The sequence below is a fragment of the Triticum urartu genome, chromosome 1A (assembly GCF_056163025.1).
Source record: "Triticum urartu cultivar PI428250 chromosome 1A, HENAU_Tu73, whole genome shotgun sequence".
In the NCBI taxonomy this organism is placed as follows: Eukaryota; Viridiplantae; Streptophyta; class Magnoliopsida; order Poales; family Poaceae; genus Triticum; species Triticum urartu.
The window spans coordinates 270989868-271061956 of NC_141873.1; positions in this window are offsets into that span (position 1 = coordinate 270989868).

Consider the following 72089-nt stretch of genomic DNA (forward strand, 5'->3'; position numbering starts at 1 on the left):
TCCCAAATTTCCTTTGCATTCTCAAGACGGCTGATTTTGTTGAATTCTTCGGGGCACAATCCGTTGAAGAGAATATCACGAGCTTGAGCATTGTATTGCAACATCTTCAACTCATCCGCGGTAGCTTCACGGTTAGGTTCTTTCCCATCAAAGAAGTCACCTTGCAAACCAACACACACAATAGCCCAAACGGCGGGGTTATGTCCAAGAATATGCATTTTCATTTTATGCTTCCAACTAGCAAAATTAGTACCATCAAAGTAAGGACCTCTACGGTGATAATTTCCCTCGCTAGACGCCATACTCTCCTAGGTTGTGAAACCAAGGCTATGACCACCAAAAGCTATGGAGATCAAAGCAAATGGAGACCAAAGCTCTGATACCACTTGTAGGATCGAAAGTATGTATAGAGGTGGGGTGATTAGACTACTTGACCAAATAAAAACTTAACCTTTTCCCAATTTTAGTTCTTAGCAGATTTTAGCTATTGTAGGACAAGTCAAGCAATCATCACACAATTCAAGCAAGCATGCAAAGAGTATATTGGCAGCGGAAAGTAAAGCATGCAACTTGCAAGAATGTAAAGGGAAGGGTTTGGAGAATTCAAACGAAATTGGAGACACGGATGTTTTTCCCGTGGTTCGGATAGGTGGTGCTATCCTACATCCATGTTGATGGAGACTTCAACCCACGAAGGGTAATGGTCGCGCGAGTCCACGGAGGGCTCCACCCACGAAGGGTCCATGAAGTAGCAACCTTGTCTATCCCACCATGGCCATCGCCCATGAAGGACTTGCGTCACTAGCGGTAGATCTTCACGAAGTAGGCGATCTCCTTGCCCTTACAAACTCCTTGGTTCAACTCCACAATCTTGTCGGAGGCTCCCAAATGACACCTAGCCAATCTAGGAGACACCACTCTCCAAGAAGTAACAAATGGTGTGTTGATGATGAACTCCTTGCTCCTGTGCTTCAAATGATAGTCTCCCCAACACTCAACTCTCTCTCATAGGATTTGGATTTTGTGGAAAGAAGATTTGAGTGGAAAGCAACTTGGGGAAGGCTAGAGATCAAGATTCATATGGTAGGAATGGAATATGTTGGTCTCAACACATGAGTAGGTGGTTCTCTCTCAGAACATATGAGTTGGAATTGTGTATGTGTTCTGATGGCTCTCTCCATGAATGAAGAGGAGGTGGAGGGGTATATATAGCCTCCACACAAAATCGAACCGTTACACACAGTTTTCCAATCTCGGTGGGACCGAATCAACAAACTCGGTCGGACCGAAAAGGTAAACCTAGTGACCGTTAGAGATTTTCGGTGGGACTGACACGCAACTCGGTAGGACCGATATGGTTAGGGTTTGGGCATAACGTAATCTCTGTGAGACTGATTACACAAACTCGGTGAGACCGAGTTTGGTAATAAGCTAACCAGAGAGTTGGTCAGGCAAACTCGGTGGGACCGATTTGCTCTTTCGGTGAGACCGAAAAGTTACAAAAGGGAAACAAAGAGTTTACATTGCAATCTCGGTGGGACCGATTCGCTCTTTCGGTGAGGCCGAAAAGTTACGAAAGGGAAACAGAGAGTTTGCAATCCCATCTCGGTGAGACCGAGATCCATATCGGTAGAACCGAATTGCTAGGGTTTGGCAGTGGCTTATGACAAGTGAAACTCGGTGGCGCCAGATAGAAAGAATCGGTATGACCGAGTTTGACTTAGGGTTTAGGTCATATGTGGATATGGGAAAGTAGTTGAGGGTTTTGGAGCATATCACTAAGAACATGAAGCAAAAGGCTCATTAAGCAACACCTCATCCGTCCTTGATAGTATTGGCTTTTCCTAAAGACTCAATGTGTTCTTGGATCACTAAAATATAAAATGAAGAGTCTTGAGCTTTTGAGCTTGAGCCAATCCTTTGTCCTTAGCATTTTGAGGGTTCCACTTTCACATCCATGCCATGCCAATCATTGAGCTTTCCTGAAATAGTCATCTTGGAATAGCATTAGCTCAATGAGCTATATGTTGTTATGAATTACCAAAACCACCTAGGGATAGTTGTACTTTCAGGTGTTAGTCGCCGCTAAGCACTATCAACCCTAACCAAGGATGAGACTCGACCTAGCATGCATGCTATAACTTAGGGCGCCAGCGCTTCATTTATTTGTGCTCAGGGTCTGCGCCTGGCTTTGTACAAAGGGTTACATGCATCATCGGCAATGCTTGTACAAAAGGTGGCTTGCCGGGGGGGGCGGCAAGCCGCGCCTCACGGGTAAAACTTGCGAAGATGCTCAATGTTCCAGGAGTTACTCACCGAAACGGCATCTTCGGTCTCCAGGCGGACTGCACCGGGCCTGCTGACTCGTATTACCCGATAAGGGCCTTCCCACTTTGGCATCAACTTGTTGGAATTCTTGGCCGATTGAACACGCCGAAGAACAAGGTTGCCTTCCTCAAGGCTTCAGGCATGAACCTTGCGGCTATGGTAGCGGCGCAAGGCTTGCTGGTAGCGTGCTGCTCTCACAGCCGCCCGAAGACGATCTTCCTCAAGGAGCATTGCGTTATCTTGCCGTAGTTGCTCTTGCTCAAGCTCATCATAAGAGAGCACTCGAGGTGACCCGTATATGAGTTCAGTGGGGAGAACTGCTTCTGCCCTGTATACCAGGGCAAAGGGTGTCTGGCTGGTGGCTCGATTTGGCGTTGTCCTGGTCGACCAAAGAACCATCGGCAATTCATCAATCCAGCGCCTTCCACTCTTGTGCAGCCTGTCAAAGGTGTTGGTCCTTAATCCTCGCAGTAATTCAGCGTTTGCCCTCTCAGCTTGACCATTGCTCCGTGGGTGAGCAACGGAAGCGAAATAGACTTTGCTGCTGAGGTCTTGGATATATTGCATGAAGGTGCGACTTGTGAACTGTGTACCGTTGTTGGTGATGACCCTGTTGGGTACACCAAAACGGCACACTAGTCCCTTCAAGAACTTGACGGCTGACTGAGCTGTGACCTTCCTCACTGCCTCCACCTCCGGCCACTTTGTAAACTTGTCCATCGCAATGTACAAGTACTCAAAGCCCCCGACAGCGCGGGGGAAAGGGCCCAGTATGTCGAGCCCCCAGACCGAGAAGGGCCAGGAGAGAGGAATGGTTTGAAGGGCTTGAGCTGGCTGATGAAGCTTCTTTGAATGGAACTGACACGCTTCACACCTGGTGACTAGTGTCGTCGCATCCTGGAGGGCGGTGGGCCAGAAGAAGCCTTGCCAGAATGCCTTGCCGGCAAGGGCCCTTGACCCGATGTGGGATCCACATATGCCTCTGTGTATCTCCGCCAACAGCTCCAGTCCTTCCTCCCGAGGGATACACTTCAATTTCACACCATTCGGCCTCTTTCTGTATAGGACGTCATCAACGAACTGGTACATGGTAGAGCGACGGGCTACTTTTTCCGCTTCTTCCTGCTCTTCAGGAAGTTCCCCTGTTTGGAGGAATCGGACGGTATGCTGTGCCCACGCTGGAGCCTGGGGCTCAATGGCGAGCACTAAAGGCATTTCCTCCGCTATAGGAACGGCTGTCTCGACGGCAAGAGCTTGACGCTCCGCCAGAGCTAGCCGTCCCGTGGCGAGCTCAGTGTCCCTGGCAACATCCTTGTCGGCGGCTCTGGGGAGCTCGGCGGGAAAGTACTTGCCGGGTCCTGATTTCCTCCTCTTGTTCTGCTCTGTTGATGGATCAACGGATGGCTAAGTTAGCTGGAGCACAAAGGTACCTGGTTCCACAGGTAGCTTGAGGGCAGCGTGTTTTGACAGGTAATCGGCGATATCGTTCTCCGCTCGAGGAACATATTCAGCCTGTATACCGTCGAAACGCTCTTCCAGCTTTCTCACTTCATCGACGTAGGCCTTCATCAACGGGCTCTGGTAGTCCTTGTTGACTTGCTTGACGACGAGCTGCGAGTCGCCCCTGACGATGAGCTTCTTGATTCCGAGGTCCGCCGCGATCCTAAGACCGGCAAGCAGCCCTTTGTACTCTGCCGTATTGTTTGTTGACACCTCCCTGGGGAAGTGCATCTGGATCACGTACTTGAGGTGCTCTCCGATGGGCGCGACAAACAGTACGCCAGCCCCGGCGCAGTGTAAGGAGAAAGCTCCATCAAAATACATGATCCAACTACAACTTGCCTCCTTGCCGGGGAGAGCAGTCTCTTGGGCTTCTTCGTCAGGTGTTTCAGTCCATTCTGCAATGAACTCCGCCAGGACTCGGCTCTGAATCGTCGAAGTACTTTCAAACTTGAGGCCAAAGTTGGACAGCTCCAGTGCCCATTCCACAACTCTTCCCGTTGCATCTGGATTGTGCAATATCCGTTGCAGAGGGAGGCGAGTGATGACAGTGATCTCGTGTGCCTGGAAGTAGTGACGCAACTTCCTCGAGGCCATAAGAAGGCCGAAGAGCAGTTTTTGCACGCCGAAGTACCTTGATCTAGCTCCCTGCAGGAGGGAACTGACAAAGTAGACCGGGTGCTGCATCATTTTCTTCTTCGGCAGCACTTCAATTGGCCGTGTCGTCTCTGCATTGGTGGTGTTGGGCTCTGTCGCTGCCATTACCTCGTCGCCAACCTCTCTCTGCGCCACTAGTGCGGCGCTAACCACCTGGCTCGTTGCCACCAGGTATAGCAGCAACGGCTCCTATGGCCTAGGCGCAACCAGTATCGGCGCGGAGGAGAGGTACTTCTTCAAATCTTGCAATGCTGCTTTGGCTTCTGGCATCCACTCCATCGGGCCTGCCTTTTTCAGGATCTTGAAAAAGGGAAGGGCGCACTTGGCAGACTTGGAAATGAATCTGCCCATGGCGGTGACACAACCAGCAAGCCGACGCACATCCTTGATTCGCTTGGGTGCTTCAATCTGCTCTATAGCCTTGATCTTGTCCGGATTGGCCTCTATCCACGCTGTGACACAAAGAACCCGAGAAGCTTGCCGGACGGGACGCCAAAGACGCACTTCTCAGGGTTCAGCTTGAAATTGATCTTGCGCAGGTTTGCAAATGTTTCTTGCAAGTCCGGTATGAGGGTTGCCCTGTCCTTGGTTTTGACCACTATGTCATCCATATAAGCTTCCATATTTCTATGGAGCTGGGGTTCAAAACCAATCTGGACCGCCCTCGCAAACGTCGACCCAGCACTCTTCAGCCCGAAAGGCATCCGTATGAAACAATACGTACCACATGGGGTGATGAATGCTGTCTTCTCTTCGTCTTCTCTTGTCATGAAGATCTAGTGGTAGCCAGAGTAGGCATCGAGGAATGACAACAGATCACACCCAGCTGTGGAGTCAACAATTTGGTCGATGCACGGTAACGGGAAGGGGTCCTTAGGACAAGCCTTATTGATATCTGTGTAATCAATACACAGCCTCCACTTCCCATTAGCCTTGCGCACTACGACCGGATTGGCCAACCACGTTGGATGGAGCACTCCTCTTACCAAACCCGCTGCTTCCAGTTTCCGGATCTCCTCTGTGATGAACTCTTGTCGTTCCAAAGCTTGCTTTCTGACCTTCTGCTTGACGGGCCGCACATGAGGACAGACAGCAAGGTGGTGCTCAATCACCTCCCTGGGAACGCCGAGGATGTCGGAAGCTTGCCATGCAAACACATCGACATTCGCCCGCAGGAAGGTGATGAGCGCGTCTTCCTATTTTTCGTCAAGGGTGGAGCTTATGGTGAAAGCTCCTCCCGTGCCGTCCCTATTGACAAAAACCTTCTTGGTTCCCGGCGGTATGGCCCTGGGCTTCTTGTTTCCGCCGGTGGAGCTCTCTGGCATGTCCTCGACGGGAGCGCTACACTCCGAAGAGGTGCGCTTGCTGGAGTGGGTGTCCGAGGTCTCACCGGTCTTCTTCTTCTTCCCTCCCGGGGTCCCAGCGGCAGGAGCAAGTGCCCTAGTGGCGGCAGCTGCGGCAACTGCTTGCTGGTATAGTTGGTCAGCGTAAATCAGTGCATCTTTCTTATCGGAGGGGATGGTGATGATCATCACAGGTCCTGGCATCTTCAGGATGTTGTAGGCGTAGTGTGACACCCCCATGAACTTGGCCAGCACTGGGCGGCCAAGGATCCCGTTGTAGGGCAAGGGGATCTTGGCGACATCAAACACGATCCTCTCTGTCCTGTAGTTCAGATCGCTTCCAAAAGTCATGGGCAGCGTGACCTTTCCCTTAGGTTGGCTTCTTCCCGGGTTGACCCCCTGAAACATGCCCGTCTCCTCGAGGTCTCCATCAGGAATCTGCAGTTTCTCGATCACGGCAGGCGAGATCAAGTTCAGACCGGCCCCGCCATCGACTAGCATCTTTGTCACCTTGAGGTTGCGTATTGTTGGTGAAACCAACAATGGCAAGCACCCGACCGCAGTAGTGCGATCAGGGTGATCATCAGTGTCAAAAATGATAGGTGTGCTGGACCACTTCAGCAGCCTTTGGGCATCAAACGATGGCTCTGCCGCTGTAATCTCTCACGCCCACTGTTTAAGCTGGCAGTGAGAAGTATGCAGCGAGGCGCCGCCGTCGATGCACATGGCCTCTCTAGCTTTCTGAAACTCTTGGTCGCCGGATTCGTCGTTCTCTTCGTGACCGTCGTCTTTTGGCTTTTTGTCACGGCCCCGGGCGGGCCTCTCCTGTTGTTTATCCTTACCGCGACGGCCTGACTGGCCGTCACGCTTCTTGCCAGACCCCTCAGGACCATCTTGGCCCTTCTCCTTGTCCCGCCTCTCATATTCAGCCCTCTGCTTCTCAGCGAGGAGCTCAACCTGTCGGCAGTCTTGGAGAGCATGGCCTTTGGTGCGATGGATCTTGCAGTATTGCTTGTCGGAGTTCCCTGGCTTCTCGGCAACCGCCAAGGCCCGGCACGCGACACATCCGGCAATTTCCTTGCCGGGGTCATCTGCCTTGGTTTTCTTGGTGGAGCCGGTGTCACCAGATCCCTCGACGGCAAGCACGGCTTTACCTTTGCGCTTCCTGTTGCGGCGCCGGCCCTTCTTCGCTGGGGCGGCACTATCTTCATCTGAGGAGTCGGTTTCCATGCCTGCGTCTTCGCCGGGGTACTTCCTTCCATCTTTAGCCTGGGCACATCTGTCAGCAAGAACATAGAGTTCTGCTACATCTTTCACCTTGTTCATTGCCAGCTCTTCGCGCATCTTGCGGTTACGCACGTTCTGATGGAACGCGCTGATGATGGCGGCAGGGTGAACATCAGGGATATTGTATTGTATCCGGCTGAACCTCTGTATATACTTATGGAGACTCTCGCCTGCCTTTTGGGGAATGACGTGCAGGTCGCTCGCTTGGCCATGGGCTTTGTGGCCTTCGGTAAAGGCGCCCACAAACTCATGGCACAAATCCGACCAGGAGGAAATAGAGTCTACCGGCAAGTGCATCAACCATGACATGGCGTTGGGTTTAAGAGCCAACGGAAAGTAATTCGCAAGCACCTTATCGTCGCGGGCCCCGACAGCTTGCATCGCAATGGTGTAGATGCTGAGGAACTCGGACGGGTGGGTCTTGCTGCTGTACTTTTCACCCACGTCAGGTTTGAAGGTGCGCTGAGTGGGCCACTGGAACTGCCGCAGCTCACGGGTAAAAGCCGGACAGCCTACCTAGTAAGGTGGGCCTCCAGGGCTCTCCGGTGACGGGTGGTTCACAGCAGGCCCTGCTCGCCTGTCTGATTGGTGGCGTGCTCCGCGCCGGCGCTCGATAGTGGTTCGAGCATCTTCATGTTCTCGTTCCCCAAGGACTTGGCCCTGGTCACAGTGGGTCCGCGGGTCGGACGATGCTATGGAGATTTTGTCGCCCGCAACATCGCGACGGGATGGCGTCCGCGGTACCGGGCGAGGAGGAGGCGAGTGCACCGTGGTCGCGGCGCCGCCGGCTTTCCTGCCACTGGTGCGTGGGACTCTGTCGGAGCATCGACCCGGGGGCTCCACTGGACTTGGTTCGTCTTTGTTGGCCACCGCAACAAGGCTTCGGATAGTGGCTCTCCATTCGTCGAGTTTCCCCGTAGTGGGAGGAAAATCGAGGAGCAACTGCGCACGCGCCAGGGCTTCTGCTGGCGTTGGTGGCAGCGAAACCTGCACGGATCGCGACGCGCTTCGACTTCTGACCATGTCAGACGAAGCTCTATCACGACCCCGCGGTCGCATGCCATCTTCACTAGTGCCTCGGCGAGCGCGCAGGTCTTCTACCTCCCGGGAGTGGCGCTTGGGGCTCTTCCCGCGGTGACGCCCGGGGTCTTCGGCGTGATTGCGCCGTTCATCGCGCGTCGCTTGAGAGGAGCGCATCATCGGCGCCGGCGTGGGAGTCTTGGAGGCCCTCGCATCGCCTTCGGGCGGGGCGGTAGCGATCTTGGAAGGCCCCGTGCCACCCGCGGAGGGCCTGGCTCCGTCTTTGGATTTGGCGGCGTGCGGCCCGTTACCAGGCGCACGAACATCGCCGCCTCCCAAATTCCGGCTGCTAGGACGGTGTTGGTGTTCGCGAACGGCGCCCCGGGTCCTTTTGCAATCGGACCGCTGCTCGCCCGCGTCGGGACGGGATGTCCGGCTTCCGACGGGCCAACCGCCACCGTCGTCTTCTTCTTGGGCGCCATGACGATGAAGAAGCGTCGAACTAACTGCTAAAGCCGATTCTCACAACTGCGCCCCCTACCTGGTGCGCCAAAGATGTCGGTGGGAACGACACCTATGGGATCACAAGAATCCCTACTACGGTTGAGGGGCGCAGGGTCATGAGAAGAGCGGATCAAACAGATAGCACACAGTTCGTTTATCTAGGTTCGGACCGCGGGGATGCGTAAAACCCTACTCCTGCTTTGGTGGATTGTATATCTATGTTCTGGAGCTAGCTATGGGGCGTGAGGAGCTCCAAAAAGCCGAATCCCCCTCCTGGTCGCCTCGGGCCTCCTTTTATAGGGAAAGGGGTTGCCACAGTGGCACCAGGAGGTGGAAAGGGAGCAGTGATGTGAGGTTATCCCTCGCATTACATGACAAGGCGCATTTAATGCGTCTTGCCCAGGTGTCCTTGCTTTATCGGGGACAGGGGGAGAGCCCTGTCTCGTCCGTCGCCGCTCCCTCTCGTGTCGACACGCGCCCTGGCCAGCGGCGCCCGCGGTGCCATGTAGGCAGGCTGGCAGCTGAGGTGGCGCAGTGGTGGGTCTCCATGAAGATCTGCATGCCGCCACGCAGGTGCCTGCCAAGCTGGTTGGGTCGGCAGCTGCATGCAAACGGTGGTGGAGGTTTGACTGGCGTGGGCCTGATGGTGGCCCTACGGGTGTTCTCGGCAAGGGCCTTGCCGGGGGCCCGGCAAGGGTCTTGCCGTGGTGCCTGCTGTCATCCTTGGCAAGGCTCTTGCCGGGGGCCTTGTGGTCCTCCTTGGCTGGGATCCCGCCAAGGATCATCGTCTTCTAAAGGGTGTGTCTGATCTTGAATACCTTCACAAAGATCTGCATGCCACCACGGGGATGTCTCCCGAATCCTTGCCCCATGGGGGCAGTGGACTCAAGGGTGACTCACTCCGTAGGTGTGGGGCGAGCTGCCACGGCAAGGGTCTTGCCGGGCTTGCTAGAACCGCCTCCCGGCAAGGATCTTGCCGGGGGGGGATCCGCTTCGTCCCCTTTGCTCTTTGTGGTCTTGGTCTTGGCGTCGTTCTGCTTCTCCTGAGCTTTGGCCTTACCTTGGCTCACCTCCATTGCCTTGCTCAGTGTGGTGGTTCCCGTGGCTCAGACTGCCCGTGCACAGTTATAGGGGTACAAAAAGTGTACCCCTCTTTTTGTACACCGACACACACCTGCTATTATTCTCCGGCGACGGTAGACGAACCAGTAAACCCTCGTACAGTCGTACTCCCCTCCGCGTGGGAAACAACTGCCGAGTCTTCCCTGCCTCCGTGCCGTTCCCTTCCTAGGCCTCACTGTCGTCCACCACCCTGGTGCTCTCGGTGTGGGCTGGTCAACATGGTCAACAACCGACATGCATCTGAAGTGGTCTTTACGTGGAGAGGCCAACAGCTGGGTCCACGGCCGCACGCAAGGAAATGCCTCCTTATTGCACGCAAAATAATGATTCCTCCACCTGACATCAGGGACCCACCGAAAGGGCCTCTGTATTTCGCGAAAAAACGTTACCATCGCTGACAGCTCGGACCCACCAGCTATATCTTCGCACGCAAGGAAGTGCCTCCTTATTACGTACAAAAAAATGAATACTCCCCCTATTAGCTGGGACCCAGTATAGTGGCAGGCTGACTTGTGGGCCTAGTAAGTTGACAGGGATGGAGGGCTTTGTCAACTTAGTCAATATGCACGATTCTAGCTCCGGTGACCGTACGATGTCCATCCAACGGCCGTAGTGCTTCTTCAACCTCTGGTCTTCTTGCTCCACCCGCCCAAACCAGCGCCAGTCGTGCCACGTGCTACTGCCTCCCGTGGCCGGCTGTGATGCAGCAGAGGCCTCACCGCCCCCTACTACTCCCACCGATGGCCAGGCCATCCCTCTACTCACCCACACCCCCTGTTATTCTGCGGCGACGGCAGCCTCACACCGCAGCGAACCAGTGAACCCTCGTACTCCTCTACGCATGGGCATCCACTGCCGCATCTTTCCCGGCTCCGCGTCATCCCCTTCCTAGGCCTCGCCGTCGTCCACCGCCCTGGTGCTCTCAGTGCGGCGTTGTCAATGTGGTCAAGGAACGGCTTCCATCGGACGTGGACTGTACGTGGAGAGGCTGACTGTTGGGTCCACGGCCGCAGCAAGAAGTGCCTCCTTATTACGTGAAAAATAATTATTCCTCCACCTGACAGCGGACCCACCGGACGGGCCACCGTATTTCGTGAAAAAAATGTTTCCCCTGACTGCTGGGACCCACCAGCTACATCTTCGCACGCAAGGAAGTGTGTTCGGAAAAAAAACGATTCGCCCCCAGACTGCTGGGACCAACCAGCTACATCTTCGCAGGCAAGGAAGTGCCTGACAGTCGGGACCCACCTGGTCGAAGCGTACGTAGCGTTGTCACTCTGGTCACGAACATGTACGTACATACTGGCCGATGTAGAGGCGCGCACGTGTCGTAGTAGAGGCGCGCACATAGCATGTACACGTACGTACATCGGCCAGGGTGCAAGAAAGAAAATACAACCACGTATGTGTACATACGGGCGGGGTCTCAAATGCCTACTCGCGCATACGTACGGCCAGGGCTCGTGTACATGGCTGGGTCGGAACGGAGAAACAGCGTCGTCCTCGTGTTCATGGGGAGGCAACGGAATGCGTCATGTTCATGGGGAGGCAACAGAATGCTTCGTGTTCATGGGGAGGCAACAGAACGTGTGGGAGCCAACCGGCTGGGTCGGAACAAAATGCGTGGTCGTGTTCATCTGGAGGGCTTGGACGGAACAGGCGATGGAAACGAGGCCTAGCATACCGCACAACGGAGGAAACGGACCTCCTACATTCGGAACGGGGTCCTGTTAATCGGGAGGGGTCTGGCGTACCGCAAAACGGAGGAAACAGACCTCCTACGGTCGAAATGGTGGTCCTGTTGATCGGGAGGGGTGTGGCATACCGCAAAACGGACGAAACAGATTTGTGTTGGAGCGCTACTGTCGAAACGGGGGTCCTGTTTATCGGGAGGGGTGTGGCGTACCGCAAAATGGGACTCCATGGGATACTGTTCATCTCCACCGTCGACCCCCTCCAGCCTCCACAAGCTATTGTTCATCCACCGTCGACCTCCTCCAGCCTCCACCTGCGACTGTTCATCCACGGACTCCTGTTCATCCAGCCTCCACCGCGCGCTACTCCACCGGCTACTGTTCAACCAGCCATCTCCACGGGCTCCTGTTCAACCACCCCTCCACGGGCTACTGTTCATCCTGCCCTCCACCATCTACTGTTCATCCTGCCCTCCACGGGGTGGTCCTGTTCATCCAGCCCCAACCGGCTCGATCGATCGGGGTCCTGTTCATCCAGAGGCAACACCACGGGGTCCTGTTCATCCACCCCCACCGGGAACTGTTCATCCAACCCCCCCCCCCAACGCTCACTGTTCATCCAGAGGCAGCATCGATCGGCTTCAGTTAGCAGCAGTAGCGAAGGAATCGCTCAATCGGGTTCAGTTAATAGCCATCGATCGATCGCTCGGGTTCAGTAACGTGTAGCCTGCAGTGCAATCGCTCGGGTTCAGTTAGAGCCCAACGCCTTGCTCGGGTTTAGTTAGAGCCAACGCCTTGCACACACGCGCGTACGTGTACGAGAGAAACGCGCATCGCTCGGCCCCCGACCTCCCACCGTAACCGGGACTCCCCGAAATTTCCCTCGCCCTTGCTTCTACCACAGTTTTTTCCATCATGGACGGCCCAAAGAATGTCATGCAGCTGCGTCTCCGGCCCGCCCAGGACGAAAAGCCCATTTTCTGTCATGATTTTTTGTCCTAGAAGTAGGAGCCCACCACATCTATGATGATACCGGGTTTTTTCACAATTATCGTCATAGAAGTGTCATATGTATGACAGAAAAAAAATTTGTTCGGCCCAAAATATCATGGATATGTCTTTTTTTGTAGTGCTAGCCCCCTCCGGTGTCTATATAAACCGGAGGGTTTAATCCGTAGGACAACAACAATCATAATCATAGGCTAGCTTCTAGGGTTTAGCCTCTACGATCTCGTGGTAGATCTACTCTTGTAATACTCATATCATCAAGATCAATCAAGCAGGAAGTAGGGTATTACCTCCATCGAGAGGGCCTGAACCTGGGTAAACATTGTGTCCCCCGCCTCATGTTACCATCCACCTTGGATGCACAGTTCGGGACCCCCTACACAAGATCCGCCGATTTTGACACCGACACCTACCTCCTCAGAAGCAGACTCCTCCTCTGAATCCATTTCCTTGCCAATGAACGCACGTGCCTTGCCAGATGAGCTCTTCTTGTAAGATGAATACTTTGAAGAAGACTTTGAGGATTTCTTCTTCTTGTCGCTGGAGTCATATTCCTTGCTCTTCTTCTTTTTCTTTGCTTCGCTCTTCCATTGAGAACATTCAGATATATAGTGGCCTAGCTTCTTGCATTTGTGGCATGTTCTCTTCTTGTAGTCACGAGTGGAAGCCTCATCGTTCTTGGAACTTGCTCTTGAAGACTTACCGAAGAGATTCTTCTTGGAGAACTTTTGGAACTTTCTCATAAGCATTGCTAGCTCACTACCTATGTCTTCAGGATCATCAGAACTGCAGTCAGATTCTTCAGATGAGGATACAACCTTTGCCTTCAAAGCACGGGATCGACCATAGTTGGGACCGTAGATATATCTCTTCTTAGATATATGGAATTCATGTGTGTTGAGCCTCTCAAGTATGTCAGACGGATCAATATCTTTGAATTCAGGGCGTTCTTGGATCATCAAGGCCAGAGTGTCAAATGAGCTGTCAAGTGATCTGAGTAGCTTCTTCACGATTTTCATGCTTGGTGATTTCAGTGGTGCCAAGAGCACGAAGCTCATTTGTGATATCAATGAGGCGGTCGAAGTGAGCTAGACATTCTCATTGTCATTCCTCTTGAATTGGTTGAAGAGATTGGGAAGCACATCTATTCTTGAGTCTCTTTGAGTTGAGACGCCTTCGTTGACCTTGGACATTCAGTCCTAGACTAGCTTCGCATATTCCAGAGCACTCGCACGACCGTATTATCCTTTGGTCAGATGACCACAAATGATGTTCTTAGCGGCTGAGTCTAGTTGTGCAAACCTCTTGACATCAGAAGTGGTGATGCCTTCACCGACTTTGGGAATGTCGATCCTGACAACATACCAAAGGTCGTTGTCAATGGCTTCAAGATGCATGCGCATCTTATTCTTCCAGTATGGGCAATCAATACCATCGAAGACGAGGAACGCAGCGGAGACTTTGATTATCCCTGCGGTTGACCTAGCTAAAACTGTAGGTGGGTAAACCAAATCACACAGAACAAGGGAGCACCTTGCTCTGATACCAATTGAAAGTGGTAGTTATTGACTAGGGGGTGAATAGGTGATTTTTATGGAAGTCTTCAAGAGATGAAATGTCTTCAAAGAAAAGCAAGCAAACAACACCTACACAGTGTGCAGCGGAAGTTAAACTATACTAGACAGACTATAATCAAAGGAACATTGCAAGGTAAGAACGAGGACAAATAGCTGCTAGGTGGAAAATATCAGAATATGAAGACAGTGTGAAACCAAATATGCAATCAGAGAGAATGTCTTCACAAAGTGAAGTCAAACAGGGCAAGTGAGTAATGACTTCACAAAGCTAAACAAAAAGTAAGGGGTGAACTGATAGAAGAAGTAGCTTGATGAAGACAAGGATTTGGTAGACCAGTTCCGGTTGTTGTGACAACTGTACGTCTAGTTAGGGGGGCTGAGATTGAACTCAGAAGACCGCATCTTCACCTTATTCCCCTTGAGCTAAGGACACTTAGTCCTCGCCCAATCACTCTGGTAAGTCTTCAAGGTGGACTTCCAAACCTTCACAGACTTCATTCACCAGCAATGCACAATGACTCTTGGATCCTCAAAACACGACGCCTAACCGACTAGAAGATACACAGTCTTCAAGTGTAATAAGTCTTCAGATCACGTAGACAGAAAGACTTCAGTGATGCCTAACACTCTTTGTGCTCTGGGTGTTTTGGGATTTGTCCTCGCAAGGTTTCTCTCTCAAAGGCTTTGGAGGTGGGTTGCTCTCAAACGACAAAAGTCGTGCACTGACTCTAAGCAGCCACCAATTTATGGTGTACGGGTGGGCTATTTAAATCTAGGAGGCAACCCAACATGATATGTTCAAAATGACCCTGGGTCACTAAGGAACTGACACGTGTCCAACGGTCGGATTTCGAACACATGTGGCAGCTTGACTTGGGCTACAAGAAAAGCTGACTCATCCAACTCTGGATAAGATTTACTCTCTTTGTCTTCACTCGAAGACATAGGATTTGGGTTGAGCATCACATCAGTTTTCTAAATTTGTTCACTTGGACCCCCACTTAATAGTTTGGTGGTTCCTATGACTCAAGAAAGAAGAAAATGAAACTACGAAGGAAACTATGTCTTTACACTCCATTATCTTCAAGTGAATGTCTTCACACGGCATTATCTTCGATGTGAATGTCCTCACTAACCACCAATGTCTTCATGCATTTTAAGGGGTCATCTCTAGTGGGTAAACCGAATCAATGAGGGACTTCTACCTGTTATATCCTGTGAATATCACAAACACATTAGTCCCTCAACCATGTTTGTCGTCAATACTCCAAAACCAACTAAGGGTGGCACTATATGCACTTACAACTTGTCTCGGACGTGATGCCTATATAGATGATCATTGCCTTGGATGTCGTCATGATTATTCGCTGTTCTATCAATTGCCCAATAGTAATTTGTTTACCAAGTGTATGCTATTTTCAAGAGAAGAAGCCTCTAGTGAAAACTATGGCCCCGGGTCTTATTTCTATCATATATTAAAGTCCCAAAAATACTTTGCTGCAATTTTCTTTACCTTCCTTTATTAAAATGTCGTAGTGATAGATAGATATCTATCACTACGACATTTGAGCCTTGCAATTAACCGTTGAGGGATTGACAACCCCTTGTTCGCGTTGGGTGCAAGTATTTGTTATTTTGTGTGTAGGTAGTGCTAACAAGGTGTCCCTTGGTTATCCTACTAGATTGATAACCTTGGTTCTTAACTAAGGAAAATACTTATCTCTACTACACTACATCATCATCTCCTCTTCGGGGAAATCCCAATGTAGCTCACAAGTAGCACGTGGGCTTCGACGATTAGCTTGGGAATCCTAGATAGAGGTCTAGTTCCTATGGAGGGTCTTTTAGATATGTAGGCTTTCTAGCCTTCTTTCCTTTCAGATGTCTGTACTTAGATAGCTTTATGCTTCCGTTGCTTCTATGACTTTGTATGATTCACTACTGGAATCAGGTACTTTGCCATCTGCCAGCACTTTGCCGTCAGCTAGCGGACGACAAAGAAGCTCTTTGCCACCAGCTACCAAAAAGCAGACGGCAAAGAACTGGCTGATGGCAAAGACCTAATTTGCCATCAGCCAGTTCTTTGCCATCGGCTAGCGGACGGCAAAGAGGGAGGGGGCCCCACTGACGAGCTGCTTAAAAAAACCTAACGGCCCCCCTCTTTGCCGTCCGCTAGCAGACGGCAAAGAGAAAATAAGCGGACGGCAAAGGGGGGTGGACGACAAAGAGGGAGGGGCCCCACTAACGTTAACGGCCGCGCCCAACCCCGCCCCCTCTCTCTCTCTTTCTCTTCTTCACACACGTGCCGCCGCCCCCAGCACTCGCCGCCGCCCCGTGGCCCCACCACCCCACGCGCCGCCCCACCGGCCACCGCCCCCCGCCCCGTTGCCACTACCGCCCGGCGCCCCACCGGCCCCCCGCCCAGTTGCCCCCGTCGCCGCCGCGCCCCGGCGCCTCGGCCCCCACACGCCCCACCGCCCCGGCCGGGCCCAGCCCCGTCGCCACTGCCGCCCGGCGCCGCCGCCCCAGGCCGCCCCGCGCCCTCCTCCGTCGCCCCAGGCCGCCCCGCGCCCTCCTCCGTCGCCCCAGGCCGCCCCGCCCCCCTCCTCCACCCCAGGTGAGCTCTGCCACCTTTTTTTTTCTTTTTCTGTTTTTTTAGTTTTAGGTTTATGTTTAATTTAGATTTAGTTTTAGTTTTAGTTTTAATTTTAGGTTTAGTTTTAGGTTTATAGGTTTAGTTTTAGTTTAGTTTTAGGTTTAGATTTAGTTTTTTCCTTTTTTCTATTTTTTTAGTTTTAGGTTTAGGTTTAGTTTAGTTTTAGGACAGAAGAAGAAGAGAAAAAGAGGAGAGGAGGAGAAGAAGAAGAGGAAAAAGGAAAGGAAGAAGAAGAAGAGGAGGAGGAGAAGAAAAAAGAAGAAGAAGAAGAAGAAAAAAGAGGAGAGGAGGAGAAGAAGAAGAGGAAAAAGGAAAGGAGGAAGAAGAAGAAGAAGAAGAAGAAGAAGGAAAAAAAAGGAAGAAAAGTAAGAAGAGGAATAAGAAGAAAAGGAAAAAAGAGGAAAAAATCCGACCCGACACGGTACCCCGACCCCGACCCGGCACCCCGACACAACACCCCGACCCCGAGACCCCGACCCCGACACCCCGACCCCGAGCCTGACCCGACACCCCGACCCCGACACCGACACGGCACCCCGACCCCGACCCGGCACCCCGAGACCCGACACCCCGACCCCGAGAACCCGACCCCGACCCCGACCCCGACACCCCGACCCCGAGCCTGACCCGACACCCCGACCCCGACACCGACACGGCACCCCGACCCCGACCCGGCACCCCGACCCGACACCCCGACCCCGACACCCCGACCCCGACCCTGACACCCCGATCGACCCCGAGCCTGACCCGACACCCTGACCCCGACCCCGAAACAGCACCCCGACCCCGACACGGCACTACCCCGACACCGGCACGACACCCCGACCCCCCGACCCCGAAACAGCACCCCGACCCCGACACGACACCCCGACACCGACACAACACCCCGACCCCCGACACCTCCCAAAAAGGTGTTCTTTGGCCTTGCAGAGGGCGACGGGGTCATATATTTGTGAATTATTAGTTAGGTCATATATTTTTCGATTTTGTTATGAAAAACATCATATCTAATTGTGTTGATCGGGTAGTTTTAAATGTGCAGTTGTTTCATCGCTGCGAGGTTTGGTGTTCGACGACCTCGCCATGCGTTTGACGAGCTCTGCCCCTTCGTTCGTGGGTGAGCACAAATGACATGTCCTCCTCCCCCATTAATTATTTGATCTATTCCGATGAAACTTGATAGCTAGCTATATATGTGTCTTGAATCATCAGTATGCGTAACCAATATGTGTCTCCCGTTCGAAAGCGTCATAGTTATAAATATGCATGCATTTGCATATTTATAACCTTGATTCTTTCGAATTGTCCAAAGCTATCCATGGACATCCCGAGTATGTGTAGATTGGGTTCGTTTTCCCATATGCTTTGCTCCGGATCCGACGCATAAATTTTGTCAATGCCTTCCCTGTTGTTCTCCGGGTACACATCCTCTCTGTTTATTGCAGAGACGTGTATCAGGAGAACATCGGGGAGGTGCTGCCGAAATTTTGCGTCGGATCCGGAGCATAGCATGGGAAATGAACCCAATCTACACATACACGGGTGGGATTAGGACCTATCATTACCTATTAGAGTGTAGGTTGCATGGACATAATAAAATTGACAAAGTAGATCAACTGATGAATATATATATGGTGAATTACATATATAATTGTTGTGTGTCCAGTAGCTCTAAAAGATAAGATGAGTGACTGTGCGTGGATGTATACCGGTCACACTAGTTAGAACAAATGGAGCGTTGAATGGTTCACAAAAACCAAGGGGTTTGTGCAAGCCGCATTTGCAAATGGCCAGAAGAAAACCTGGTGCCCCTGTTTCCGGTGCGGCAATTGGGAAAAGAAGACAGAGGCTGAAATGGGAAAACACCTGCAGAAGAGTGGTATGCCCGATTATACGGTGTGGACATTTCATGGTGAGTCTGCCCAACGTGACCGAGCTGAGGTGGATCATCATCGCACCGACGAGCATGGTACCGGGATGGAAAACATGGTGCAAGACTATGATGATGCTTGGGATCCGGACGAGGAGATGGAGGAATCTGCAAAGGCCTTCAATGAAATGTTGGAGTCTTCAAAACGTCCGCTCCACGAGCACACTGAGCTTTGTCAGTTGGATGCCATCTCACAAGTAATGGCTCTGAAGGCTCAGTTCAACTTGGGCAGAGAATGCTATGACGCAATTATGACAGTATTTTGGACGCTTTCTACCCAAAGGCCATGTAATGCCTGCAAACCTGTACCAGTCGGACAAAATCCTCCGTGCACTGAAGATGCCCTATGAGAAGATACATGCCTGTGAGAAAGGATGTGCCTTATTTAGGCTTGACTATGCGGACTTGAACTATTGTCCCATTTGCAAGTCTTCCAGGTATATTGTGGTAGACAACGGTATGAGTGAGAAGACACAGACCAAAATCTCCGTTAGTGTTCTTCGGTATATGCCAATTGTACCAAGACTTCAACGTCTTTTCATGGTCGAAGAGACGGCCAGACAGATGACATGGCACAAAACAGGCAAAAGAACCGAACTAGATGCAGATGGGAATCTGATGATGGTACACACATCGGATGGTGTTGCGTGGAAAAAGTTTGATGAATTACATGCTGACAAAGCGGCAGATCCGAGGCATCCTCGAGTCGGCATCAGCACGGATGGGTTCAGTGTGTTTGGTATGATGGCAGCCCAATACAGTTGTTGGCCCGTATTTGTCTTTCCACTCAATCTCCCCCCCGGACAGATTATGCAAAGAAAGAACATTTTCCTGACATTGATAATTCCAGGGGCCAACTATCTGGGGAAAAATATGAATGTGTACATGCAGCCGCTTAAGGACGAATTGCAAGAAGCCTGGGATAATGAGTTCAAGACATACGGCGCCTTTAGCAAATGGAACTTCATAATGCGTGTCTGGTACATGTACTCTACGCATGACTTGCCGGCGTATGCGCTATTCGTTGGCTGGTGTGTGCATGGAAGGTTCCCGTGCCCCACATGCAAGGGAGCTCTTGAGTTTCGTTGGCTTCAGGCCGGTTGCAAGTTTTCTTGCTTCGACATGCATAGACAGTTCCTGGATCCTCGCCATAAGTTCAGGAAAGACAAGAAGAACTTCATCAGGGGTGGAGTTGTCAAAAACTCTGCACCACCTGCATTGACAGGCCAACAGACCCTGGATCAGTTAAATGCTCTCGAGCCAGATCCACAACGTCCAGGGTACTTCAAGTGGGATAATTTACTTTGTTTCTCTCTTTCAGGCACGCTACAATAAGGCAGATAAGGTGCCAGAGGTGTACGACCTGTATGCCATGGCCCACGCTGGCCCTTACAAGAAAGTCAAGGCATTCTGTGCGTCTAACCTCGATGATCCAAAGAACTTCACCAACATCTCCGCCCGTGACAAGCTCGTGCAATATAGAGATCAGGGGAAGGCATGGAAAGGGGAGGACTTTAACCCAAGCCAGGGTCCCATTGATACAGAGCTGCTGATGATATCTGGTGGCGGGAGGTCCCATGGCTCCATAGCCATGGGAGATGGACTTATCTGTTGTCCTAGCACTCTCCCGGAGATCAAGGAGCGCCAGTCGAGCTCCGCTCCTGAGATAAGGCCTCGTGAACGGCCAGTCCAACTCGCCTTCAAGGTTAGTTATACGTACTCAGCTATCTTTATCCATTACATTGTATGCGCTTCCATCAGTGATTACAAATGGTCATGTGAGTGGTGTTGCAGGCTACTATACAGAGTGAGAGAGATAGAACGGAGAAACTTCTGGCGGAGGCGGCGGAGAGGTAGCGGGTGTTGGAGGAGAGGACGACAAATATGTTGGAGGAGGAGAGGGCACGGAATGACATGCAGGCAAGGGCCATGTACGAGCTCCTTGTGGTAAGTTTCTTCTGCAGATTACTTGCTAGTCTTAACATTTGAGTCTCATTACTAACTAGTATGACTCTATTGTGAAAACCAAATGTGCAGTCTGTGTGCGAGAAGTCCAGTCAGACCGCTCCGCCGATGCCAGTGATTGCTCCTGGGAGCACGATGAGTTTAATTTGAATGCACATTACTTGCTAGTCTTAACATTTGAGTGTCATAATGCTAACGAGACATTGGAAATGATCTTTGGTGCAGCTTAACTCTAGAAACGCATCGCACGATCCTTCTCCAGCTACCGGCGCGAGCCAGCCCGCTCCTACACCTCCGTGATCACGGTAAGTTTCTCTAGTGTTTTTCTTAACAAATGCATAAAGACCTAGACTTAGCTTTATTTCCTCCAATATGCTTACCATAATGACCTAGAGTTAGCTTCTTTTCCTCCAAAATAACTTAATAAGCTTACTAACCTCATAAACCATCCATTTTACCTAAGTTAGCTCTAAAACGATATGTACTTAGCTTACTTATTTCAAAAATTGCATAATTAACTTAGTTAGCTCATAAACGATCCATTTTACCTAAGTTAGCTCTAAAATGACTCATTTTACCTTAGTTAGCTTATAAGTGATCCAATTTATCCAAGTTAGCTCTAAAATGACCCATTTTACGTAGATTACCTACTAAATGATCCATTTTACCTACGTTAGCTCTAAAATGACCCATTTCACCTAGGTTAGCTCCAAAATGACCCATTTCACCTAGGTTAGCTCCAAAATGACCCATCTTACCTAGGTTAGCTTATAAATGATCTAGTTTATCCAAGTTAGCTCTAAAATGACCCAATGTACCTAGAGTAGCTCCTAAACGATCCATTTCACCTAAGTTAGCTAAAAACGATCCATTTCACCTAAGTTAGCTCTTAAATGATCCATTTCACCTAAGTTAGCTCAAAAACGATCCATTTCACCTTAGTTAGCTCAAAAACATGGCATTTCACCTTAGTTAGCTCATAAACGACCCATTTCAACTAAGTTAGCTCATAAATGATCCATTTCACCTAAGTTAGCTAAAAAACGATCCATTTCACCTTAGTTAGCTCAAAAATGATCCATTTCACCTTAGTTAGCTCATAAACGACCCATTTCAACTAAGTTAGCTCATAAATGATCCATTTCACCTAAGTTAGCTCAAAACGATCCATTTCACCTTAGTTAGCTCAAAAACGATCCATTTCACCTTAGTTAGCTCAAAAACGATCCATTTCACCTTAGTTAGCTCAAAAACGATCCATTTCACCTTAGTTAGCTCAAAAATGATGCCATTCACCTTAGTTAGCTCATAAACGACCCATTTCAACTAAGTTAGCTCATAAATGATCCATTTCAACTAAGTTAGCTCATAAACAACCCATTTCAACTTAGTTAGCTCATATATGATCCATTTCACCTAAGTTAGCTCATAAATGACATATACTTCTTGTTCTAGTATTCTTCTTGTTCTATTCACCTATTTCTAACTTTCTTATTTACCATTTTGCATATTTCACTCACTTCATGGAAGCTAGCTTGCTATGATGGAGTGCTTGCTTTTTGTTTGCTAAAACTTTGCATTGTATCTAGCTTGCTATGATAGAACTTGCTATGTTGATGAAACTTTGCTATGTAATATGTATATGGAACAATGTGTATGGATGGAACTTGATGGAACTTGCTATGTTGATGAAACTTTGCTATGTAATATGTATATGGAATTATGTGCTGGATATGTGATATATTTGTTGTTAAATATATCTATATATGTCATATATATTTGCTGTGAAAATTGTTGGATTAAAAAAACAGAAAAAAGAGACAATATGCAGGCTCTTTGCCGTCTGCCACCAACGGCAAAGGGCTCTTTGCCATCAGTAGCCGACGGCAAAGAGGCCACGTGGCAGGCAACTATGCTTCCTGGGAGGCTGACCAATTTGGTCAGTTTGCCTACAGTGGCTGACGACAAAGGCTTTGCTGTCGGCGGCGGACGGCAAAGAGTAAAAACTTTGCCTACAGTGGCGGACGGCAAAGGCCTGCCATGTAGTGATGTCGGCTGACATCATTCGGCGGATGGCAAAGGCCTTCCGAAGTTTGCCGTCAGCGGCGGACGGCAAAGGCCTGCCGTTAACCACCTAATGGAGTAACAGCGCATTTATTGCCGTCTGCACTCTTTGCCATCCACTGCCGATGGCAAAGGCCCCTTTTCCGTCAGCCTCCCGAAGCAGATGACAAAGTAGCTCTTTACCGAACCTTACTTTGACGTCCCCTTTTGCCGTCCGCGGCAGATGGCAAAGACCTTTGCCGTCAGCCATCCGTGCCTTTGCCGTCTGCCGTGGCAGATGGCAAAGTAGCTGATTCCTGTAGTGATTGGGTCACGAGACCCATGATTGTAATATCATGTTATGTATGGCTCCTCGGAGCCTCTTAAATAAATACCTTGAGTCATAGACTTATGTTGTGATGCCATGTTGTATCTACACATATCGTGCATATCGTGTGTATGTTTTGAAATGCATTGGTGTGTGGGATGCAACACCTAGTTATCTGCTTTGGTAGCCTTCCATATAGGGAAATGTCTCCTATTGCTTCCATTGAGCCATGGTAGTTTGTTACTACTCCGGAAGACATGGATTGACCGGCATGTATCCTTCTTTGCTTCTGTGTCTGTCCCTACGGGGAAATGGCATGTGGTGTTTACTATAATCCTTTGTGGCTCTGCTATGACTTGGTTACACTTGCTGCTGACCGAAACGTGCATTACTGGGTTATGTATGCCTATCCCTATAGGTTTGTACCACCTTAGTTTATGACTAGTCATGTCCACCCGGGTTCTCTGGCATCCATGATGCTAGCATCACAATCATATACGTGAGCCAAAAGATGCAAATAGTCCCTGCCAAGGTAAAGGTGGCAGTTGTGGGTTACCGTGCGTGAGGCCACAAAGTGATATGATGTGTCTTATGCTAGATCGGTGTGACATAGAATCAAGGTCCCGACATCATGGGCTACCCGAAGTGGCCCAATAGCGAACCACCATGTGGGTCCTAGGCCCAATCCACCTGGTTGGGAGACAATGTGGTGAGTACCCCCTAGTCCAAAACACCGTCAATCGGGTAGGCTAGCACCGATGGGGCAACCTGCCCGACGCCTAAGGAAACTGAAAGAGAGATCCCACGCGCGAGCCCAAAAGGTTCATAGATTGCTCTGACTAAGCGCTCTCACTTCTGGGGTCCAAGCCTAAAGTAGAGAGCCTATAGAAACACGAATGCCTCTCATCGACATTGTCCATTACACTTTGAATAGGCTAAAGCATAGGCAAGCGCCACATGAAAGCACTAACCTTCGTGTCCCATGGATTCTGAGAACCCTTACACTACTAATAGACCACGACAGCAAATAGAAGTGCATGGGATATCATCGGAAGTCAGCTAGCAAAAACCCTCCTTGGCCTCTTGTATAGCCCATCTAGCCACAACTCTCCCCACCAGATCTTCCATCGCAATGTCAAAGTCTTCCGCGGTCATGTCTCGTAGCTGGGTCTACCAACGCTGCCAATAATTGCCCGCGTGACCTCAAAGAACTAGAGCCCCAGGTGACGCACACACCTAAGCGTGGTACCATCGCTTCATTGCCAGACACAATGTGGTGACCTGCTATTGAGAGAATGCTCCAATATGACCGCTAACATGGAGGAACAAAACGGAAAGCAAGAGTGGACGTGATAATAAAAGCCTGTCGGGCAGGGTCCTTACAGCGAATCCACGGGAGATGGCTTCACCCAGGACAAAAAAATGCAGGGTCACAGTTGTTCTGATCCGTCTGCTCCTTGCACTTGCCAATAAGTTTCTTCGGCATTGCTTCATGGCAGGTCATCGTGCAACCCCTCATGAGGCGAGATGTTGCCATAGTTCACTTAGCTTACCCAATTTCCCTCATGGGGCCGGAGTAAGTCACCTCCAATGCAGCATGCTATCAAAGGAAAGAAACTCACAAATACTTGCAATTAGAACTTGGTTGATCAACTGGTGCGATGTAGTAGTGTGGAGGACCCCAAGCGGTGACTAACGCGGGGTTGCATCCAGATCGATCAATCTTCCTTGGAGGCCCTTTCTATGCGTCGAACTATAAGGAGTCTGGCTGGTCGGTGCCTGGTAGAACCGCATTCCGCTGGCCTTGCCCCAATGAGTCTATCACACGAGAAAACACATGCAAAATGCAACCAAATGAACCGACCAGAATATCCCTAGGCATTACCGCATACCAACCAAGACCGACACAGGCAAAATAAAGGGACGGGCTTCACCACCGGAAGTATAATTGTTGAAGCTTTTCTCAAATTGTATAGGACCAGTGAGAAAACATCTCTTGTCCTGCCTTGCTATGTGCAACTTGTTTTGCCAATGATTACATACTTCGAATGTTGTCAGTCAAAACCCACACCACGCGCCGTAAAATACACCATCGATATCTTGTCCTGTCCCATCTTGCTTTAATCATGTGCAGACAGCATGTGTTGTTAATTGAGTACTGAAGCACCACCATCACGCATCGATCTTCATGCAAAGAGCATGGACGGTTACCCACTTCTACCTCCATACGGTTTATTGGGCCCCAAGACAAAAACACAAATACCAAGGTAGTCTTGAAGCATGGAGATACAACTTTGATTAGAGCCATTAGCGAATCACATATTTAAAGCCAATAAGCCAGACCACCGGGGTCGCAGTAACTACTTTTGCGCTTTTCTCCACATGCATGTGGTAATCATGGCTAGATGGCCAATCAGAGCGGCCAAAGATGCATGTGTTGGTTGTTGCAGTGTCCCGTGCTTTGAATCTGCATGCGAGACTAATTTAGGGAAAAAATCAAGCGGCTTTCCTTTCATGGGCCTTGTAAAACCATACGTGTGTGTTGCTGACAAGACTAATAATCCTGGACAGAGATAGTACGATTTTAATTAGTTTGGATGGAATTAATGTCCGTCAGACACCGATGCTCTAAGCACGTGTTTTAAGGTCCAAGCTAGTTGAATCACAATATCGTACTTCATGGGTCTAAAATGTGCGATGATTTTGATTGGTATTTTGTGCCAACACCAAAGGCTTTGTGGAATTTTCCCACGTTCGCGCACTACTTTTTGTTGGTTTTCCCCAGAAATGTCTTTTGCAGCAAATAAAATACTCTGGAAGAAATCCCAGGAAATTATGGCTGAATCGTGCCATTTAATGTGATTATCATCTACCATAAGAGAAGTAAAGAAAAGGGATAAATTTTGGGCCGCACGACTACTTCTACCCTCTGCATTCAGATCGGCAAACAAACGCACACAACCACTAGAAACTCATCCAAAAGGAGAACCCTAGCCTCCGGAATCCATTCGGAGGGGGAATTGGCAAGGAAGAGATCGCCATCTTCACCACCACGTGCAAGGGGACGTAGGCACCATTACCACTGTTATAATCATCATCATCCACATACATCTTTAGCTCATTGTTACATCATGACCCTAGTGGATCATCTTGTGTGTTACCCATTTGATTCATCCATGTTTATCATCACCACCTTCATGATTTTTTCTGCCCCTATGTATGAGTAAAACCCCTAGTTCCTGGGGATATGGATGAACCTTGGTATGTATAGGAGCTGAAACATTAATAAGGATATGAGATTCTCTGTTGAATGATTAAGTTTGATAGACTCAGTGAATGTTGTGAAGGGCCCCACTCAGCATTATCGCTGGAAGGCCAAGAACTTTATTACTATTGTGGTAAGAATTGGGGATTGAAGGTAAATTAAGGTGACAGTAAAGGCCTTCACCGCTAGGTTTTACAATTGATAAGGGAATTACGATGAACCCTTAGTGAGGCCGCGTCCACGAGGAGACCCTTAATTACCGTAGTTGTAACCTGCAGGGGGAGACCAGGTAGTGGTGTGTAACATCCCAAAATCCTAAATTTTGGAATGTTATAATAAATAGATAGATTTGATTGATTGTTTGATTGATTGACTGAAAGTGAGTGAATTCGAAACTTTTTGAAAGTTAAATGAGAGGGAATAAAAGGACTTTCCCAAACTTTCATATTTTGCTTTCTGCTCTCCGTGAATTCAAATACTTTTCATCACGAAACCCTGGAGAGAAGATGACATGACTTCTTCCATTTATTAAATGACAAGGGGTGTTGAAAATATTTGAATTTCATTTGAAAATATTTCCCATTTCTGAAACTTTATGCAACTCAATGATTTTCATGAGAGAAGATAAAATGACTTCTTCAAATTATACGAAATATGAGTTGGGAGTTTCAAAGAATCAAATTCAAAGTCTTTTTGAATTTATTTTCAATTTGGAATTATTTGAGTTTTATTCAAATTATTTTTCTCCAAAAATAAAATATATGGAAAATAGGGTAACATGATTCCCTACAACAGAAAATTGGAGAAAAATTAATTTGGAATCATTTTGGTATTTTTAAAATGATTTTTGTTGGATATTAATAAACCAGTAGCACTGTTTGAATTATTAGAATTTGTGTGTATTTTATTAAATGCAAGAAAAATGTTCATGTCATAGAGGATCTTTTTCTGCAAATTTTGATATATTATATGCCTATATAATATTTTTTTTGTTATTTTGTTTTTACTTTTTTTGTTGTTCTCTGAAAAAAAAGGTTTCCCCTCGCCGACTGGGCCGGCCCAGTATCTCGCCAGGCCGCGACCCCGCTCCCCGCCGCCGTCCCTGCCGTCTCTGACGGGGACTCCTTCCCCGGAGTCCGCCGCGCCGCCGCCTTCGTGCCCCCTTCCCCACGCCACCGCCCTCCCTTGCCCCTTTAAAAGGAGCCGGACCCCCTCTCTCCTCTCCTCCTCGCCGCATCACCGCTGCCGCCGCCTGCTCCAACCACCGCCGCCGCAAGCAAGCCGCCGCCGCCCGCGCCGCTCGCCGCCCTCACCTGCCGCCCACGGCCCCGCCCCGCGCCTCCGACGCCGCCCGCCGCTGCTGTCGCTGCCGCGCCGAGCTCGCCGGAGTCCACCACCTCGCCGGACTTCGCCCGCCACTTAACTGCCGAAAACCGAGGAAAAAAAACCGCCGCCCGACCGGTCGATTTCTTTTGGTCCGGTATAAAACCATCCCCGGTTTGCCGGTTTTCCTTTAGGTTTAGGTTTACTTCGGTTTTCGTTTTAAAAAAACCGGTTTAGTTTTTTTAGTTCGATCTATTTAGAGAACGTTCTCTGTTTAGAACTAGTTAGTGAACGTTCATTATTTACATTTTTCCTTTTTCTTTTTATTTTTGGCCAGGTACCTATCTGTGATGATTTTTTTTGCAGAATAGCCCCTGATCTTCAAAACACCGTAACTTTTTACTAGTTAGTCCAAATCCAACGAAACCAACCAGCCATATTTCCATATATGCATGTAGTGAATAATCCAACGGAAGTTTCTAGCATGAATAATCTTATGATCCCTTTGAGCTTTTCCACCAGCCATATATGCATGTAGTGATAGCCATATTTCAGCATTCTCTATGGTGTGAATTTGCCAGTACATTCAATGTACTGACCCTTTGTGGCTGCAACGTCTCATGTTGCAGGAATCTTACGATGAGTAAGTGATACGTTAGGGTTACGATTTCTACACTCAACTTTGCCGTTGGTGTTGATGGGAATCCACAACCTTGTTACTTCCGCTATTTTGGATTGAGGTAATAGTATTTACGTTACTTTATACATGTGATTTACCTCTGTTATAAATCCTCGAGTACTGTGTGTGTCAGCATACCGATCCAGGGATGACACTTGAGCACAGAGACTTGATCCATTCGGGTCAGATCGCTACAAGATGGTATCAGAGCACATGTTGACTGTAGGACGTGACCCTAGAAACCGGCAAGCCCATAGAAAAGATTTTTCTCTGCAATTTTCCCTTTCAAAAAGATCTTTTACCTCTCTTCTCTTCCGAGCTTATTCAAAAATTTCCTTTTAGTGAGACTATACGCCTTTCCCCTTTTGACCACACGAAGATTCGACTGATGAGACCACTCCAAGAAGTACAAGATATTGGACAACTAAGACCGCTTCGGAATGAAGAGGATTTTACTGTGCATCTGAATAATGGAAACTACAACAATTGAAGACCGAAGACTAGGAGAATTTGAAGGCTCTGAAGAATCCCCAGATTTGTATGACCTAGGAAGGCTACCCTTATGGAACTTGGCAGACTATGGAAGTTGTCAATACTCGAGATCAAGGTGTATCGGTGAAAGACTGGAACATGGAGCATAGGACTCAAAGTTTTCTCAAGAAACCCTAAGGCAGGAGATATCAACTATGGAATGATAGCTCATGGGAAAGACAAGAGCAGAAACACGGTTATCCGTGATGTCATCGCCCGCTAATGCTATTGTCACCGTGCTGAGTTAAGGATGCTTTCTTCAGAATGGATTTGATGGAAGAAGGCTGATGGAGCACCTATTAGTAAGATGAAGTTTTAACCTTAGCCGGTGTATCACTAGGATCTGGAGTAGTACATCAAGAAGTAAGATGGAGCTCCATGAAGCCGTATTAGACAAGGAAGCATTTCGTGAAGAATTCAGGAATCAAAAGCTGAAAGTAGCCAAGTTGGAGGAGCAAAACCTCGAGATACCGGAGATTCGTCAGGAACTGAAGGACAGTAGGACCATGGTTCATGCCAAGGATATTGAAACCCAGAAGTTTGGAATGCAACTCCAAAAATAATTAAAGGAGGTCACGAGAGATTTCACGTCAACAGAGATGATATGCCAAAAGAACTTGAGAAGACAAGCATGATCGGAAGAAGCCATTGGAGGCATGAACATGGCTTGAAGAGTTTGGAGACATTGAAGATTTATTGACCTTTCGAAGACCAAACCCCTATTATATACCTACGTTAGATGCGACGTTTGTGAGCTGTCATTTGATTGATTTTTTTCTCGACAGCCACAAATAAAATCTGCCTTTTCAAAACTTTTGTTTGTATTGTGTGCATCCCTCTCTATTTCTCTTATCTCACCCCAAACCCATGGACCCAATAGAGGATGAATGAAGATGAACTTGTATTTTCTGGACCGATGAGTCAGTTGGAGACGGACCGACGGATTCAGAACATGGAGGATCATATGAAGAATGACCCTATAGTTGGAAAGGATATGACCCAACATGCTCTTCAGTGCTTTGAAAGAGGTGCTGCTACTTGGTGGAGGATGTACCAAACCATCAATGGATGACAAGGAGTAACCACTTGGAAAGAATTTAAGTTGACTTTGCCAAAGTCTCGGTTTGTGTCCCAGAAGTTGAAGCCTTATGGAAAGGATATGAGGAAACCAGGTGCATGCAAGATTTGTGGAGAAATAGGACACACCCATAAAGAACACAAGGATGAATGCCCTAATTGTGAAGGAAGTCACCCAGTTGAAGAATGCCCAACTAGGCAGATTACTTGTTTCTTGTGTGAAGGGACTACCCACTATCCTACTCAGTGTCACATTTACCCCATGGTACAACGAACCGTACAACAGAAGAAAGTAGTAAATAAAGGAGCCCGTATGGAAATTTTAGAAGAACCCGTGATGAAGGAAGATGTGGAGGACACACCTAAAGAGGACCTGAGTAAACCCTGCACTAAGTCTTGCTATTCATGTGGAGAAGAAGGACACATCTCCCAGAATTGTATGAATGGGGATCTAGTAGAATTCCCGACGGAGGAAGTAGAGTATGACCCACGAGAAATAGAATCCATGATTGGAACGGAAAAGTCCAAGAAGAGAAACTGATTGGATTCCAGGAAGGACCTAAGTCATATCACCTATTACAGGTGCAAGGAGTTAGGGCACTACCTCCACAGTTGCCCAAAGAGGAAACCTCGATACTTGTCAGAAGTAATATGTTTTAGTTGCAATGGAGCAGGGCACTTTGCCAGAGAATGCCCCAAGGAGAAGGAAACTTGTGCTAGATAGTTGAGTTTGCAACAAAAGAAATGGAGCAGTAGAAGTGAGAACATTTTCTTTTATATTGAGGTGTTTAGTTGAGACATGTAATGGAAAAGCAAGAGATTGTAATCATTGGAGAATCAATAAAGTTAGCATCATTGGTAAAGATTTGGGTTTTATGAGTTGTTACTCTATGAAGAAGAATTTTTGGCCATTTTAAGGATATGAGAAATATGATCTATGGAAGATTTGTGCATTTTAAGGGTGGTAGTACCCTGTAAGAACCGTTGACCCCTGGAAAAGATAAGGATACTCCACTGAGTGGATTTCGGACAAAATGCATATGAGTTTTGTCTCGATATGTGTGATACCCCAAGAGTATGTGGGATGAAGTTGGAGACCGTCATTTGTTTGGACCAAATGTAATCAAAGGAGTTAGAAGAGAATGTTATGTTGATTCGAGATAGACTGAAGGTAGCTCAGTCCAGGCAGAAGAGTTATAAAGACAAAAAACGCAAGGAGGTAGTCTATGAAATTGGAGACAGAGCATGTCTTCGTGTGCCCCCTCTGCGAGGAGTTAAACTATTTGGAGTTAAGGGATAGTTGGCCCCGAGATTTGTAGGACCATATCGAGTTTTGGAGTGTATGGGAGAAGTGGCCAACAAGTTAGAGTCACTCGAAGGACTGTCAGGAGTTCAAGATGTGTTTCACGTTTCCCAGTTGAAGAAGTGCCATGCAGAGATGGCCAATATTCCCCTGTAAGGACGCTTGACCCTGGAAAGGATAATGATGCTCCATGAAGTAGAGTATGGACTTCATAAGTATAAGTTTTTACCTCGGTATGTGGGATATCCCACGAGGATGAAGAGATGAAGTACTATTGGATATAAAGGAGGTATGATGTTGGTAATATGGAGCAATGGCAACCCCATGACAAGTTTGAGTACTCACGTCTTGGTTTGGTGCCAATAGAAGGAAGAAGACAATACAATTGGATGGATTTTAGTATACTAGGAAGCTGGAAGTTGGATGTTGGATTAGAGATCCGTTGCCCCGATGATGAGTTCAAGGTTTCCAAGTGATGAGATGGGCCATAACCCACAGGCCCCAGGACCTGCCAAGAAGCAAGCACATTCTTGCTGAAGGAAAAACCCCGAAAGAAGTTACGATTTTATCGATAGAAGATTTTATAGGAGCAACGCAAAACCTGAGAGTTGTGAAGGAACAATAGATGTTTGTTTGGCTTGCAGAATCAATGGATTATTCCGAACTTGGTTCGTTGACGAGAGAAATTCTGCAATGCTTGTGAGGATGACTGAGTGTTAGTATGCGAGATTCGCTAAACCGTATACATGGTAATGATTTGGGTGCGGGATGGATTGATCACCATACCGACTTACTCTTATTATTCGCCTTGCTATATGGGATGGTAAATCTGAGTGACTTACCTATAGTAGAGAGACGACAATCAAAACCCTGTTTAAACCTTAGAATGGTATAGGTATTTTTCCCTTGTACAAGGCAGCTTTTGCCAACCGTAGGTTATACGGTGAGGATCAACCCAGACCCATTTCCTGCAGGAGAAACCATAAATTGTTGACCACCATGAGATATTGATTAGTTGTTTAGTATTGGAGCCAGACCCGTCAGGTAAGAAGACCCAGTCGCGGAATAACTTTACCAAGATGAAAGACAGAAGAATTGAGGAAAAGGTTATGCCATTACCGGAAGAGCTCAGAGAAGGAATTTTTCTCAAGGATCTAAGAAGACCGGCCCTGTCAAGAATAAGGATGGAGTATATGAGTATTGATGGGACCGTAACGATGTTTCTAAGGGTGGTAGCACCCCAGACCCCGGTGATGATTGATGGAATTTGAGGAGACCCCCAAACCCTAACCTTTTCTTTCTAGCCTCTCTGAATCTCGAGGACGAGATTCATTTTAAGGGTGGTAGGTTTGTAACATCCCAAAATTCTAAATTTTGGAATGTTATAATAAATAGATAGATTTGATTGATTGTTTGATTGATTGATTGACTGAAAGTGAGTGAATTCGAAACTTTTTGAAAGTTAAATGAGAGGGAATAAAAGGACTTTCCCAAACTTTCATATTTTGCTTTCTGCTCTCCGTGAATTCAAATACTTTTCATCACGAAACCCTGGAGAGAAGATGACATGACTTCTTCCATTTATTAAATGACAAGGGGTGTTGAAAATATTTGAATTTCATTTGAAAATATTTCCCATTTCTGAAACTTTATGCAACTCAATGATTTGCATGAGAGAAGATAAAATGATTTCTTCAAATTATACGCAATATGAGTTGGGAGTTTCAAAGAATCAAATTCAAAGTCTTTTTGAATTTATTTTTCAATTTGGAATTATTTGATTTTTAATCAAATTATTTTTCTCCAAAAATAAAATATATGGAAAATAGGGTAACATGATTCCCTACAACAGAAAATTGGAGAAAAATTAATTTGGAATCATATTAGTATTTTTAAAATGATTTTTGTTGGATTTTAATAGACCAGTAGCACCGTTTGAATTATTAGAATTTGTGTGTATTTTATTAAATGCAAGAAAAATGTTCATGTCGTAGAGAATCTTTTTCTGCAAATTTAGATATATTATATGCCTATATAATATATATTTTGTTATTTTGTTTTTACTTTTTTTGTTGTTCTCTGAAAAAAAGGGTTTCCCCTCGCCGACTGGGCCGGCCCAGCATCTCGCCAGGCCGCGGCCCAGCTCCCCGCCGCCGTCCCTGCCGTCTCCGACGGGGGATCCTTCCCCGGAGTCCGCCGCGCCGCCGCCTCCGTGCCCCCTTCCCCACGCCACCGCCCTCCCTTGCCCCTTTAAAAGGAGGCGGACCCCCTCTCTCCTCTCCTCCTCACCGCATCGCCGCCGCCGCCTGCTCCAACCACCGCCGCCGCAAGCGAGCCGCCGCCTCCTGCTAGCACCGCCGCCCGCGCCGCTCGCCGCCCTCGCCTGCCGCCCACGGCCCCGCCCCGCGCCTCCGACGCCGCCCGCCGCTGCTGTCGCTGCCGCGCCGAGCTCGCCGGAGTCCACCACCTCGCCGGACTTCGCCCGCCGCTTAACCGCCGAAAACCATGGAAAAAAACAGCCGCCCGACCGGCCGGTTTCTTCTGGTCCGGTATAAAACCAGCCCCGGTTCACCGGTTTTCCTTCGGTTTTCGTTTTAAGAAAAACCGGTTTAGTTTTTTAGTTAGATCTATTTAGAGAACGTTCTCTGTTTAGAACTAGTTAGTGAACGTTCATTATTTAGATTTTTCCTTTTTCTTTTTATTTTCGGCCAGGGACCTATCTGTGATGATTTTTTTGCAGAATAGCCCGTGATCTTCAAAACACCGTAACTTTTTACTCGTTAGTCCAAATCCAACGAAACCAACGCTCACGTCTTTGTTATGATCTCCTCTATCCAGTAAAACAACTCAAACATGTTTTTGAAAAGTTTAAAATTTAAATTAGATCAGATTTGAATTCAAACTTCGTTTGATCATAACTTGAGTTTCGTAGCTCCGTTTGAGTTGATTCTTTTTGCAAATCGAAGCTCTTGACCTAAACTTTCTGATAATGCCAAATTCACATAATTTTGGTACTGTTAGAAATTGTTTTATGTTGCAAGAGTTATTTGCTTGGTTTGATGTTTTCTGAATCGTCTTCTTCGTTCTTTCTGATCTTTGAGTGATTGCTTATGTGTGGTTACTATTGCTTGCTTACGATAGATTGACCGGAGTGTGACGAGTGGAGCTATCAAGAGTTTTGAGTGTGAATCATCTTCATCAACATTGCAGGCAAGTTCACACTTTGATCATATCCCCTTCCATACCCAGTTTTTATGCATTCGCTTCACCCTCAAACATTGCATGAGTAGGATTGATAACATGTGGGTATTGGGAAGTAGTTGATGAGGTAGGAACCTATTGCCCTGCATTCAAACCTTGGGAGTTACTTTTACGTTATGCTTACATTCCCATGCTATGCTCGTAGACGTGGATTGGGTTGAGAGTATTTCATGACAGATGTGAGATTGTTAATTAATGGTTCAACTTAAGGTGGCAATTTTAATACACATCTGGGTGGATTGCTAGGGGCACCCTGGGGATATACCAGTGGACTTGCCCGGACACCTGGGGGTATACCAGTGTTATCCTAGGAGATCCCGGGGATATACCGTGTGATCATCCTACGGTCCGCCACCCAGGCTCAAAGGGATCATAAGATTATTCATGCTAGAAACTTCCGTGTGCAGCCACAAGCTATTATGGGCCCTAGCATAGTTGATTAAGTCGTGTGAACTCTTACGGTGGTAGACTAGCAGATGTAGGGGTTGTAGGTGGAACGGTCTACCCATCGTAAGGTGCAAACGCTTCTGAAAGACTATGTCTCGGTCATCCGTTTCTCAAACACCATGTAGTGCGAGAAATCCAACGGAGGAGATCGGGTCTTGTGGGGAAAAGTGCGCAAACCTCTGCAGAGTGTATAAACTAATCATGGTTAGCTGTGTCCCCGGTTATGGACAACTTGAGTATCTAGTACCTGGATTATCCTGTTGATCTCATCACGTTACTTTAAATTAAGTTTGTTGGGTTTAATGATGTTATTTAATTGGGATTGAGAATGCTGTCAACCATTCTCAATGTTCAAAAACCACCATGATAGTTAAATAAAATTTATTCCTTTGCAGTAGGGAAAAATTGGCTTTTCGCAAAACCTTAACCATAGAGCTTTTCCACCAGCCATATATGCATGTAGTGATAGCCATATTTCAGCATTCTCTATGGTGTGAATTTGCCAGTACATTCAATGTACTGACCCTTTGTGGCTGCAACGTCTCATGTTGCAGGAATCTTACGACGAGTAAGTGATACGTTAGGGTTACGATTTCTACACTCAACTTTGCCGTTGGTGTTGATGGGAATCCACAACCTTGTTACTTCCGCTATTTTGGATTGAGGTAATAGTATTTACGTTACTTTATACATGTGATTTACCTCTGTTATAAATCATCGAGTACTGTGTGTGTCAGCATACCGATCCAGGGATGACACTTAAGCACAGAGACTTGATCCATTCGGGTCAGTTCCCTACATGGTGTGCATGGCATGAAGTCTACCTAGAGTAGAACATGTTCTGCACACGGCTCCACCTAGCATTAACCCCAAGAGTGGCTCAAGTATTCAGACAATACTATGCCATTGCATAGGTGCGTTAGAACATACCAATGGAAAATCCGAACTCCCTCACAATGCCTTACTCCTGGTTAGTTCGCTTATCACTTTTCCTACTATTTTTATTTTTGTTTATGTTATTTACTTTAAGTTTGCACTAAATTAAAACCAATATTTGTCCTTGGTCCTCACTTTGCTTTGAATCTACAATTACATGTAGGTACAATTCGATAAGTCACTACGAGAGACAAAAACCCAATTCATGTGCTCCCGATGGGATCGATACTCTTACTTTGAAAAAGCTACAACCATGTGAACTTGCTGGCCATCAAGCTGTTTCTGGCGTCGTTACCAGTGCTACTCGTGAGCCACGTTGAGATTTTCCCCGAAAAGGAGAGGAGATGCAGCACAGTAGAGATAAGTATTTCCCTCAGTGAGAACCAAGGTATCAATCCAGTAGGATAATCACACAAAGCCTCATGAACAACACATGCACACACAAAAGAAAATACTTGCACCCAACGCGGGAAAGAGGGTTGTCAATCCCCTTGAACTCATTACTTGCAAGGATTAAATCTCTTAGAGGTAGATAGATAAATTACAAAACAAAATAAAAGAAATAAAATTGCAGCAAGGATATTTTGGTTTTCTATAATATATGATAAAAGTAGACCCAGGGGCCATAGTTTTCACTAGAGGCTTACCTCTCAAACACATAGCATACGGTGGGTGAACAAATTACTGTTGGGAAATTGATAGAAAAGTGCATAGTTATGACGATATTCAAGGCAATAATCATGTATATAGGCATTACGTCAGAGACAAGTAGACCGACTCCTGCCTGTATCTACTACTATTATTCCACCCATCGATCGCAATCCAGCATGCATCTAGGGTATTAAGTTAATAAAAATAGAGTAATACCTTAAGCAAGATGACATGATGTAGACAAAGTAAACTCAACTAATATGAATAAACCCCATCGTTTTACACTTAATGGCAATAATACAAATACGGGTCTTGTCCCTTTCTCACTGGGATAGAGCACCGCAAGATTGAACCCATCATAAAGCACCTCTCTCACTTAAGATAAATCAATCTAGTTGGCCAAACCAAACGGGAAGATCAGAAAGAAATACAAAGCTATAACATTAATGCATAAAAAAGTTCAGAAAAGACTCAGTTACTTCTCAGGAATAGTCAGATCATAAACCCACAATTCTTCGGATCCCAAAAAACACATCGGAAAAGAAGATTACATTGGATAGAACTCCAAAAACATCAAGGAGAACACTGTATTGAAGATCAAAGAGAGAGAGAGAAGAAGCCATCTAGCTATGGACCCGTAGCTGACAATGACATGTACCTAGGGTAGGGTCTTAGGCCTAACCCACATGCCCTACCCAAGGACACTACACAAAGACTCCAAGACCTACAAAGTTAGAACGGAGGTATCGACTGGAATGACCGCAACATGCAAGTCACTCGACAGAAGATTCACTCGGTTACTCTACCCCCACTCGACCATTGTTATTCACTCGGAGTATATGGTTTCACTCAAAGAACAGAAGACCGAGAGCCACCCCAGGATGGCAATGGTCAGGCGATCACTCCGTCATTATAAAGATCATTAATTACGGGTGTTTCTAGTAACGTTCTCATCTTTTACTGTCTCATTGAACCCTTGCGTAACTGAAGGCGACGAGGGGCCAGCGGACTCTATATAAGCCGCCCCTCTCCTCCTACACAAGGGTTCGCACCCCGTGTAACTCAACACTCCATACAACAAAGCTCCCGCAGAACCGAGACATAGGGCTATTACCTCCTCCGAGAGGGGCATGAACTCTTAAATCCGAGTGTACAGCCTCGTTGTAGCTAGGCTCTTCCCTCTCCTACGTACCCCTAATCTCTAATATCAGATATGTTCCCAGACAGTTGGTGCCCACCATGGCACATGCGTCTAAGCGAGCTTCCGGCGAGGTTGCGTTCTTCAAACTCCTTCGACATGGTTTGTGGCGGAGGACTGTCTCTAGGTCGCGAGATCCTCGGTGCACTCATTTTCATCACTGACGATTCGGCCTGGCTCCAGGAACCCCCCCCCCTTAACACCGAGGCACTCCCTATTCGCGGGGCAGCACACTTCCGTGCAAGTTCCTACAAAGGCCTCCTGCGGCAGCCGTCGACTCGGTATCAGTTGGCTCTAGTGGCGTCTTCCCTCTCCGCGGCTCGCCATCGCAAGCGATCTGGACGCTCGCAGCTCCAGCGGTCGGTGAAGCACGCGGCGGCTCATCAGTCATCCACTCCTCAGATCATGGCGATCGAACCTGACGAGTCCCTTTATGGCTTGTTCGATCTATCATCTGGTCACTCGGGTACACTCTCCGAGTGCAAAAGCAATGATCTAGTAGCAGAAGTCCTTGTGATTGGATCCCAGCATAGCCCACCCGGATTTCCCCACGGTGGGGGCGCATGCCAACGATGAGTACTAACCGCAGGCCCTCACTACGGAGCAAAGAGAAGAACTGCAGTGCAGGAACGAGCAGGCCCTTTAGACCCCAATCGTTGTGGAGACTGTTGAGGCTCAAGCATTGGAAGCCGCACGCGTAGCCACTTTGGCTGAACACGTGCGTCTGGAGGATCTCCAGAAGTCACTCGAAGACCACGCTTGCAGGCAACCCCAAATCCCAGTCGACGGCAGCGATGACTCTTCCTAAGTGGATCGCAAAATGAGTATCAAGTATTATGCACTCCGATTCAGAATGTTGCAGCTGCTGCATGGGTTGCAGATTCCATCCAGATGTCCTGATCCAAAGCAGGAGAAGGTCTTTGGCGGATCTGAGTGTTGTTCAGAGTGGCTGGAGAACAGAATTTAGCCGTTTCCCGATCGCGCAACAGGATTCACAACAGGTCAGTAAGGGCAGACACAGTCCAGTCGGCTCACAGCCCAAGATCGCCCCCGCGGCACGTCGATCGCGGTCAGCACCAGGATCAGTGCCTGGATCAAGGTCATGGTCCATTTGTTCCTCAACATCACCATGATGACCGCTATCGAATGCCTACACCCCCTTTGAGGGGCGGGTCGTACGCGCCCCGGCGGTATGACGACAGGCGTCCGGATGGCGACGAGTGGAGAAATCCAGTCGAGCCTAGAGAGCATGGTTTTGATGCAAGGTCAGTCCTCGTGCAGGGCCTAGTTGACAGAGGGAGGGCTCACCGAGAGGTTCTGGATAGAGATCGTCCGAGTGGAAGTGGTGTGTTTGTATCAGGGCCCGAGTGTTTTAGCGGGGCCACACGAGCCGCTGAGATACCGCCCAATTTCAGATTGGCCACGGGCATGAACAAATTCACTAGTGAGTCGAAGCCAGACACATGGTTGGAGGATTGGTGGAGGCAATGATGATGTTGCCATGAAACACCTGCCCTTGATGCTAGAAGGATCTGGCCAGGTGTGGTTGAACTAGTTGGCTCCTGCCATCGTCTACTGCTGGGAAGACTTGGCCCGAGTGTTTATCAAAACATTTGAGGGCACTTGCAAGCGACCTGCTGGATTGACTGAATTGCAGGACTGCGTCCAGAAGCCGAATGAAACTTTGAGGGATTACATACAGCGGTTGACCATGCTTCACCATGTGGTGGAGAATCTTACGGAGCATCAAGTGGTCTACGCTTTCAAGGAGGTGTTCGGTACAGAGAGCTCATCCTGAAATTTGAATGATCTGGGACCCTAACTATGAACCGAATGATGGAGATTGCTACTCGGTACACAAATGGTGAAGAAGAAGACCGCCTCCGCAACGGCAAAGGAAAAGCCAATGAGCATGACCCTAACAATGCCAATGCCACTTGGAAACAGAAGCGCAAAGCCGAAGCCACTGGTCAGGCTGCAGCGGCTGCCATTGCCGCTCAAGGCAAGTTCAAAGGGAAGGCCAGGGAACAGTGGGTTCCTAGGAAAAAGAAAGATCAGTCAGGGCAAGACGTCCTTGACTTGCCGTGTGCCATTCACACGAAGAAAGACAAAGAGGGTAACTTGATATTACCCAAGCATACCATTAAACAATGCAGATTTCTGATTCAGCAGTTCCGTGAAGGTCAGCCGAGTGAAAAGGCCTCTCACAAGGACGATGATGAGGAAAAGGCAGAAGATTATCCAAAGGTCAATGCCACTCTGGTGATTTTTTTCTGTCATTGAGAGCAAAAGTCAACTGAAAGTCATCAACCATGAGGTGAACATGGTTGCTCCAGCGACTAAAACGTACCTCAAATGGTCAAAGAATCCCACTACCTTCGACCAGTCGGACCACCCAGCTCATGTTGCTACCCCCAGGCGGCAAGCCCTGGTAGTGGATCCAGTCATAGGAGGCACTCGGTTGCGCAAAGTTCTTATGGATGGCGGCAGTGGTCTGAACATACTCTACGCTGAGACCGTGCAAGGAATGGGCATTCCGCTGTTATGACTCAGGGAGAGCAACATGCAATTTCATGGAGTCATTCTGGGAAGAAGGCAAAGTCACTCTGTCAAATTGCCCTAGATGTGGTTTTCGGTGACTCAAAGAATTTTCAAAAGGAGAAGGTGACGTTCGAAGTGGTGGACTTTCACAGTGCCTATCATGCCATCCTCGGTCGACCGGCTTATGCCCATTTCATGGCCCGTCCATGTTACGTGTACCTCAAGCTGAAGATGCCTGGACCCAAGGGAGTAATCACAATTACGGGGAATAGGAAAATACCTGAGGAGTGTCTTCAACAAGGATCCAAGATCGCTGATGAGAAAATGGCCTGGTGGAATTGGAAGAGTACAAGAAAAATGTGGATCCGACTGATTTGCTCCGTTCCAAGAAGTCAGCTTCTGAGTCTGCTTTTCAGTCGGCGGGTGAGACAAAGGAAGTTCACATTTGATACATCCACTTTGCATCATGCTTTTATATCGATATTTATTGCATTATGGGTTGTTATTACACATTATGTCACAATACTTATGCCTATTCTCTCTTATTTTACAAGGTTTACATGAAGAGGGAGAATGTCGGCAGCTGGGATTCTAAGCTGGAAAAGGAGCAAATATTAGAGACCTATTCTGCACAACTCCAAAAGTCCTGAAACTTCACAGAAGCTATTTCCAGAATATATAAAAAATACTGAGCTCAAGAAGTTCCAGAGGGGGCCACACCCTGGCCGCGAGGGTGGGGGGCGCGCCCTACCCCCCTGGGCACGCCCCTTGCCTCGTGGGCCCCCTGGTGGCTCTCCGATGCCCATCTTCTGCTATATGGAGTCTTTCATGGAGGAAAAAATCATAAGCAAGCTTTCAGGACGAGACTCCGCCGCCACGAGGCGGAACCAATCTAGGGCTCTGGCGGAGCTGTTCTGCTGGGGAAACTTCCCTCTGGGAGGGGAAATCATCACCATTGTCATCACCAATGATCCTCTCATCGGCAGGGGGTCAATCTCCATCAACATCTTCACCAGCACCATCTCATGTCAAATCCTAGTTCATGTCTTGTATCCAATCTTTGTATCCAAACCTCTGATTGGTCTCTGTGGGTTGCTAGTAGTGTTGATTACTCCTTCTAGTTGATGCTAGTTGGTTTACTTGGTGGAAGATCATATGTTCAGATCCCTTATGCATATTCATACTCCTCTGATTATGAACATGAATATTCTTTGTGAGTAGTTACATTTGTTCCTGAGGACATGGGGGAGGTCTTGCTATTAGTAGTCATGTGAATTTGGTATTCGTTCGATATTTTGATGAGATGTATGTTGTCATCCCTCTAGTAGTGTCATGTGAACGTCGACTACATGACACTTCACCATTGTTTGGGCCTAGAGGGAGGCATTGGGAAGTAATAAGTAGATGATGGGTTGCTAGAGTGGCAGAAATTTAAACCCTAGTTTATGCGTTGCTTCGTAAGGGGCTGATTTGGATCCATATGTTTCATGCTATGGTTAGGTTTACCTAAATACTTCTGGTGTAGTTGCGGATGCTTGTCCAAGTAAGGATAGTACGCAAGCACCGGTCCACCCACATATCAAATTATCAAAGTACCGAACGTGAATCATATGATCGTGATGAAAACTAGCTTGACGATAATTCCCATGTGTCCTCGGGAGCGCTTTCCTTCATATAAGAGTTTGTCCAGGCTTGTCCTTTGCTACAAAAAGGATTGGGCCATCTTGCTGCACCTAATTTACTTTTATTACTTGCTACTCGTTACCAATTACCTTCTCACAAAACTATCTGTTACCGATAATTTCAGTGCTTGCAGAGAATACCTTGCTGAAAACCGCTTATCATTTCCTTCTGCTCCTCGTTGGGTTCGACACTCTTACTTATCGAAAGGACTACGATAGATCCCTATACTTGTGGGTCATCAAGACTCTTTTTTGGCGCCGTTGCCGGGGAGTGAAGCGCCTTTGGTAGGTGGAACTTGGTAAGGAAAAATTAATATAGTGTGCTGAAATTTACTGTCACTTGTTACTATGGAAAGTAATCCTTTGAGGGGCTTGTTCGGGGTATCTTCACACCGACCGGTAGAGCAAATAGTTGCTCCTCAACCTACTGAAAATGAAAATGTTTACTTTGAAATTCCTTCGAGAATGATAGAGAAACTGCTAGCTAATCCTTTTGCAGGAGATGGAACATTGCATCCCGACTTACACTTAATCTACGTGGATGAAGTTTGTGGATTATTTAAGTTTGCAGGTATGCCCGATGATGTTATCAAGACGAAGGTCTTCCCTTTTATCTTTGAAGGGAGATGCATTGACATGGTATAGGCTATGTGATGATATGGGATCATGGGACTATAAGCGATTGAAATTGCAATTTCATCAGAAGTTTTATCCTATGCATCTTGTTCATCATGATCGTAATTATATATATAATTTTTGGCATCACGAAGGAGAAAGCATCGCTCAAGCTTGGGGGAGGCTTAAATCAATGTTATATTCATGCCCCAATCATGAGCTCTCAAGAGAAATGATTATTCAAAATTATTATGCTTGGCTTTCTGACAAAAATCGCTCCATGCTCGATACTTCTTGTGCTGGTTCCTTTATGATGAAGACTATTGAATAAAAATGGAATTTATTGGAGAGAATTAAACGCAACTCTGAAGATTGGGATCTCCACGAAGATAAAGAGTCAGGCATAACACCTAAGTTTGATTGTGTTAAATCTTTTATGGATACCGATGTTTTCCGTAAATTTAGCACTAAATATGTACTTGACTCTGAGATAGTAGCTTCTTTCCATGAATCCTTTGCTACTCATGTTGATCTCCCCAAGGAGAAGTGGTTTAAGTATAATCCTCCCATTGAAACAAAAGTAGTTGCACCTATTAAAGTTGAATAAAAGACTATCACTTATAATGATCCTATTGTTCCTACTACTTATGTTGAGAAACCACCTTTCCCTATTAGAATAAAGGATCATGCTAAAGTTTCAACTGTAGTCAACAAAAGTAATATTAGGGCACACAAACCGCCTGAGCAAGTTAAAGTTGAACCTAATGTTGCTATGGTTAAAGATATCTTGGACGATAATATTGATGGGCATGTTATTTACTTCTGTGATGAGACTACTAGAATTGCTAAACCTGATGCTAAAGATAAACATAGACCTATTGTAGGTATGCTTGTTATTTCTGTTAAAATAGGAGATCACTGTTATCATGGCTTGTGTGATATGGGCGCAAGTGCTAGTGTAATACCTATTTCCTTATACCAAGAAATTATGCATGATATTGCACCAGCTGAGATAGAAGGTATTGATGTTCCCCTTAAGCTTGCTAATAGAGATACTATTTCACCAGTTGGGATTGTTAGGGATGTTGAAGTCTTGTGTGGGAAGGTTAAATATCCTACTGATTTTCTTGTTCTTGGTTCCCCACAAGATAGCTTTTGTCCCATTATATTTGGTAGACCCTTCTTGAATATTGTCAATGCTAAGATAGACTGCAATAAGGATATTGTTTCTGTTGGTTTAGGGGATATGTCTCATGAGTTTAATTTTGCTAAATTTCGTAGACAACCCCATGATAGATAATTGCCTGGTAAATATGAAATTATTGGTCTTGCTTCTATTTCCGTGCCTCCTGCTGATCCATTAGAACAATATTTGCTAGACCATGAAAATGATATGTTCATGAATGAAAGAAGGGAAATAGATGAAGTATTCTTTATACAGGGACCTATTTTGAAACACAACTTGCCCATTGAAATCCTAGGGGATCCTCCTCCACCCAAGGGTGATCCCGTGTTTGAGCTTAAACCATTACCTGATACTCTTAAATATGCTTATCTTGATGAAAAGAAAATATATCCTGTTATTATTAGTGCTAACCTTTCAGAGAAGGAGGAAGAGAAATTATTGAAAACTTTGAAGAAGCACCGTGCTGCTATTGGATATACTCTTGATGATCTTAAGGGAGTTAGTCCCACTCTATGTCAACACAAAATAAATTTGGAGGAAGACGCCAAACCAGTTATTGATCATGAACGACGGTTGAATCCTAAGATGAAAGAAGTGGTAAGAAAAGAAATATTAAAGCTCCTTGAGGCACGTATAATTTATCCTGTTGCTGATAGTCAGTGGGTAAGTCATGTTCATTATGTCCCTAAGAAGGGAGGTATTACTGTTGTTCCTAAATTAAATAAGGCTACTAAAAAAGATCATTACCCCTTACCTTTTATTGATCAAATTCTATAAATATTATCCAAACATACACATTTTTGCTTTCGAGATGGTTACTCTGGCTTCTCTCAAATACCTGTGTCAGCTAATGATCAATCAAACACCACTTTTACTTGCCCTTTTGGTACTTTTGCTTATAGACGTATGCCTTTTGGTTTATGTAATGCACCTGCTACCTATGAAAGATGCATGATGGCTATATTCTCTGACTTTTGTGAAAAGATATGTGAGGTTTTCATGGAAGATTTCTCCGTTTATGGATCCTATTTTGATGATTGCTTAAGCAACCTTGATCGAGTTTTGCAGAGATGTGAAGAAACTAATCTTGTTCTGAATTGGGAGAAATGACACTTTATGGTCAATGAAGGTATTCTCTTGGGGCATAAAATTTCTGAAAGAGGTATTGAAGTTGATAAAGCTAAAGTTGATGCTATTGAAAAGTTGCCATGTCCCAAGGACATTAAAGGTATAAGAAGCTTCCTCGGTCACGCCGGTTTTTATAGGAGGTTCATCAAGGACTTCTCAAAAATTTCTCGGCCTCTGACTAATCTGTTACAAAAAGATATTCCTTTTGTCTTTGATGATGATTGTGTAGAAGCATTTGAAATATTTAAGAAAGCATTGATTTCTGCACTTATTGTTCAGCCACCTGATTGGAATTTACCCTGTGAAATTATGTGTGATGCTAGCGATTATGTTGTAGGTGTTGTTCTAGGGAAAAGAGTTGATAAGAAATTAAATGTTATTCAATATGCTAGTAAAACTCTAGACAATGCCCAGAGAAATTATGCTACTACTGAAAAGGAATTCTTAGCAGTTGTATTTGCTTGTGATAAGTTCAGACCTTATATTGTAAATACCTTATGGAAAAGAAACATGCTAAACCTAGACTTATTTGATGGGTTCTCTTGCTACAAGAATTTGATTTGCATATTATTGATAGAAAAGGAGCTGAGAACCCCGTTGCAGAAAACTTGTCTAGGTTAGAAAATGATCTTGATGACCCACTACCTATTGATGATAGCTTTCCTGATGAACAATTAAATGTCATAAATGCTTCTCGAACTACTCCATGGTATGCTAATTATGCTAATTATATTGCTGCTAAATTTATACCACCTAGTTTCACATACCTGCAAAAGAAAAAATTCTTCTATGATTTGAGGCATTACTTTTTGGATGACCCACATCTTTATAAAGAAGGAGTAGATGGTATTATTAGACGTTGTGTACCTGAGCATGAACAGGAACAGATCCTATGCAAGTGTCACTCCGAGGCTTATGGAGGACACCATGCTGGAGATAGAACTGCACATAAGGTATTGCAATCCGGTTTTTATTGGCCTACTCTCTTCAAGGATGCTCGTAAGTTTGTCTTGTCTTGTGATGAATGTCAAAGAATTGGTAATATTAGTAGACGTCAAGAAATGCCTATGAATTATTCACTTGTTATTGAACCATTTGATGTTTGGGGCTTTGATTATATGGGATACACATATTTTAGTTGTTGTTGACTATGTTACTAAGTGGGTAGAAGCTATTTCAACTAGTAGTGCTGATCATAACACCTCTATTAAGATGCTTAAAGAAGTTATTTTCCTGAGGTTTGGAGTCCCTAGATATTTAATGACTGATGGTGGTTCACATTTTATTCATGGCACCTTTCGTAAAATGCTTGCTAAGTATGATGTTAATCATAGAATTGCATCTCCTTATCACCCACAGTCTAGTGGTCAAGTAGAATTGAGTAACAGAGAGCTCAAATTAATTTTGCAAAAGACTATTAATAGATCTAGAAAGAATTGGTCCAAGAAACTTGATGATGCATTATGGGCCTATAGAATTGCATATAAAAATCCTATGGGTATGTCTCCGTATAAAATGGTTTATGGTAAAGCATGTCTCTTACCTCTTGAATTGGAACATAAGGCATATTGGGCCATAAAAGAGCTCAACTATGATTTCAAACTTGCCGGTGAGAAGAGGTTATTTGACATTAGCTCACTTGATGAATGGAGAACCCAAGCCTATGAAAATGCCAAGCTGTTTAAAGAAAAAGTTAAAAGATGGAATGATAAAAGGATACAAAAGCGTGAGTTCAATGTAGGTGATTATCTATTGCTATACAACTCTCGTTTAAGATTTTTTGCAAGAAAACTTCTTTCTAAATGGGAAGGTCCTTACGTTATCGAGGAGGTTTATCGTTCCGATGCCATAAAAATCAACAACTTCAAAGGCACAAATTCGAAGGTGGTGAACGGTCAAAGAATCAAACATTATATATCAGGTAATCCCATAAATGTTGAAACTAATGTTATTGAAACCGTAACCCCGGAGGAATACATAAGGGACACTTTCTGGAACGTTTCAGACTCCGAAAAGGAATAGGTACATGGTATGGTAAGTAAGTCGACTCCAAAACAGTTCTAATGGCAATTTTTCTCCATTTTGGAATATTTAGAAAAATAGGAAAATAAGAAGCAGTCCAGGAAGGAAACGAGGCTTCCACGAGGGTGGGAGGTGCGCCCTACCCCCTGGGCGCGCCCCCTGCCTCGTGGGCACCTCATGTGCTCTCCGGACTCCATTTTCTTGCATGATACTTCTTTTGGTCGGTAAAAATTCATTATATAATCTCCCGAAGGTTTTGACCACCGTATCACACAAATATCTCTTGTCTTTGTTTCAAGCTGTTTTTCAGACAGATCTAGGTCGTCATGTCATCTTAAAGCTCCCCCAAGGACAAGTTCTTTGAGAAGGTCATCAACCCCTACCTCGCGGAGGTGCTGCAACACCCTCAAACCATTGAGATGCGTGAGGGGTTGTTGCACATCCGCGATGCTGAGGGACCAAGGAGGACCAGAAGCACGGAGGCAAGGCTCGAGGCATTGGAGCAACAAGTTTTCAAGTGTTAGGAGATGGTGGAGTGTGGACTCGACTCCAATCGCATTATGATCACGGAGTTCACCAACAACCACAAGCTGGACGTCAAGGACATTGGGGAGGCCATCTTCAAGCTTCATGAGAAAATCGAACACCTCCAAGCCCAGATCTATGACCTGTGCAAAATCAAAACTGTGAGTATGAATATATATTCAAGAGGATGAGTTTGTCTGCAAATTTGAGGATTCAGGAGACTCGATCATCCTTCTATGATGGTGAGCCTATGCCTTGGAAGAGGGACAACAAGCCTACATCATCAAAAACTCCACCTTCTTCACCAACAAAGAAGAACTGAATATCTGGTATGGGCACTCCCCTTGGCAACTGCCAAGCTTGGGGGAGTGCCCTGGTATCGTATCACTATCACTTTTATCTTTACCGTTTTCTTAGTTTGATCCTTTTAGTAATATCTTGATCTAGTAGAATAAAGTTTTAGTATGATCTAGTTGTGAGTTTTGCTTTACGATCCCTCTATGTAATCGAGTCCGTGAGCTATATAATAAAGATTAGTGTTGAGTCAAGGGCTTGATTATTTTGCTATGATCTTGAGGGAACTAAATAAAATAAAAGGGAAGAAATAAAAAGAAACAAAGAGATCATATGGATCTTATGGAGAGTAATGAGCTCACATATAAAGAGTATGATGAATAAAATTTGTTGAGAGTTGACAAACATAGTTGTGGTCATCGTTGCAATTAAAAGGTAGTAATAAAGAAAGAGAGGCCTACATATAAATATACTATCTTGGGCATCTTTTATGATTGTGAGCACTCATTAAAGTATGACATGCTAAGAGTTGACGTTGGACAAGGAAGACAACGTAATAGGTTATGTTTTCTTACATCTGAGATAAATTATATTTTCATGGATCATCCAACATGTTAAGCTTGCCTTTCTCTCTCATGCTAGCCAATTCCTTTGCACGAAGTAGAGATACTACTTGTGCTTCCAAATATCCCTAAACCCAGTTTTTCCATGAGAGTCCGCCATATCTACCTATGGGTTGAGTAAGATCCTTCAAGTAAGTTGTCATCGGTGCAAGCAATAAAAATTTCTCTTTAAATATGTATGACTTATTAGTGCGGAGAAAATAAGCTTTATACGATCTTGTGATATGGAAGAAATAAAAGCGACAGACTGCATAATAAAGGTCCATATCACAAGTGGAAATATAAAGTGACGCTCTTTTGAATTAAGATTTCGTGCATCCAACCACAAAAGCGCATGACAACCTCTGCTTCCCTCTGCGAAGGGCCTATCTTTCACTTTTATATTCTACCTTACATAAGAGTCATGGTGATCTTCACCTTTCCTTTTTACATTTTATCCTTTGACAAGCACAATGTGTTGGAAAGATCCTGATATATATAGCTAATTGGATGTGAGTCTTCATGAACTATTATTGTTGACATTACCCTTGACGTAAAACATTGGGAGGCAAAACTATAAGCCCCTATCTTTCTCTGTGTCCGATTAAAACTTCATACCCATGAATATTGCGTGAGTGTTAGCAATTGTGAAAGACTAAAAGATGGTTCAGTATGTGGACTTGCTGAAAAGCTCTTATATTGAATCTTTCCTATGTTATGATAAATTGCAATTGCCTCAAGGACTGAGATTAGAGTTTGTTGGTTCTCAATGAAGTTTATGATTCATACTTGAAATTGTGATTGAATTGTTACTTTAGCATAAGAGATCGTATGACTATATATATATTGTTGTTGTTCTAAGAATGATCATGATGCCCTCATGTACGTATTTTATTTTTATCGACACCTCTATCTCTAAACATGTGGACATATTTTTCGATTTCGGCTTTCGCTTGAGGACAAGCGAGGTCTTAGCTTGGGGGAGTTGATACGTCCATTTTGCATCATGCTTTTATATCGATATTTATTGCATTATGGGCTATTATTACACATTATGTCACAATACTTATGCCTATTCTCTCTTATTTTACAACGTTTACATGAAGAGTGAGAATGCCGATAGCTGGGATTCTGGGCTGGAAAAGGAGCAAATATTAGAGACCTATTCTGCACAGCTCCAAAAGTCCTGAAACTTCATAGAAGCTATTTCCAGACTACATAAAAAATATTGAGCGCAAGAAGTTCCAGAGGGGGGCCACACCGTGGCCACGAGGGTGGGGGCGCGCCCTACCTCGCCCCCCTAGGCGCGCCCCCTGCCTCATGGGCCCCCTGGTGGCCCTCCGATGCCCATCTTCTGCTATATGGAGTCTTTCATGGAGGAAAAAAATCATAAGCAAGCTTTCGGGACGAGACTCCACCGCCACGAGACGGAACCTTGCTGGAACCAATCTAGGGCTCTGGCGGAGCTGTTCTGCCGGGGAAACTTCCCTCCAGGAGGGGGAAATCATCACCATCGTCATCGGGAGGGGGTCAATCTCCATCAACATCTTCACCAGCACCATCTCATCTCAAACCATAGTTCATCTCTTGTATCCAATCTTTGTATCCAAACCTCAGATTGGTACCTGTGGGTTGCTAGTAGTGTTGATTACTCCTTGTAGTTGATTCTAGTTGGTTTACTTGGTGGAAGATCATATGTTCAGATCCATTATGCATATTCATACTCCTCTGATTATGAACATGAATATGCTTTGTGAGTAGTTACGTTTGTTCCTGAGGACATGGGAGAGGTCTTGCTATTAGTAGTCATGTGAATTTGGTTTCGTTCGATATTTTGATGAGATGTATGTTGTCATCCCTCTAGTAGTGTCATGTGAACGTCGACTACATGACACTTCACCATTGTTTGGGCCTAGAGGGAGGCATTGGGAAGTAATAAGTAGATGATGGGTTGCTAGAGTGGCAGAAGCTTAAACCCTAGTTTATGCGTTGCTTCATAAGGGGTTGATTTGGATCCATATGTTTCATGCTATGGTTAGGTTTACCTTAATACTTCTGTTGTAGTTGCGGATGCTTGTCCAAGTAAGGATAGTACCCAAGCACCGGTCCACCCACATATCAAATTATCAAAGTACCGAACGTGAATCATATGATCGTGATGAAAACTAGCTTGACGATAATTCCCATGTGTCCTCGGGAGCGCTTTCCTTCATATAAGAGTTTGTCCAGGCTTGTCCTTTGCTACAAAAAGGATTGGGCCATCTTGCTGCACCTAATTTACTTTTATTACTTGCTACTCGTTACCAATTACCTTATCACAAAACTATTTGTTACCAATCATTTCAGTGCTTGCAGAGAATACCTTGATGAAAACCGCTTATCATTTCCTTTCGCTCCTCGTTGGGTTCGACACTCTTACTTATCGGAAGGACTACGATAGATCCCCTATACTTGTGGGTCATCAACATTCACCCAGAAGATCCCACAGCCGCTCCAACCAATATCTCAACGACACTCGACAGCAAATAGGAAGCCGCGCTCATCCAGTTCCTCCGTGAGAACTGGGACATCTTTGCATGGAAACCATCCGACATGCCAGGTGTACCCAGGGGACTGGCTGAGCACCGCTTGAGAGTCGACTCTAAGGACAAACCTGTCAAAGAGCATCTCCGCCACTCTGCTGCGGAGAAGAGGAAGGCAATTGGTGAAGAAGTGGCTCGGCTCCTGGTGGCTGAGTTCATACGTGAATGAAATATACCACTCCGAGTAACTCGCTGACGTCATCATGGTCCCCAAGAAGGACAAGTCACTCCGTATGTGCATCGATTTCAAGCATATCAGTCGGGCCTGCCCAAAAGATCATTTTCTGCTCCCCCATATCGATCAAATAGTTGATTCGACTACGGGATGCGAGCGTCTGTCTTTTCTTGATGTGTACTACGGGTACTATCAAATCCGACTGTATGGGCCAAATGAAATAAAAATTGCCTTCATCACCCCTTTCGGGTGTTTTTTCTATGTCACCATGCCATTCGGTCTCAAAAATGCTGGTGCCACGTTCATGCGCATCATTCAAAAGTGTTGCTCACTCAGATCAGTTGGAATGTCGAGGCTTATATGGATGATAGTGTGGTCAAGTCACGCAAAGGTTCTGACCTATTGACTGATCTCGCTAAAACTTTTGCCAACCTAAGAAGGTAAGACATCAAGCTAAACCCGTCCAAGTTCACCTTCAGAGTGCCTGGACACAAGTTACTCGGTTCTCTCGTTTCTGAACGAGGGATAGATGCCAATCCCGAGAAGATTGGTGCAATTGTCCGAATGAAATGCCCTAAGCATGTGCATGACGTCCAGAAGCTCACAGGTTGTCTCGCAGCACTAAGTCGGTTCATTTCTCGTCTCGGTGAAAAGGCATTTCCTCTCTACCGACTGATGAAGAAGTCTGATAAGTTTGAGTGGACTCCTGAAGCTGAAGCAGCATTTGTTATGCTCAAAGCCTTGCTATCCACCCAGCCGGTGCTTGCTGCTCCGAACAACAAAGAACCTCTACTTTTGTACATTGCGTCCACTGGTCAAGTTGTCAGCACAGTTCTCACAGTGGAGCGTGAAGAAGAAGGCAAGGACTACAATGTTCAATGACCAGTGGATTATATCTCTGAGGTTTTGACTCCGTCCAAGCAGAGGTATCCTCATTATCGGAAGCTTGTCTATGGTATTTACTTAACAACAAAGAAAGTCGCACATTATTTTCAAGAACACTTGGTTTCAGTCGTCAGTGACGCGCCATTGTATAAAATCATGAACAATCGGGATGCAACTGGCTGAGTGGCTAAATGGGCAATTGAGCTTCTCCCTTTCGATATTAAGTTTGAAGCAAAGAAGGCGATCAAATCCCAAGAACTTGCAAACTTCTTGGCCGAGCGGATAGTACAGTAGCAGCCGACTTGGGTTAACTCAGACCACTGGACCATGTTCTTTGATGGTTCCAAGATGTTGAACGGCTTGGGCGCCGGAGTGGTCCTGGTATCCCCAAAAGGTGATCGACTCAGTTATGTCCTCTAGATTTACTTCGATTCCTCTAACAATGAATCTGGGTATGAAGCACTCCTCTACGGGTTGCGTATGGCCATTTCACTCGGCGTCCATCGCTTGATGGTATACGGCGACTCGGATCTGGTGGTCAATCAGGTGATGAGGGAATGGGACGTCAGAAACCTTGCTATGATAGGATACTGCAACACAGCGAGGAAGTTAGAGAAGAAATTTGAGGGTTTAAAGCTTCATCATATTCCCCGAATCAAAAACCAAGCAGTTGATGATTTGGCAAAAACCCATTCCACTCGGAAGCCTATTCCCAGCAACATGTTCCTTGAGCACCTCCATTCCCCATCAGTGCGGAAGATCCTTTCACTTAAGAACCTCCTCAAGCGATAAATCCCTTTGATCCGACTGAAATCGAGGTCCCTGCAGTCATTGACTTGGTTGTGGAGATTCTGGTAATTGCACCCAATTGGATAGTGCCATACATTGCATATTTGCGCATGCAAGAACTCCCAGAAGATGAAGTTGAGGCATGTCAGATTGTCCGCAGATCCAAAGCTTTCACTGTGATGAACGGACATCTTTACATAGAGAGTGTCATTAGCGTAGCCCAACGATGTATTTCTCCTGAGGAAGGTTGATTGATCTTAGAAGATATAAACTCAAGGACATGTGATCATCACGCATCCTCTCAGACAATTGTGGCCAAAACATACCGAGCTGGATTTTACTGGTCACGAGCAAACGAAGTTGCCAAAGAGATTGTTCAACACTGTTAGAGGTGTCAGTTCTATGGAAACTTGTCCCACAAACCTGCATCTGCTTTGAAGACCATTCCACTCGTCTAACCATTTACTGTGTGGGGATTGGACATGGTTGGACCACTCAGGACTGGCAGAAGCGGTTTCACTCATCTGCTCATAGCAGTCGACAAATTCACCAACTGGATTGAAGCCAAGCTGAAAGTGCGTTATATCGACTAGAGGGGGGGGGGGTGAATAGGCGATTTTTATGAAAGTCTTCCAAACGTGGGAGTTATGAAGACAAACAGTGAAGATTATGCCTATTACTATGCAACGGAAGTTAGATTACACTAGGCTAGCCATGATCATGTATTCAATAGAGTGAAAGCACAATAACAAACAGCTTCAGTGTAATAAGGATCAGGTAGGAAGAAGTTATGAAGCCAATCAGATCATACATTCACATTGTGAAGACACAAGATAAAGCAAGCATGCAATGGCTTCACAATGAGTAACAGTAATAAAAGGAAGTGAAGATGAAACCAGTGACTCGTCGAAGACAATGATATGTTTGACCAGTTCCAGTTGCTGTGACAACTGTACGTCTGGTTGGAGCGGCGAGGTATTTAAACCTTAGGACACATAGTCCCGGACACCCAAGTCCTCACCGTATTCTCCTTGAGCTAAGGTCACTTAGTCCTCGCCTAATCACTCTGGTAAGTCTTCAAGGTAGACTCCCAAACCTTCACAGACTTCGTTCACTGGCAATCCACAATGTCTCTTGGATGCTCTGAACGCGACGCCTAACCGTCTGGAGGATTCACAGTCCTCAAGTGTAATAAGTCTTCAGATCACACAGACAAGAAGACTTAAGTGATGCCCAATTTACTCTGGCTCTGGGTGGTTAGGGATTTCTCCTCACTAGGAATTTTTTCTCTCAAAGGCTTCGAGGTGGGTTGCTCTCAAACGACAAAAGCCGTGCACTAAAATCTGAGCAGCCAACCTTTTATGGTTGAGTGGGTGGGCTATTTATAGCCACTTGGCAACCCGACCTGATTTGTCCGAAATGACCCTGGGTCACTAAGGAACTAACACGTGTCTCAACGGTCAGATTTCGAACTCTCATGGCAACTTTACTTGGGCTACAAGCAAAGCTGACTTGTCCGGCTCTGGACAAGATTTGCTCTCATTGTCTTCACTCGAAGACATAGGTTTTTGATTTAGGCATCACTTCAGTCATTCTGACTGGTTCTCCTGGACCCCACTTAACAGTACGGTGGTTCCTATGACTCAACACAAAATTAAAAGAACTATGAAAGATCTAAGTCTTCGAGCTCCATAAGCTTCGTAGCGTGTCTTCTTTTGTCATAGTCTTCAGTGTGAATATCTTCATATACCACCTTTGTCTTCAATGTCTTCATACATTTTTAGGGGTCATCTCTGGTAGTAAAACCGAATCAATGAGGGACTTCAACCTGTGTTTTCCTGCAATTCTCACAAACACATTAGTCCCTCAACTAGGTTTGTCGTCAATACTCCAAAACCAACTAGGGGTGGCACTAGATGCACTTACAATCTCCCCCTTTTGGTGATTGATGACAAACTAGTTGAAGTTTTCAACGGGGAATATAAAGTGTGAAGTTTGTAAAGGATAGGGAATTGTCTTCATAAGTTGCAAGGGCTCCCCCTGAAGATGTGCATATAAGTTAATTTGCTTTTGGAATGCAAATGCACATGGCAGGTTGTACTTGTGGAGATCCACTTCAGCTTATGATGACAATCCACTATGCATGTGAAAGTATATGAAGATAATGACATGCATAATGGAAAATGGACGTCTGCAGAATGAGATAAGTGCGGAATTTATCGTCGCACATGCGGAATTTATCTTCGCAAACAGGGTGGCAAACGAGTAGCAGACGACCATCGAGTCTTAGTGTTACAACTCAAAGAACCAAATGAAGCAAAAACGAGAGTTGTAAGCACGAAGCAAAAATGTAGCAAAAAAAATAGCACCCGCCCATATGGACCCGCTTGAAGACTATCAACCCATATGCTTCTCCCCCTTTTGTCAGCAAGGACTAAAAAGGTTCGAAGACATAGAGTGTCTACTCGTTTCCAGGAGTAGCAGGGTCATTGGAGGTGTTTGGCAGTGCAGACGAGCTTGGAGGTGCTGAAGCAGGTGGCGGTGATGTAGCATCGTCGTCTTCATCAATGATCCTTGCAGTAACTATGGCAGCAGATGAAGAAAACTCAGAGTCTTCAAGTGATGGTGTGTTGCGCATCACAGCCCTTCTAGGAGGTGTGGTGTCAAACTTGAAACGCTATGTGAAGCCATCCTCTTCAAGTTCAGCTTCAGTACATATCATTGAGAGCCCTTTCCATGTACGACGGCATGTTTCGTGTGTAACGAAGGCATTCTTGGTGGCAAGGTTTCGAAGACGATTGACCTCCACCAAGAGGCTCTTCATCTGACGTTTTAGCCAGTCGTGATGCCTATCCTGCTTTTGGTGAAGGGCCACAAGAAGCTCTCGGTCAGTGAGGACACGAGCACGCTTCTTGGGTCTTGGAGCATTTGCGCTGTCGGTGGCTTCAGTAGATGCTGGTGCACGTGTAGTGCCAGCCAACGGATATACCCTGGATATGGCTTCAACACCTTCAACATTCTGCATGAAGCTCTGGTGTTCTGCATTCTGAAGACTTATTGGTTGCTTGGCAGGTTCGGGATATATGTCTTCATCAGAGGTATCCACATCTGGCAGGAAGATCCGATGGTTTCGGGCTGAGGGTTGATACGAGATTGTAGAGTGCAGTTTGATTAGCCTCATCACCCAAGGAGCATAGAACTTCAAACCAAACAATTCTGAGCCTGACGCTGCAAGTTGGCATATGAAGAGATCATGTGCGTTGAAGCATTTTCCATGCAGGATATAGAATATGAGAGTCTTCATTGCACCCTCAATCTTGGCATGTGGTGAGTGTCCCTTAATGGGCCAGAGAGTCCGCCGGATGATGTGATATATGGTCCTGGGCAGGTACTCTAGGTCTTCAACGAAGAACTCAGTAGGATAGGGTGCATCATGGGGCAAAGGCTTCATCATTGAGAGCATCTGACTCATATTTGGTTCAGGCCTCTGGAATATGCTCTCAATAGCTTCAGAATGTAGTTGACAGCCTTCCTCGAAGAATTCGCCAGGAGTGGGCAGGCCGGTGAGTTCAATGATATTCAATGCATTTGCTTCATGATGGACATTGCCAGTCATCCACTCCTGGACCCATGTCTTCGGATCTCTGTTGTCTCCTTTTATATGGAGAGTGGCATAGAACTGAAGCAGAAGCTCTTCATTCCAGTGCTCTTCATCAGTCACAAACAGCAGCAGACCCACTTGCTTGAAGCAATCCAAGGCTTCCTCAAGACATGGCAGACCAGCAATGGCTTCAACCTCAAGGCGCTTGTGCGGGAAGATGCGACCTTGGTTGTATAAGATGCTTGAGTAGTAGCTGCGCTGAGGATAGCTCCAGAACTTGTCTGATACAATCCTTTCCCTTGAATAGGGGTTCTTGGAGCTGTTGAAAAATGTATTGTCTGCCTTGAAGCTGTTAATATCAAAGGAGCCAGGTGCTGATGCAGGACCTGGGAACCTTGGAAGCCTTGGGACTGGCTTCTGGACATGAGGCCTGTGCTCAATATGATAATCAAACTGTGGACCTGCAGCAGACTCAGGAACAGAAGTGTCTGGCTCAGTAGCTTCGCTGTCCGCTGAAGCATTTGGTGGAGCGGGCTCCACATTGGCTTCAGTGTTTGTGGTGGCAGCCGCAACATTTTCTTCCTCCGCTTGTGTAGTTGGAGGAGCAAACTCAGGCACGTTCTCATGGAGAACTGCATCTTGATGGAGCGGGGGAGTGGGTTCTGGTGGTGCTTCTTCATTCTCTTCGGCTGATGCAGCCGGAATTTCTTCAGTATGGACTTGAGGCCTTGGACCTTTGCGAAGCCTATGGAACGTAGACGACGCTTGTGGGGTCGGAGTGGGCTGGGCCTCAAAGTCTTCTTCCTCCTGAGGGCGATCAGCCCATGACTCATCTTGTGCCATTGGACTTGAGGCCTTGGACCTTTGCGAAGCCTATGGAACGTAGACGACGCTTGTGGGGTCGGAGTGGGCTGGGCCTCAAAGTCTTCTTCCTCCTGAGGGCGATCAGCCCATGACTCATCTTGTGCCATTGGCGTCAGCGGACGACCAATACTGATGAGTTTGCTTGTTTCAAGCTGAGGAAGGGCTGCATCATCTTGTACATTGTCTTGATGACCAATGTCTTCAGCAGCTATGGGGTCGGCTGCTGGAATATCTTCAGCTTCAGGAGCCTCTGTGGAAGCAGGCTCAAGAACTGTCAGTTGTCTTTCTGCATTGGGGTGAATGACAGAGAGGGGTTCAACCATCAAGGGCTCTGTGGGAGCAGCCCGAGATTTCTTGATCTTGCGCTTCTTTTTGCTGGGGGCAGTAGGAGAGCCTTCAGAGCTCTTCCTTTTTCTGGCTTCAGCCTCTGCAGTTCTTGTCTTCTTAAGCTCTGAAGCTGTTGACCGGCTCTTTGGCTTCGAGCCAGTCGTTGCAGTGGGGAAGACAATTTGAACTGCTTCTTGTCTAGGTGCCTCTGGTTCAGCCACAGCAGGCTTCTTCTTCTTCTTCGCGGCCATCTTGGGGTCGATGCCTGGACGCCCAAGTGCCTTGCACTTTTCAGCCTCATTGTAGGCTTGTACACATCTTTCTGCCAAAGACTTCATCCGCTCACGTGAGCCCTGAGCTTCAGCACGCTTCTTCAGAAAATTTTCCTTTAGCTCATGCATCATTGTTTTGAAGCTCTTCACTTCCTGCACACTGAGCCTGGCCATGTGCTTCTTGAACTGAGCCTTTTCATGATCAATTTTCTGCTTCAGCTCAACAATGCGCTGAGCAATGGCCAGTTCTGAAGCAATTGCGCCTTGGAAGGCGACGCTGAGGCCAATGGGCAGCTGCAGATCTTCGAAGCTTATGTCCGGTGAGGCAAACCATTCATCGATGAAGTTGTGGATGATGGCAACATCAAAGAGAGGTAGGTTGTTGAAGATTTCTGCTTCTTCCTTGCTTTTGATGAGCTGCTCAAGAGCGTCATCTCCAAGATCTTCATCGCTTGATAGATCAATGTCTTCGTTGCGCAGAATGGCAGCAGTAGTGAGCTCTTTGCCGGTGTGTTGCTGGGGCTCCTTTTCCTTCTAGGGCTTGGAGATGCGGGATACGTCTTCAGACTGCACACTGACTTCAGGAGGTGCAGTTTTCAATGGCTTCATCTCTGGTCCTGGGTAGGAGATTTTTGAAACGGATGTCCCCCCATGGTCTCCTGATGGCACTCTTTTCAGCATACTCCTGAGTGACGAAGCGGTATTTAAACCACTGTTCTGCCCAATAGCGTCGAATCCATTGGATTAGGGTCTTGCCCTGCCCATAGCTTTCTTCTGGATTTGTTTTGTACATTTCTGCCAAGTCTTCAGGCAGATCTATGGAAGTTCCCTCACGTCTCTGTCTGCCCCCCTTCCTTGCTGCTGCTTCTGAAGCCATGAACTTTAGCTTGAAAGGCTTCAAAGTTTTCAAATGCTTCAAAGGCTTTCCTTTTCTGGACCAACAGGAACTGGCTTCAGGAGAGTTTATGTGATGCTGTAGGAATTCTGCAAATGAATGCAGACTATGAGAACCGAAGGATTCTCCCACGGACATGTACATGTGACAACATTAAGGTGCAAGGGAAGGGGAAGAGGTCATATGCATTCTCAGAAGGTTTTGAAGATTAATCAGTTTAGAAGACATTGACCTCATCGTGCGAAGACATTCACTCATAGATAAGCAGTTGGTTCCAGATTTGTACGAACCCACAGATCAGTACAAGTGAGGAATCTAACTACTTTATGAAGCACAAGTGAATGTACTAGGCATGTTATGAGATGCAGAGTGAGAGATCTAACTTGTGAAGATGAACTTCTTATGGTAGAAAGTGACAGAACCATGAGATCAAATGGGGCTGTAAAAAGAAGTTTTATTTACCACACTTAGAACTGCTAGACGGAAGTGGGAGTTGATGCCGAGCAGTTCAGTCCTCCGTGCCCTAACTTGGCAACGGAAGACACCTACGGCGACGGCGGAGAGGACGATGTCCGCAGTCGGCGTGAGGACGGCGTTGGAGAGCTTGCGGCAGTGAGGCGCTTCGTCTCCGGTGTCGTCGAGTGCTAGCGGTGGCGCTAGGGTTCGTGCGCGAGTGGAAGAAAGAGATAATGACCGCGGTAAGTGTGAATTTATAGGCGCAGGGGCGGCACTGCGCTATTACTCAGGTGCCCCTGGCGATTTGCATTTGAGTAGTACGTGGCCATCATGCGGTATTTTGGGGGTAGTTCCACATCCCACGCACGCCTGGATTGTCGGGCGGTCGTTCCTACTTCTGCGGATTTTATGTGGAGGAATGAGCATTGAAAATGGACTTTATGGTTATCTCTTTATCTTCTGCTGACAGGGACGCAGTGAAGACATTCGACAGTTTCAATAGAATGCATATGACTTAGAGAGATAGAGTTTGAGATAGAAAGCATAGAGAAGTTTGGGGTCCGATCACATTCACTTAGTTCAAAAGATTTAACACGAAGACATAGCTATAAGTGAATGCTGTAGAGGACAGAACACTAGCATATATATATCTATAAAATCAACGTAGTGAAGATAATCATGAAGACATGTTTGAAGCCAAACCAAATGTGAAGACACCCAAATGTGAAGATATTGCAAGGTAACGCCATGAGTGAAACACTTCAAAATGGAAAGTTTGGTGGTGGCATTACCCACGGTATAGGAAGTATTAGACCCAGACACGGCGCACAATTATCATGGCGCTCCGAAGTCAAATTCCACATTAATATATTCACACTTAGAAGGTATGTCTTCATTGATTGAAGATATACTTTACTTTGTGTGTTGCACATCTAAGTCATCAATATGCATAAGTGTTAGGATGTGTGCCTGATCACAGGACATTGGAGGATTCCAGGATATTTAGCTCACACCGTAACTTGCAAAATCTCTTCTCATCCAAGGGCTTGGTGAAGATATCCGCCAATTGCTCTTCAGTGTTGACGTGTATGATATCAATGTCTTCCTTCACAACATGATCTCTGAGAAAGTGATGACGAATTTCAATGTGCTTTGTCTTTGAGTGCTGAACTGGGTTGTTGGCAATCTTGATGGCGCTTTCGTTGTCGTAGTAAAGTGGCACTTGCTTCGGATGAATGCCATAGTCCTTGAGTGTTTGCTTCATCCACAGAAGCTGAGCGCAGCAAGATCCAGCAGCAATGTATTCAGATTCAGTAGTGGAGAGAGATACACAGTTCTGCTTCTTTGAAGACCAACATACAGGTGATCGTCCCAGAAAGTGACATGTGCCTGTTGTAGACTTGCGATCAACCTTGTCACCAGCATAATCAGCATCCGAAAATCCAACCAAATCAAACTCTGAGCCCTTTGGATACCATAATCCTAGAGTTGGGGTGTGAGCCAAATATCGAAGAATTCGCTTCACAGCTAAGTGATGCGACTCCTTTGGTGCCGCTTGAAATCGAGCACACATGCAAACACTAAGCATAATATCTGGCCTAGATGCACATAAATAAAGCAAAGACCCAATCATGGAGCGGTATACCTTTTGATCGAACTCTTTACCATTGTCGTCAGGACCTAGATGATGTTTGGCTGGCATTGGTGTTGTGAAGCCTTTGCAGTCTTGCATACCGAACTTCTTCAGGCAATCTTTGAGATACTTCTCTTGAGATATGAAGATGCCATTGCGTTGTTGTCGTATTTGAAGACCAAGGAAGAACTTCAGCTCCCCCATCATGGACATCTGATATTGCTCTTGCATCATATATCCAAACTCTTCACTGTACTTCTGATTGGTGCAGCCGAAGATAATGTCATCCACATATATTTGGCACACAAACAGTTCACCATCATATGTCTTTGTGAAGAGAGTGGGGTCTAGGGAACCAGGTATGAAGCGTTTGCTCTTCAGGAAGTATTTGAGTGTGTCATACCAGGCCCGAGGGGCTTGTTTGAGGCCATACAGTGCCTTGTTGAGCTTGTATACCATGTCAGGATGTTTTGGATTTTCAAAGCCAGGCAGTTGTGCAACATACACTTCTTCTTCAATCTTGCCATTGAGAAAGGCACTTTTCACATCCATTTGATATAGAAGTATGTCATGATGATTTGCATAGGCCAGCAGTATGCGTATGGCTTCAAGCCTAGCCACGGGAGCAAATGTTTCATCGAAGTCAATGCCCTCCACTTGAGTATATCCTTGAGCAACAAGACGAGCTTTGTTTCTGACAACTTGACCATGCTCATCTTGTTTGTTGCGGTATATCCATTTGGTGCCTATTATGTTGTGCTTCCGTGGATCAGGACGCTTGACCAGTTCCCATACATTATTCAGCTCAAACCGTTGAAGCTCTTCTTGCATAGCTTGAATCCATTCACGTTCCATGAAAGCTTCTTCAACTTTCTTGGGTTCAGATATTGATACGAATGCGAAGTGCCCACAGAAATTTGCTAGCTGAGTTGCCCTTGAACGAGTGAGTGGACCAGGTGCATTGATGCTGTCAATTATTCTGTCAATCTGCACTTCATTGGCAACACGAGGATGTACAGGGCGAAGACTTTGCTCTTGCTGATCTGTGTTGTTGTTGGGAGGAATGTCTTTAGGCTGAGCAATGTCTTCATGTTGATCAGGTGCTGAGATGATAAGTTCTTCTTCAGGATGAGCTTCAGAAGGTATAATCTCTCCAGTTCCCATAAGCTTGATTGATTCACTAGCTGGAACTTCATCTAGAACATTTGGCAGTTGCTCTCTTTGTGAACCATTTGTCTCATCAAACCGCACATCCACTATTTCAACCACTTTGTAATGGAAGAGATTGAAGACTCTGTAGGAGTGTGAATCCTTTCCATATCCAAGCATAAAGCCCTCATGTGCTTTTGGTGCAAACTTTGAGGTGTGGTGTGGGTCTTTGATCCAGCACCTTGCTCCAAATACTCTGAAGTTACTGACATTTGGCTTCTTGCCAGTTAGGAGTTCATAAGATGTCTTGTTCAGAAGCTTGTGAAGATAAACACGATTGATTGTATGGCATGCAGTATCAATGGCTTCTGTCCAGAATTTTCTTGGAGTCTTTTATTCATCTAGCATTGTTCTGGCCATCTCAATGAGTGTTCTGTTCTTGCATTCGACGACGCCATTCTGCTGTGGCGTGTACGGAGCTGAGAATTCATGTGTGATGCCCAAGGTATCAAGATATGTATCAAGGCCAGTGTTCTTGAATTCAGTGCCATTGTCACTTCTGATGTGCTTTATCTTGGCGCCAAAATTGTTCATAGCTCGATTGGCGAAGCGTCTGAAGACATCCTGCACTTCAGTCTTGTAAAGGATTATGTGCACCCAAGTATATCTAGAGTAATCATCAACAATGACAAAGCCATAGAGGCAAGCAGAAGTAGTAAAAGTTGAGTAGTGAGTGGGACCGAAAAGATCCATGTGGAGCAGTTCGAAGGGTTGAGTAGTAGTCATGATTGTCTTCGAAGGATGTTTTGCCCTTGTCATTTTCCCTGCTTCACGGGCACCGCACAAGTGATCTTTCTTGAACTTGACGCCCTCGATGCCTATGACATGCTTCTTCTTCGCAAGGGTGTGGAGGTTCCTCATGCCAGCATGCCCAAGCCTCCGATGCCAAAGCCAGCATTCTGAAGCTTTTGCAAGAAGACATACTGCAAGTTGTGGCCCTGCTAAGAAATCTACCACGTACAAATCACCCTTTCGGTACCCTTCAAACACTAGAGATTTGTCAGATTCCATTAGTACTAGGCAACGATATTTTCCAAACATTACAATCATGTTCAAATCGCAAAGCATTGAGACAGACATTAAGTTGAAGCCAAGGGATTCAACAAGCATGACTTTATCCATGTGTTGATCCTTTGAGATTGCAACTCTACCTAGACCCAATACCTTACTTTTACCAGTGTCAGCAAATGTGATGTGGCTCTTGTCGGATGGACGTAAGGTTGAGTCCATAAGAAGGCTTCTTTTGCCAGTCATGTGATTTGTACACCCATTGTCAATAATCCATTCTGAAGACTTTGAAGTCGCCGGTGTCGTACCCTACAGTGCAGTTAGGGGGATAGGCTTCACGAAGAGAATTGTGAAGCAAAAACATTCGACGAACCAGTGGGTTATGAAAACTTAGATCCAGATTAGGACTAATAGGGAGAGTAGCATGCGATTCAGGAATGAAGTACATAATGATGCCATTCGGGCATTTTATCTTGCACCCTACAAGATTTTTAAGGTCCCCAGCAATAGCGTCAGAAGATTTTGTTTTTCTGCTGGAGACCTTTCCCTACAAAAGAGAGTTAAGCTTTCTTAACCACCCACATCTTCAAGGGTGGCTTAGAAGCAATAAGTCTAAGTGCAGCATCTGAGAATTTTGGCTTTGAAGCCTTAGCAAACAGTCTAGCAGGTGAACAATAATACTCATAGGAATAAGCAGAATAATTTTTGGTCATATGAACATGACGATTCGAAGAACCGCTCTCATATTCATATGCCTGAGTATGGTTTCCCTGCAAAACATTTGCGTTAGTGTGACTTAGGTGAGTCCTCTGTTTGTATGAAGCCTTTGGACCATATGAAGCCTTTGGTCTGATGTTTGTCTTCTTCAAGTGAGGTGTCACGAAGACAGTCACAGGAAGATTTTCCAGACACTTTTTCGGAACCCAGATCTTCTTCATAGGCGGTCCATTCCTGCAGTTAGTACCAATGTACCTGGCAAACACTTCACCATTCTGATTCTTAAACAGTTTATAGTTTGCATCAAAGGATTCATCAATGATAATGGGGTTAGCACAAGTGAAGCCAGATAAATTGGATGGATCTGCTGAAAGTTCCTTTGCAGCAACCCATGTGGTTTTGGGGTACTGCTCAGGTTTCCAGTAAGAGCCATCTGCATTTATTTTCCTCACGAACCCAACACCCTCTTTCCTAGGGTTTCGGTTCAGAATCTGCTTCTTGAGGACATCACATAATGTCTGATGTCCTTAAAGACTTTTGTACATCCCTGTTTCAAGCAATGTCTTCAACCTAGCATTCTCATCAGCAATAGCAGTGGTATCCTCAGCAGAGGGGTTAGTTACCACATCAACAGTTGAAGATATTGCAACAACAGTAGCAGTGGAACATTCAGCAACAGAAGTAGCATTATCACGCTCAATGCATTTAATACATGGTGGTTCAAATCCTTCCTGAGCTGGACTGATCTGTTCGGCACGAAGTGACTCGTTCTCCTTTTGAAGATCTTCATGAGCCGCTCTCAATTTCTCAAGTTCTTGCTTCCTTTGAAGATAATCATAGGAAAGCTTTTCATGAGTTGTTGAGAGAGTATCAAGTCGATCTTCAAGTTCCTGATACTTAACGTGAAGGTTTTTTATGTCTTCAATTAAGGATTCAGATCGAGTCATTTTGGCACCCAACAGATCATCGCTTCTGTCTAATAGTTTTTGAATATGTTCCATAGCTTTCTGTTGTTCAGTTGCAATTTTAGCAAGTGTTTTGTAGCTGGGTTTTGAATCACAGTCAGAGTCATCGTCACTAGATGTTTGATAGAGAGTAGTCCGTGTGTTTACCTTGGCACCGCGTGCCATGAAGCAGTAGGTAGGAGTGGAGTCGTTCTTGTCATTTGCGTCGGTGTCGGTGATGCAGTCATTGTCTTTAGTGTTGAAGATGGACTTGGCGACGTATGCTGTAGCCAGACTCGCAATACCAGAATCAGACTCCTCCTCAGACTCCACCTCTGCCTCCTCAGATGCGGACTCCTCCTCTGAATCCATCTCCTTGCAAACCGCACGTGCCTTGCCAGATGAGCTCTTCTTGTGTGATGAAGACTTTGAAGAAGACTTGGAAGAAGACTTTGAGTATTTCTTCTTCTTCTTGTCGTCAGAATCATATTCCTTGCTCTTCTTCTTCCTTCTCTTCTCATTGTCCCACTGTGGACACTCAGAGATGAAGTGTCCAGTTTTCTTGCCCTTGTGACATGTTTTCTTCTTGTAGTCATGAGCAGAAGCTTCATCATTCCTTGAGCTTGATCGTGAAGATTTTCTGAAGCCTTTCTTCTTGGTGAATTTTTGGAACTTCTTTACTAGCATTTCAAGTTCTCTTCCAATGTCTTCAGGATCATCAGAACTGCAGTCAGATTCTTCTTCAGATGAGGAAACAGCTTTTGCTTTCAAGGCACGAGTTCGCCCATAGTTTGGACCGTAGATATCTCTTTTCTCAGAAAGCTGAAACTCATGTGTGTTGAGCCTCTCAAGTATGTCAGACGGATTGAGTGTCTTGAAATCAGGACGTTCTTGAATCATCAGGGCCAGGATGTCAAATGAACTATCAAGTGATCTCAGCAGCGTCTTGATGATTTCATGTTTGGTGATCTCAGTGGCACCGAGGGCTTGAAGCTCATTTGTGATGTCAGTGAGCCGGTCAAATGTGTGCTGGACATTCTCATTGTCATTTCGCTTGAAGCGGTTGAAGAGGTTGCGAAGAACACTGATTCTTTGATCTCTCTGGTTGAGACGCCTTCATTGACCTTGGAGAGCCAGTCCCAGACCAGCTTGGATGTCTTCAAAGCACTCACACGGCCATACTGTCCTTTTGTCAGATGACCACAGATGATATTTTTGGCAGTAGAGTCCAGTTGAGTGAACTTCTTGACATCAGCAGCAGTGACACCTTCTCCAGCCTTGGGAACACCGTTCTCGACGACATACCATAGGTCGACTAGAGGGGGGTGAATAGGCGATTTTTATGAAAGTCTTCAAAACGTGGGAGTTATGAAGACAAACAGTGAAGATTATGCCTATTACTATGCAGCGGAAGTTAGATTACACTAGGCTAGCCATGGTCATGTATTCAATAGAGTGAAAGCACAATAACAAACAGCTTCAGTGTAATAAGGATCAGGTAGGAAGAAGTTATGAAGCCAATCAGATCATACATTCACGTTGTGAAGACAAAAGATAAAGCAAGCATGCAATGGCTTCACAATGAGTAACAGTAAGAAAAGGAAGTGAAGATGAAACCAGTGACTCGTCGAAGACAATGATATGTTGGACCAGTTCCAGTTGCTGTGACAACTGTACGTCTGGTTGGATCGGCTAGGTATTTAAACCTTAGGACACACAGTCCCGGACACCCAGTCCTGAACACATAGTTCAGGACACCAAGTCCTCACCGTATTCTCCTTGAGCTAAGGTCACTTAGTCCTCGCCCAATCACTCTGGTAAGTCTTCAAGGTAGACTCCCAAACCTTCACAGACTTCGTTCACTGGCAATCCACAATGTCTCTTGGATGCTCTGAACGCGACGCCTAACCGTCTGGAGGATTCACAGTCCTCAAGTGTAATAAGTCTTCAGATCACATAGACAAGAAGATTTAAGTGATGCCCAATTTACTCTAGCTCTGGGTGGTTAGGGCTTTCTCCTCACTAGGAATTTTTTCTCTCAAAGGCTTCGAGGTGGTTTGCTCTCAAACGACAAAAGCCGTGCACTGAAATCTGAGCAGCCAACCGTTTATGGTTGAGTGGGTGGGCTATTTATAGCCACTTGGCAACCCGACCTGATTTGTCCGAAATGACCCTGGGTCACTAAGGAACTGACACGTGTCCGACTCTGGACAAGATTTACTTGGGCTACAAGCAAAGCTGACTTGTCCGGCTCTGGACAAGATTTGCTCTCATTGTCTTCACTCGAAGACATAGATTTTTGATTTAGGCATCACTTCAGTCATTCTGACTGGTTCTCCTGGACCCCACTTAACAGTACGGTGGTTCCTATGACTCAACACAAAATAAAAAGAACTACGAAAGATCTAAGTCTTCGAGCTCCATAAGCTTCATAGCGTGTCTTCTTTTGTCATAGTCTTCAGTGTGAATATCTTCATATACCACCTTTGTCTTCAATGTCTTCATACATTTTTAGGGGTCATCTCTGGTAGTAAAACCAAATCAATGAGGGACTTCTACCTGTGTTTTCCTGCAATTCTCACAAACACATTAGTCCCTCAACTAGGTTTGTCGTCAATACTCCAAAACCAACTAGGGGTGGCACTAGATGCACTTACACAAGCCTATTAAGAAGCTAGATTCAAGAATAGCCATTAGGTTCTTGAGAGAGTTGATATTTCGATATGGAATCCCACACAGTATTGTTATAGATAATGGCTCAAACTTCAATTTGGAAGAGTTCAGAAACTTCTGCGCCACCCAAGGCACTCGGGTGGACTACACATCCGTTGCGCACCCGTGGTCGAATGGTCAAGCTGAGAGGGTGAATGTCCTTATTCTTCAAGGATTGAAGCCATGGCTCACGCGTGACCTCGAGCATGCAGCCGGAGCTTGGGTGACTAAACTGCCATCAGTCATGTGGGGTTTAAGGATGACTCCTAACCGGTCCACCGACCGCACCCCTTTCTCCATGGTGTATGGAACCAAAGCCATGCTGCCAAGTGATCTCCTCCACAATTCACCCTGAGTGGAACTCTACTCGGAAGCTGAGGCTGAACAGGCACGGCAGGACGCCGTCGACCTTTTGAAAGAAGAACGAGAGATGGACCTGACACGGTCGACTGTTTATTAGCAAGACCTTCGTCGATTCCATGCAAGAAACGTCAAAGGTCGATCGTTTCAAGAAGGGGATCTCGTGCTTCGAGTGGACCAGCAGCGACCACACAAACTTGCCCCCATGTGGGAAGGCCCCTTCATCGTCACCAAGGTGCTACATAACGGGGCCTAGCACCTCTACAACCTCGCGAAGAAGATTGACGAGCCGCGCGCCTAGAACATAGATCTTCTTCGTCAATTCTACACATAACAATCAGATTGTCGACATGTAATATGAGTACTTTAAGATTGCTTATCAAAGACATGACTCCTGGAGTCCTATGATGATTTCTCTCACACAAATGCAAGTTCAAACCCCCAGTGGGTGGCTTAGCCACGAGCCAATCCTCGCCTAAGTTAAAAATCTACTCCGAGTGGGAGCATCCCTCCCACTCGGGAGCTTAGCTGCGAGCCAGTCCTCGCCTAAGTTAAAAATCTGCTCCGAGTGGAGCATCCCTCCCACTCGGGGGCTTAGCCACGAGCCAGTCCTCGCCTAAGTTAAAAATCTACTCAAAGTGGAGCATCCCTCCCACTCGAGGGCTTAGCCGTGAGCCAATCTTCGCCTAAGTTAAAAAAACTACTTCGAGTGAGAGCATCCTTCTCACTCGTGGGCTTAGCCACGAGCCAGTCCTTTCCTAAGTTAAAAAACTACTCCGAGTGAGAGCATCCCTCCCACTCAGGGGCTTAGCCATGAGCCAGTCCTCACCTAGTTAAAAATCTACTCCGAGTGAGAGCATCCCTCCCACTCGGGAGCTTAGCCGCGAGCCAGTCCTTGCCTAAGTTAAAAATCTACTCCAAGTGAGAGCATCCCTCCCACTCGGGGGCTTAGCCGTGAGCCAGTCCTCAACTAAGTTAAAAATCTACTCCGAGCGGAGCATCCCTCCCACTAGGGGGCTTAGCCGCGAGCCAGTCCTCGCCTAACTTAAAAATCTACTCCGAGTGAGAGCATCCCTCCCACTCGGTGGCTTAGCAGCAAGCCAGTCCTCGCCTAAGTTAAAAATCTACTCCGTGTGGAGCATCCCTCCCACTCGGGGGCTTAGCGGTGAGCCAGTCCATGCCTAAGTTAAAAATCTACTCCGAGTGGAGCATCCCTCCCCCTCGGGGGCTTAGCCACGAGGCAGTCCTCGCCTAAGTTGAAAAACTACTCCGAGTGAGAGCATCCCTCCCACTCGGGGGGCTTAGCCGCGAGCCAGTCCTTGCCTAAGTTAAAAAACTACTTCGAGTGAGAGTATCTCTCCCACTCAGGGGCTTAGTCGTGAGCCAGTTCTCGCCTAAGTTAAAAATCTACTCCGAGTGAGAGCATCCCTCCCACTCGTGGGCTTAGCCGCGAGCCAGCCCTCGCCTAAGTTTAAAATCTACTCCGAGTGAGCGCATCCCTCCCACTCGGGGGCTTAGCCACGAGCCAGTCCTCGCCTAAGTTAAAATCTACTCTGAGTGAGAGCATCCCTCCCACTCGGGGGCTTAGCCGCAAGCCAGTCCTCGCCTAAGTTAAAACTATACTCCGAGTGGAGCATCCCTCCCACTCGGGGGCTTAGCCGCGAGCCAGTCCTCGCCTAAGTTAAAAAAAACTGCTCCGAGTGAGAGCATCCCTCCCACTCGGGAGCTTAGCCGCGAGCCAGCCCTCGCCTAAGTTAAAAAACTACTCCAAGTGAGAGCATCCCTCCCACTCAGGGGCTTAGCTGCGAGCCAGTCCTCGCCTAAGTTAAAAATCTACTCCGAGTGAGAGCATCTCTCCCTCTCGAGGGCTTAGCCACGAGCCAGTCCTCGCCTAAGTTAAAAATCTGCTCTGAGTGTGAGCATCCCTCCCACTCGGGGGCTTAGCCGCGAGCCAGTCCTCACCTAAGTTAAAAATCTACTCTGAGTGGGAGCATCCCTCCCACTCGGGGGCTTAGCCGTGAGCCAGTCCTTGCCTAAGTTAAAAATCTACTCCGAGTGGGAGCATCCCTCCCACTTGGGGGCTGATAACCCACAAGTATAGGGGATCGCAACAGTTTTCGAGGGTAGAGTATTCAACCCAAATTTATTGATTCGACACAAGGGGAGCCAAAGAATATTCTAAGGTATTAGCAGCTGAGTTGTTAACTCAACCACTCCTGGAAACTTAATATCTGCAGCAAAGTGTTTAGTAGCAAAGTAATATGATAGTAGTGGTAATGGTAGCAAAAGGTAACAGTAGTAAAAGTAGTGGTTTTGGTATTTTGTAGTGATGATAGCAATAGCAACGGGAAAGTAAATAAGCGAAGGAACAATATATGGAAAGCTTGTAGGCAATGGATCAGTGATGGAGAATTATGCCGGATGCGGTTCATCATGTAATAGTCATAACCTAGGGTGACACAGAACTAGCTCCAATTCATCAATGTAATGTAGGCATGTATTCCGAATATAGTCATACGTGGTTATGGAAAAGAACTTGCATGACATATTTTGTCATACCCTCCTGTGGCGGCGGGGTCCTAATGGAAACTAAGGGATATTAAGGCCTCCTTTTAATAGAGTACCGGAACAAAGCATTAGCACATAGTATCCCGATTATTGTCACTTCGGGGTTAACGGATCATAACACATAATACGTGACTATAGACTTGCAAGATAGGATCTAGAACTCTCATATATTGATGAAAACATAATAGGTTCAGATCTGAAATCATGGCACTCGGGCCCTATTGACAAGCATTCAGCATAGCAAAGTCATAGCAACATCAATCTCAGAACATAGTGGATACTAGGGATCAAACCCTAACAAAACTAACTCGATTACATGATAAATCTCATCCAACCCATCACCGTCCAGCAAGCCTATGATGGAATTACTCACGCACGACGGTGAGCATCATGAAATTGGTGATGGAGGATGGTTGATGATGACGATGGTGACGGATTCCCCTCTCCGGAGCCCCGAACGGACTCCAGATCAGCCCTCTCGAGAGGCTTTAGGGCTTGGCGGTGGCTCTGTATCGTAAAACGCGATGAATCCTTCTCTCTGATTTTTTCCTCCCCGAAACCAAATATATAGAGTTGGAGTTGAGGTCGGAGGAGTTCCAGGGGGCCCATGAGGTAGGGGGCACGCCCCCCACCCTCGTGGACAAGTGGTGGGCCCCCTGGTCTTCATCTTTTGCAAGGATTTTTTATTACTCCCGAAAAGACGTTCCGTGAAGTTTCAGGTCATTCCGAGAACTTTTGTTTCTGCACATAAATAACACCATGGTAATTCTGCTGAAAACAGCGTCAGTCCGGGTTAGTTACATTCAAATCATGCAAGTTAGAGTCCAAAACAAGGGCAAAAGTGTTTGGAAAAGTAGATACGACGGAGACGTATCAACTCCCCCAAGCTTAAACCTTTGCTTGTCCTCAAGAAATTCAGTTGATAAACTAAAAGTGATAAAAAAAACTTTTACAAACTCTGTTTGCTCTTGTTGTTGTAAATATGTAAAGCCAGCATTCAAGTTTTTAGCAAAGATTATGAACTAACCACATTCACAATAATGCATAGGTCTCATGTTTACTCATATCAATGGCATAATCAACTAGTGAGCAATAATAATAAATCTCAGATGACAACACTTTCTCAAAACAATCATAATATGATATAACAAGATGGTATCTCGCTGGCCCTTTCTGAGACCGCAAAACATAAATGCAGAGCACCTTCAAAGGTCAAGGACTGACTAGACAATGTAATTCATGGTAAGAGAGATCCAGTCAAGTCATAATCAATGTAAACTAACAGTAATGAATGCAAATTACAGCGGTGCTCTCCAACTGGTGCTTTTTAATAAGAGGATGATGACTCAACATGAAAGTAAATAGATAGGCCCTTCGCAGAGGGAAGCAGGGATTTGTAGAGGTGCCAGAGCTCGGTTTTGAAATAGAGGTGAATAATATTTTGAGCGGTATACTTTCATTGTCAACATAACAACCAAGAGATGGCGATATCTTCCATGCTACACACATTATAGGCGGTTCCCAAACAGAATGGTAAAGTTTATACTCCCCCTTCCACAAACAAGCATCAATCCATGGCTTGATCAAAACAACGAGTGCCTCCAACTAACAAGAGTCCCAGGGGGAGTTTTGTTTGCAATTATTTTGATTTAATTTGCGCAAAGCATGGGACTGGGCATCCCAGTGACTAGCCATTTTTCTCGTGAGTGAGGAGCGGAGTCCACTCCTCTTGATAATAACCCGCCTAACATGGAAGATACGGACAACCCTAGTTGATACATGAGGTATTCGAGCATACAAAACAGGATATTTATTTCAAGGTTTAGAGTTTGGCACATAAAAATTTACTTGGAACGGCAGGTAG